Source organism: Sceloporus occidentalis, unplaced genomic scaffold, assembly GCF_023333645.1.
Source record: "Sceloporus occidentalis isolate IW3139 unplaced genomic scaffold, rSceOcc1.0.p SCAF_66, whole genome shotgun sequence".
Taxonomy (NCBI): domain Eukaryota; kingdom Metazoa; phylum Chordata; class Lepidosauria; order Squamata; family Phrynosomatidae; genus Sceloporus; species Sceloporus occidentalis.
Window position 1 is genome coordinate 2,526,547 of NW_028317046.1, and position 52,746 is coordinate 2,579,292.

General features: G+C 43.1%; 5 protein-coding genes across 5 annotated transcripts; 2 read left to right on the top strand and 3 right to left on the bottom strand.

Annotated features, from left to right (window-relative positions):
* Positions 1–3,737: 3,737 nt before the first annotated feature.
* Positions 3,738–16,087, bottom strand: LOC149286861 (solute carrier family 25 member 33-like). The gene is made up of 7 exons (XM_089493738.1): positions 16,044–16,087; positions 6,711–6,893; positions 6,063–6,140; positions 5,661–5,761; positions 4,868–4,934; positions 4,072–4,355; positions 3,738–3,940 (listed from the first exon to the last, which is right to left on the bottom strand). Exons 1-7 carry the CDS (start codon positions 16,085–16,087, stop codon positions 3,738–3,740), a joined length of 960 nt encoding a protein of 319 aa, XP_089349864.1.
* Positions 16,088–24,555: 8,468 nt separating this feature from the next.
* On the top strand, positions 24,556–26,299 carry LOC149286862 (indolethylamine N-methyltransferase-like). Its single transcript, XM_089493676.1, has 3 exons — positions 24,556–24,706; positions 25,234–25,414; positions 25,864–26,299. Exons 1-3 carry the CDS (start codon positions 24,556–24,558, stop codon positions 26,297–26,299), a joined length of 768 nt encoding a protein of 255 aa, XP_089349802.1.
* Positions 26,300–28,977: 2,678 nt separating this feature from the next.
* On the bottom strand, positions 28,978–31,595 carry LOC149286863 (indolethylamine N-methyltransferase-like). The gene is made up of 3 exons (XM_089493677.1): positions 31,463–31,595; positions 30,030–30,237; positions 28,978–29,413 (listed from the first exon to the last, which is right to left on the bottom strand). Exons 1-3 carry the CDS (start codon positions 31,593–31,595, stop codon positions 28,978–28,980), a joined length of 777 nt encoding a protein of 258 aa, XP_089349803.1.
* A 488-nt stretch (positions 31,596–32,083) lies between these two features.
* LOC149286864 (nicotinamide N-methyltransferase-like) lies at positions 32,084–36,376 on the top strand. Its single transcript, XM_089493678.1, has 5 exons — positions 32,084–32,152; positions 32,821–32,872; positions 34,946–35,071; positions 35,563–35,770; positions 35,938–36,376. Exons 1-5 carry the CDS (start codon positions 32,084–32,086, stop codon positions 36,374–36,376), a joined length of 894 nt encoding a protein of 297 aa, XP_089349804.1.
* Positions 36,377–40,038: 3,662 nt separating this feature from the next.
* Positions 40,039–48,800, bottom strand: LOC149286865 (epithelial sodium channel subunit alpha-like). The gene is made up of 12 exons (XM_089493679.1): positions 48,490–48,800; positions 47,505–47,766; positions 46,711–46,901; positions 44,280–44,383; positions 43,506–43,669; positions 43,148–43,246; positions 42,381–42,498; positions 42,030–42,108; positions 41,619–41,676; positions 41,219–41,274; positions 40,671–40,746; positions 40,039–40,332 (listed from the first exon to the last, which is right to left on the bottom strand). The coding sequence occupies exons 1-12, from the start codon at positions 48,798–48,800 to the stop codon at positions 40,039–40,041; spliced, it is 1,812 nt and encodes a 603-aa protein (XP_089349805.1).
* Between the last annotated feature and the right edge of the window lie 3,946 nt (positions 48,801–52,746).

The window sequence follows — 52,746 nt, forward strand, 5'->3', positions numbered from 1 at the left end:
TTGCCCCCAGTCCCCAATGCACCGGGCAGCACTCGTCCTGCTTGCCCCCAGTCCCCAATGCACCGGGCAGCACTCGTCCTGCCTGCCCCCAATGCACCGGGCAGCACTCGTCCCGCCTGCCCCCAATGCACCGGGCAGCACTCGTCCCGCCGGCCCCCAATGCACCGGGCAGCACTCGTCCCGCCGGCCCCCAATGCACCGGGCAGCACTCGTCCCGCCGGCCCCCAATGCACCGGGCAGCACTCGTCCCGCCGGCCCCCAATGCACCGGGCAGCACTCGTCCCGCCGGCCCCCAATACACCGGGCAGCAGCCTCCACCCAAGGGCCGAGTTGTTCACACACAGAGCTAACCCAGCAAAACACAGGGACACACAAGCCCAGTCAGCGAGTGACCGCCACGCCCCTCCCCAACTATCCCACCGACCTCCGGTCTTACCTTCGAACCAGTGCACACACAAGAAATGCTACGAGCACGGCAGCGGCACCGAGGCCGCCAAAAAGTAGCGGGATGTCCACCTCCATGTGTCCACTACCGTCATGGACAGACTGACAGAGAATCCGACCAGCGCGTGGCTTTCACTACCGTTTCAGCTAGCCAATCACATCGCAGCTTCTACGCGCTTCGGTTCCCACAGCCAATTGCAGAAGCTCAGGGTGCACCATGGGGCATGTTCGAAGACTGGCGCACGGGAGGAACGCTGCCCGGACTCATTCTAACAGGGGGCGGGGCCTTGATACGGCCGTGAATTTGCGCGCACACTGCCGTGTAGGGAGGTGTGGTCTTGGCACACGGACACGGAAAGTAGGGGCGGAGCTGCGCTCGTACGGTCTCCGGGGGCGTTAGTCGTGAAAGGCCGCGCAGAGGCGGGGGCGGCTGACTCACTAGTTCGTGCTAGACCAGCGGCTGAATCATAGCTGCATCGTGCCAACCGGGGACTCCGTGCAGCCCTTCAGTGACGGATGCACCGGGCGGGAGGGCGGGGAATCCGATAACAGCAGGATCAATAAAGATCTAGCAGAGAGTTTACTGCAGCAACGTCACTCATCGTCTGTGCCTGAGACAGTCCGGCCATAGTGAGTAACAAACGTTCGGCTGTGAGGAAAATCACTATTAGGAGTGAAGTGTCTGTCTGTATGTATGTATGTATGTATATATATATATATATATATATATATATATATATATATATATATATATATATAAATATGTGTGTGTAAATATAAATATATATGTTAATGTAGCATCAGGGCACGTAAGAAAAAGTAATCTAATTTCATAATTCGGTGTAAATTATATTTGTATATAATACAGAATTACCGATATATATCAGACATATATTTATAATTTATTAATCTTTTAGCTCCATCATATTCTGCAGCGCTGTATGCCAGGACATACGTAGCTGATTTGTTAAAGGATCAGGGTAACCCCCACAGCCCCACTATAGAAGAATGTATATGAACGTTCTCTGCGAGGATTTAATGCATTCCTCAAAAATGGAAAACAAGAAATCAGGCTTTTAAATCCCGTCACTGCGTCGCCCTCCACCGCCTCGCTCCTCCAAGCTGTGCGCATTGAGAAAACGAAAGATTCTGTAACACAGATGTTATTTATTGATTTATATAGCGCCATCATACGCCATAGCACTGGTGTATATACCCCTCAAGGAGAAGGTGGACAGGAGAGGAGGAAGGAACTCCTTTAGTTCCCCTTGGGAAGGAGCTGGTTACACTTCCGTCAGTGTAACGTAGGCTAACCGGCTTCGGCCCACGCGGGAAGGTGCGGGATCGTGGGGGGAAGCACCGGATACCTCCCAGTAATGTCCTCTTCTTTGGGTAATTGGGACTGGTTGTGCCCGGGGCTTTGGGCATCGCATTCTGAATCATGGCTTATCCCGTCTGTGACGCTGCCCGATCCTTCAGAAATTCAGCCTGGTTGAGTTCTGGATGACTTGCCCCGGAGGTCTCGTTAGGGAGAGGCAGGAGATCGGGGCCAGCAATTTAACACACAAAGAGTTGGAGTGTTTGGCACTAAACATTTATACTTTTTCCGTACCCAAAGTGATAAAATTATCCCCTTAAGGACAATGCATTTTGTCATTAAGGGGTTAAAGGCGACGGTCCGCACTTCATTAAAGGCTACTTGTTATCTCAAATCATTGGAACCCGGTTTTCAGCGGAATCCTCCGGAGACAGTAAAGGTGCTGCTCCACATAGACATTTTCCCCAACATTCCACGATATTTTTTTTATTATGGAATGCATCCTAAATAAGTATTCTTTATTTTAAAAAATAAACATTTTTCTGTATTTTCTTGAATCCTGTCTGTCTTCATCACTGAGCCTGCCCATCTCTGACATCACAGAAGGGGCATTATCTTTAATCGCTCCTATTAACTCTCATCACACCTGTCACGCAGAACACCTCACTCAATCACACTCGTGGCCGGTGGACGTGGCTGTAGGCAGTCAGACTCCTGTGATATTATACATAGGGGACGGCTTTGGAGGAATGACAGCTTTCTGTTGCTAGGCAACCAGTACTTCAATAAACCTTTAAATACAGTTTTTAAGAGACAGAGCATTAAAGAGAAAACCAAAGTGGCGGATTTCTTTCACTCCTTCGTACATGATACAGAACTTTAATATTTTAAGAAGCCCCCAAGGTGTAACAAGACCTTTTAAAGAATGTTGCAGGTTTATACTAGAGGTAGCCGGGCTTGTCCTGGAATGTCATGAGAAGGGGCCGAACTGGGCTCTGGGCTTCGCTTGTCCCCTGATTCAAGGAGTCCTACGGTGATGTGTACGTTGGAGTCAGCTGTTGGTCTTGAGCCTATGACAGCTCTTCTACTTATACTAAATACTCATAAACCCAACAAGAAATATATACGGGATGCATTTGGGCCAGAAATACACAGGATCATGCCATGTAAGAGCTGACATTAAAGGAGAAATCCAGACTTTTGATGGTTTCAGTAGGAATCCATCTACATTGTCAGTACATACCGGCAATGGTCGCCAAGTAGATTTTTGTTACTTGAAGCAAAAAAGCAGGAAACTTGCATAAAATTCTGCAGGGTGTCTCCGGGTGAAGCCCCCGCTGCCCTGAGTCTCCGGCTAGGTTTCTTCATTCTCCGGGCAGAGAAAGCAGTGTGTGGCCACGCCCACTCCCTGCCCATGTTCTGTCTACTCCTTAGCCACACCCCCTACATTAGAAAAGTACTATGGGGCTAGCCCCCCCCCCCACAAAGCCAGACCCCCCACCCCTCCCACCCAGAAAGGAGGCTTTGGGAGGACAAAAGCTAAAGGGTTCTAAAAGTACGGTGGGAGTTCTCCTTAAATAATTCCTTTAGAATAAACACCGTATAAAGAGCCCCCCCCCCGTCATGGAAATTATTTAAGACTTGGCACAATAACGTCCCAAGAAATAAAGAAGAAACGCGTTTAGGCGATACCTTCACTCTCTCTTTTATAGATATAAATAAAACCTGTGTGGCAGCCAAGGCCGCGTACATTAAATAGCAAGGATTTCAGTAAACAATCGGGACTCTGCAAGTTTAAAATAACAAAATATACAAATTAACTACTAACGTTAATGATAATCGAAACCTTCCAGAAAGAAAGAATCCAAAAGGGGGTGGCCCGCTAGGCGAGAAAGTCCTCGGCTTGTATTTAGCGGTCATAACAGTCGCACAAGTCCCACGTTTTGGTCAAAGTCCCTCGGGTGCCTCCGGCCGGTTATTTGGGCTTGTCGCGGAGAAGGTAGACCAAGATTTCGTACGTAGAGAGCACGATGGCCGTGTTGGGGATTTGCCGAAAGAGCTGGGCTAAAAGTCCTCTGTAAAAAGCCGCGTAGCCCTCTTCTCGGGCCACCAGTCGGGCGGTCTGACAAAATGTATTGTACTTGGTGCCTTCTTCCCGCAATCGGGTTCGGATCACCTCTAATAAAAAAAAAAAAAAGATATAAAAAAACAGTGGCTACGACAATGCTTTTCTCGATCTGTACAGGTCACATGGTTCTGAGCGCACCGCTTAACCCCCGAGTATCTGGGGCCGAGAGCAGAATACGTACCATGTGGATATGCGATGCAAGAAGCGCACCCCTTGGCAAACGCGGCGGAGAGCATCAGACCCAGGAAGTTAGCTGAACTTTTCTCTCCTGCCGGAGCTTTGGATGTCGACAGATGGATCTCTTGCAGATGCTTCTTCAAACCCTCGTATATAACAAAGCAGATGATGGTCTCCGATATCCCGGCGTAGGAGGCTGTGAGACCCCTGTAGAAGCCGCGCACTCCTTCCGTCTGGTACACGTAGCGAGCGCACTGCAGGGCGTTCATCTGCTTCGAGCCCCGCACTCTAAAAGATGCAGGAGAAAGAGAAAAGGAACGGGTAAAAATACGAAGCTCCTTATATTACTGCATTATTCAGAATAACGCTTGCTGCCAGCATTGAGACCCCACGCTTCCAGCAGCCAATCAGTGACAAGGACAGACAGATCATGAAGCAGGAAGGCAGCTGCAGCAGCAGGGCTTTGTTTTCGAAGAATGCATATTAGTATGTATTCTATAGTAGGGGTGTCGGGTACATTAAGCTGCCCCTTTATCGTTATTTTTGTTCTCCTGAGATTGCGGGTGCGGACCCCTGCTTGCCGAATGTGCCGTCGTTGCTCTTTCTTTCTTGCCTCTCATTGGCTGACATGCAGTAAATCTGTCCCTTTAAAAATGATCATAAAAGGACCGTCCAAAAGGAGTCATGGTTAAAATTGCAGCTTATATTACTAAGGAAGTAGGGGAGAAAAACCTTTTGTTTTTCCCCCTAAAATTCAACACAAACCAATTGTTCCTGAAACATCTCATGAATGATCTTACCTCCTTTCAAGCTGCATTCGAGTTTTCACCATCCAGATTGGGTTCATCATCGTATTCGTCACAAATGCTAAAAAAAATAATAAAAAAAAAAAAGACAGAATAGGTAAGTGATATTTCAGCATTTTTTTTTTTGCCTTGAAAATTGCAGCTTAGATGGTCGGACCCTACTTTCCGCCCCCCATGAAAATGAAAGCTCCGTGGCATCGCACTCCCAGCAACTCAAGAGTCACAACAGACTTTAATTATGACCCAGATTAGAAGGTCAGGACAAATGGAAAACACTTGTACAGCGCTGTGGAGTATGATGGCGCTATATAGAACAATGAAGAATAATAAAAGACGCTCTGCCCAAAAAGGTTAAGGCAGAAGGGGTGAAGGGCTCTCCTGCGCTCTGTAGGGTCTGCCGGGAATAGGAGCTGTAATACTCCCAGTCAACCACAAGGCGGCGCTGCCGAGCCGCGTGAGATTGCTGACCGCAGTGTACTCCACGAACTGCGGAATCAGCTCCTGGCTCCCGGCGCCCTCTCTAACGCAGCGTTTTCTAGAGACGTCCCTCTGTCGCAGAGCAGCGTTCCCGTTTGCGTCAGCGCATCCCTGCAATGCCGTCAAAAAAACAGGCGAGGACTCACGAGGCCGATGGCCGCGACATGCGACGGCTTGGCCTTAACCGTTTCACTACCAGGACCACTAATTGGTAAATCCCCGATCGGATGTTGGTAGAGAATTGCGTAGAAAATTTATTATGATTTAATTCAACACAAAATACATAAATTGTAAGTAAAGTATACGCTACCTGCGCAGCCCGCGGAAAACATGTGCACGATGTTACTGTTGGGGACAAAAATGGTGTTGAACTGCTCCTTGGCTTTGGAATATGATGCAAAGTAGACAGCCCTGGAACATGGAAGAACATATATCTATTAATGCAGAATAGAAGCCACCTGGTGTAATGCAGCCCGTCAAAGGCTTGGCACATTTTCTAGGGCCCCCACCTCCCTCCGCATAAATTCTTGCTCCTTAACAGCTTGCAGCTCATCGATGCCCGCTCTAGAATCCTAAGGTGATCGCAAAATAGTCGGGTTCCTCTTCTAATTTAAAACATGCATTAATATAGAAATATAAATGAACCCCGCTGTGAGTGAGGGGGTCCGCGCGATGCCCGAGACACCCCCAGATCTGGAGTCATTGTAGTTACCTGGAAGGCGCTACTCCCACAAGGTTTGGACCCAACCCTCGGAAGAGAGATTTTGGTCCCTCCTTTTCAAGGATTGATCTGTAAAAAAACAAAAGCCCACACGTTAAGAGTCAATAATAAAGACTAATAAAAGGAAGACGGTTCCAGGAACAACTTGCCACGGAGCGGGCGCACCGCTTCTATATCACACGGATTGCACGCAACCTTCCAGAGAAGATACAAAGTTCTCGAGTGTAGAAAAGTGTTTTTGGCAGATTTGGAATCACTTTTTTTCTCCAAATTATGATTTTCTAACGGCTTCAATGCAGCTATTTTCCGGTGTAAGTGGGCACCAAATGGATTTGGTTTTACCGCGCTTTCTGTATCCAGCCAAACCCGGCAGATCTCATATGATGTTCTTTTTGGGCTCTGAACCACGAAATGCTGTATATAATAAGAGTCTGCGTTCTAGAATCTCCCTTCCCTGAGCTGCACAAACCGATCCCAAAACCACAACACATTTTTGTGTAGATAAAAACCGGTTGCGTGTGAGACCTGCGAGTGTCTGTTGGAACCGGATACAGCAGGGGCCGGGGCCGTGCCGGCGACACTCGGGAATATATATATATTATATACATCGGCTTGGCGCTGCGACACATAGGTACTCACTTTAGAACTTGAAGGACGCTGGGGGATACGGAAGCAGCCGGCCTCACGACGCCTCCCCCGCTCAGGGCGCCCAGCTGTACCTGGGGGTAGTAAACGGGCTGGAGGGCGATTGCCGACGACTGTAGCCGCGTCTTGATAACTTCCAGCGGACAGGTGACGATGGCTCCCACGGTCCCTGCACACCTACAGAGGGAACAAAATGCCAACTTGAGTCGCGTCCGAGGCCGTAGTCACACACGAGATCTCTGAAGGGTCCGTACGGTCGGGGGTCACGCGAGGAAGACGGATAGAGCCGGAGCCGGAGCCGGAGCCGGAGCCGGAGCCGGAGCCGGAGCCGGAGCCGGAGCCGGAGCCGGAGCCAGAGCCAGAGCCAGAGCCAGAGCCAGAGCCAGAGCCAGAGCCAGAGCCAGAGCCAGAGCCAGAGCCAGAGCCAGAGCCAGAGCCAGAGCCAGAGCCAGAGCCTAGAATGCCGGTTCTCCACCTTCTAGAACGTAGACCTTTCCTTGGGATGTACCCCATCGTATAGCGGCTTCCTATCAAATATCATCAGCTTTTGGAATTAAGGAGTTCTTGGTGTATCCGCTGGACCCGATACCGAACCCAGACACACACTTCGGTATTTCAATGGAATGTATAATTAATTAGAATTCATTAATACACAGATATTGTTATTTAACACATTGCAGGCCATTTTTTATTTTTTTTTTAAATAAAAGCGGATTTTTTTTGTTTATGTTTATTATGTTTTTCTATAATTTGCCATCGCTAACAGGGATTTAAAAAGTAAAAAAACATGGATATTTGTTCCTACGAGGACGTGAGAATTAAAATAATTTGGCCAAGGTCGGAAACATCGTTTTGAGATTACAAGTAAATAACATTATGTACGGACGGCGTGGGAAAAGAAGAGGAGAAACCCCCAAAGGGACGTACGAATGCGGGGAGGTCTCAGGATAGGAGGTTTAACGTTCTGCGCACGCTCAAAAATCTGCACCTTGTTTTCAGTGATAAAAGCAGGAATTCCCGGACAGTTGGATTTATTATTCCAGCAACATGATGTAATAGATTGCATATATAATATGATGTAATATAACAGATTGCACTATGCCAGCAACCCCACCAAAGGCAGAACAGAATAACCAGGGGGGGGCAACGCATTAGAGCCCCGTGTCCCTAAACTCCTGGTAGAGGTCCTAATGCAGTTTAAGGACATGGGGCCCTAATTTGTATTTTGCTTGTATTTACGAGAATCGCATTAAGCGACAAACAGCTAACATCGAGTTCGCTTTGCCCTCTGGTGTAACGGTTTGATGTCAAACATTAACTACCTCGCGGTAACCATGAAAATATATTTACACGCCGATTCCCAAAAGCGCCTCTTAAAACCGGAGAATATGATCAAACTGGGCTAAAGGGGTCATACGAAACGGCAATTAGAAACATATTTAGAAGTCCCGCTTCCCCCCAAGCTCTACCTCTGTACTGGTTTTTGGGAGAGAGGTAGAGGTAAGGTGGATAGAGCATCAAAAGCTTGACTGTCCTGTGCAAAGCAGGACAGTTGGGAGGCATGTACCTAGCGGTGCCCTGAGCAGACACTGACAAGAGTGATGGGAGTGATAAAGGGCCCTTGGAACACAGGAGCGATAAAGGGCCATTGGAACACAGGAGTGATGGGAGTGATAAAGGGCCATTGGAACACAGGAGTGATGGGAGTGATAAAGGGCCATTGGAACCCAGGAGTGATGGGAGTGATAAAGGGCCTCTGTACGCCTATGACGAGATTCCATTAAAAATCAGCCGTTTCCAGCTACAATAGTCATTTACAACATTAACCCCGTCTGTGCTGGATTTCTGGCAGCAGCCAGCACCAACCTCAGAATAGTGTTTCGGCTTTGCGTGCCGGCAGAATGAACACGCTGTGACTCTGGGATTAGATCCTGCTTGTGTATTTGTTTTGTTCTTTGTCCCGCGTGTTCTTTCATGTCTCCTTCCGAGAAAAAGAAAAAGTCTTTTCACCCTACGGCTTCCCGGTTTCTTAGCCCTGGTGAGCTGCCAGCTATTCCCGCCGGAGGTAAAACATAACCTGCCCTTTCCAAAAAGTTAATAGACCAGGTCCGGGCCGCGGGTCGCCTGTAAGGAAAGTCAGACCAACGCTAAATCCTTAGCACCGGAGGAAACAAATTCTGCGTAGGTAGAACGCCGGCTCGGAGGTATTCAAACACGTATGCAAAGAGTTATGGAAATTGCCCAATTTTCCATGCTTTAGGAAGTCTTCCACCTGGTTGTCGTCTCATCACGCTACCTGGGAACTAAAACCCGGAGTCTCAGGTTAGGGGGCAGATTCTCGGGGTCGCACCATCTGGAGCCGGCTCCTTCCTATCTTACCCTGCTGTAATCATATATAAGACTCCCAAGTTGGGGGTTTTGTCATGGTTGATATCCCTGCTTGAATGCAGGTGACTCAATTAAGAGTATCTTTACATAATGGCGAGTCAAGGTTTCCACGAGGACCAGGATTAAAAGCCATTTGGCGAATCGCTGTGTAGCCTCTTTACAACGGGCTATTAAAGGGTTAATATTAAGAATCTCGGCTCCACTGGTACGCTGATAACTGCCTGTAAATTTAAATTGGATTTTCAGTGTCGGGAGCCAATCAGAACACAGTTCTGAATTCTACGCTTCTCCAGAACAGGCATCAGCCGGCAACCGGCAGATTTGGCTGGGATCGGCTTTCCAGCGGCACCTGTGCCCAAACGATCCGGGGTTTTGAGTTTCTGCACGGCTGGATCTCAGGGCGGCACCGGGAAGGGCCGGGCGTAGATTGCTTTACCGAGTTGTCCTGAGTTTCTCAACCAGCTGCATTCAGGTCAATGCCAGGCTGGGGACAGCAAGCGCAGATCTAAGAACATCCGTAAAAGTGTGATGTCACAACAACATTTCCGATATATATGACACCATATATCCCATTGTACTGCGCTACGGAATACGATGGCGCTATATAATAATAGGAGAGGAGACGTGGCGGATTGAGTCTGGGGCATTTCCGGCATCCTCAAGGTTCCTGAAAGTTTTCCGGACTTTCGGCCATTGCACAAGGCTTTTTGAGAAGTGGAAGTTGGAAAGTTGGCCAAAAAAACTCAGTTTGAGAAAAATAATAAAGAAAGGGAGTTCCTCCAATTAGCCAAAACTTTAAGCACAAACTCAGTTACCCCACTAATTGAAGAACTTTCCCACAGCCCCGCTTTTGAAAGAGGACTATGTTGGCTTCACGCCATGAAGGCCTCGGCCGCGGGACACAAACACTCGTCGCGGAGTAAATTGCACTTTGTCCGAGACCCCCGGAAATTACACAATGGCAAATATAAAAAAAGACAAAATAGCAAGCCATTCGTTGGCAGAACTTTGCCTATTTCAACATTTTTTCTTTTGTGTTGCACGTTCTGGAACCTGGTTTCTCGGTAGCCGTGAATTAGGTCAATGTTTTCAAACCGTGCGAGAGCGAGTGCATTCTCCGCACGGACCGGGGCCGGCCATCTGGATTTTAAGAAACATAGAATATGCCTGGAGATCGGCCCCCGTCTAGTCTGCCCGTTTCTCCTGCTGTAAAGACTCAAACCTTAATCAGTCGTTGGTCTCGTCTTAGATTCAGGAGCCGTATGTCTATCCCATGCATGTTTAATAGCCTCGCTGTATTACCCTCTACCACTTCGGCTGGGAGGCTGTTCCACTTATCTACCACCCTCTCAGTAAAGTGAAACTTTCTGACATTACATCTAAGCCTCTGACGCTCCGGTTCTACATTAAAACCTCTTGTTCCAACATATTTAAATTCCATTTCCTACTAAAGCAAATGAGACGCATCACACGGCGCTCGGTGAATCATCGGTTACATTGTGTCCAGGGCTCAGGTTAATATTTCATTCCGCAGTAATCGCCTCTGACTGTCCTCGGTGTTCCCATCTACGGGGGACTCATCTAATTACAGCGTTAATAATAAATTCAGAGCGACGAAGAGTTTGCAAACACGAGCTCAACATAAGAACAGCCGATTACGGCCATTCCAAGAGACGGCCATTCCTGGGCCGGGCACAGACTAATTGACTAACAACTGAGATGCTCCATTTCTGCTTCCCTCTCCATGCGCAGCGCGGCCTTTCATGCCAACAGCGTTGTCTTTGACCATCTGTATCAACAGACCCCGGCCAGCCGGCCACATCCTCCAGAACAAATAAAATGCAGCCCAGCTCAGCGCTAATTACTCACGCGCATTCAAATCGACATCAGAGTGCGGCGCGTGACAACGCAGAGGCTCCCGGGAGCCCGTTTAACCCTTAGATGCCTCGTGGTAAATTAGGAATACTGTGGATCTGTACACTTTACAGTTTAATGCAATACATGTATATAATGTATAGAAGAAGCAAATGTTATGCGTGTCCCATAGGACATGAAATGGACCAGAAATCCAGAGCAGACGGGGTTAATGCTGTAAATGACTATTGTAGCTGGAAACGGCTGATTTTTAGGGGAATCTCTTCATAGGCGTACAGAGGCCCTTTATCACTCCCATCACTCCTGGGTTCCAATGGCCTTTATCACTCCCATCACTCCTGTGTTCCAATGGCCCTTTATCACTCCCATCACTCCTGTGTTCCAATGGCCCTTTATCACTCCCATCACTCCTGTGTTCCAACGGCCCATTATCACTCCCATCACTCCTGTGTTCCAATGGCCCTTTATCACTCCCATCACTCCTGCGTTCCAATGGCCCTTTATCACTCCCATCACTCCCGTGTCCCAATGGCCCTTTATCACTCCCATCACTCCCGTGTTCCAATGGCACGTTGTGTTTGCTGATCCAAGTTTAAGTTTAAAAGGCTAATTGATGGCTAGAAAACACTTTTGCAATTATGTACTTGTTTTCCATGAAAACAGCTCAGTGTCCCCAAACTTTTGACCCCAAACTTCGGTGGTGTGTATATATATAGTAGATTATCACTAACAGGCTGCTTCCGCGCACGTGACCCTGGAGCTGCCGCCGGCTGCCCTTTCGCCCGTTCTGTTCTCGATATAGCTCAGCATGGGAGGAGGCCGGGTGTTCTTTTAATATCTCGGTCACACACTTGGCCGGGGTGGGGGGGAATGATCTTATTATATCGGCCGCACGAACGAGACGTCGAGTTCCCAAATCTTCTTAGCAGCGAATAATAAGCTGGAAGTTAGTTTTACTTCTAATCGCTTCTAATTTGTCACTCATTGCCTCTTAACAACAGTTGGGGTATTAACTCATCACCCCAATACCCAATCCCAGCCCCCATAATCTGCGATAGAACCTGCCAGCAGATCGGCCCCATCCGGCCCCCGTCTAGTCGCCCGTTTCTCAAACCTCAGTCAGTCGCTAGTCTCGTCTTAGATTCAGGAGCCGTAGGTCTGTCCCGGGTTTGCAGATACTAATTGTAACTGTCTGGGGCTTTATTCACTTAATGGCGAGTTCTAGATGTGATTTGCAAGAAGATGGAAATTTTTTTATCTTACTGCATTTCTCACAAAATTACACAACCCGAGTGTTCCGAGGAACAGGTGCGGGAACACGGGAAGAAACATTATGTTTCCTCTTAATTAATAGCTGTAGTTTTTTTTTGCTTTTAAACCCGGTGACATTGAAGATTACGTTTAAAAAACTGGATATGATGCAACGTTGCAGCAGAAACTCTCAGAGGACATGTCCTTCCACGCTGCGGCACCTTCCTGGAAGCAAAAGTAACTTTGTGTTCGTAAAAAAACAGTTTCACGGCGAAGAACATTTCTGCTACGCACGCGGGACATTAATTAAAAAAAAAATGAAAACTTTTTTTTTTTTTTTTTTTATTCATTCTGCTATAAAAAAATAAAACAAAAAGGTTTAAATATATTCTTTATCTCCTGTAATAAAGTTTTACTTTGGGGGGGGGGTGTTGGATAAACACCCATGCCTTGAAACTTTCTCCCTGCCTTTAGCCCAAGACTTAAAATAAATAAAAAACTGGCTCAGAAACCTTCATAATAAAAACAATGGCTTTAGAGATAAAAAAAACGTCTGTCCTCGAGTTACCTGGAATCTATCAGGATTTAAAGGGACATCCCGACTTTTTTTTTTTTTTTTTTTTTTTATAAGCACAGGTGGGTTATGCACCTGCCTCCTCTCAGCCAATCAGCAGCGAGATGCCTGCGCCAATGGTCTTAATGATTTGGGGTATTTTTAAACGCATAGATCTCGAGGTTCCGAATCAGTTCCAGAAGCTCGGCTGCACTTTAGGAGTTACGGCATCCTTTATCCTTTCTGCCTGACAACACGTAACGTTACATGATCACGACGCGTGTAACATGGTCAGACGATCTAGAGAGAGACGTGCACAGGCCTGTTTCTTTTCTAGAAACGCGGGGATTAGAGGAAACGATCTCATATAAATAGAGAACGCCTGATGTCTGCACGCAACGTGAAACGCAGACGGGCTGTGGAATTCAGGGGCTAAACGTGGTGCAGTCACCATAGAAACCAACGGAAGGTTCCTGCTGGAGGTAGCATTTTACATCAGGACTGTGCTCAATCTATATGACCCAACGTATTAAATGCCAGTATATATACTCTTCTAGCGTCGTCCCGGCTTACTGGGAGTTGGAGTCCAGGCGGATGCACCAGGGCCGCGGCCGCGCAGGGTACGCGGACAGATGCGGAAATTCTCTCTGTGTTAGAAATAGAAGCAGCGGGAGGTTATATAACCGAGTCGCGCAGGACGGAAGAGATTATATAACGTGCAGCTCCCAACACAACGTTATTTATGCCGGCCCGTAGAAAATCCATTAATCATCTTATGCATTTATAACGGGACATCGCATGGGACGCTACAGGCCGCTATTTTTACTTTTGATTGTCTGCATCAGACCGAAAACACGTCAGAACGGGGCACTAGAAAGGCGTTCTTCACCCAGGTGGCTCCAACATAGCAGTGGTGATGCACCGAACATGCGCGACCTGCACACCAGCTACCAGCAACCCCCCCTCCCTGTTACGCAATTGCAGCTTATCGCCAATTCTTACCCCATATATTATGTATTGTTTTATATAGCGCCATCATATTCCGTAGCGAAGTACACAGGACATAACAAGCAGTAAACAATTTAAAAATATAACACAAGTCTTGGAAGTGGATTAGAACTCTCTGCTTAGGCTGGCTGTGGGATTCCAATGGGATCCACATAGAGGGACATCGGCTTATCAGCCCCCTCCCTCCGTGCAGCCCCCCTTCTGACCCACGGATTATGATGTCATATTCCAACGCCGTGGCTTTTTAGAATGCGTGGAGCTGGGCAGAAGCAATAACACTGACTTGCCACGGCCCTCTATAGGGTTAATGGGCCGATTGGTCCCATTGATTAACCCTTTATTATGTGGCAGAGGGGCTGCCAGCCCAAGACTAGTCCCCCCTAGGCCAGAATGCACCACTGCGGAGGAATCATGGGAAAATAGGCATTGTGTAATAATAATAATAATAATAATGTGCTGGATCATCATCATGTTGGAGTTGGGGGCAGGGGGTATATTTGGGGCAGAAGATGTTACAGGAAAAAACTGTTACAATTTGGGACAAAGTAAAAGTACTGAATTATTTCACAATATCGGCTCTTATGGAACATTACGTAACATCCAGCACAATATTTATATTTATCAAAGACAATGAAGATCCAAACAATAAATAAAGCAGATACAGGCTGTTCTTTTGTCGGGGTACAAACCTTCATTGGGGTAAAAGGAAGATTTACTTTACTGAGAGGGTAGTTGATAGGTGGAACAGCCTCCCAGCAGAAGTGGTAGAGGGTAATACAGTGAGGGTATTAAACATGCATGGGATAGACATACGGCTCCTGAATCTAAGACGAGACCAACGACTGATTAAGGTTTGAGTCTTCAGAGGAGGAGAAACGGGCGACTAGACGGGGGCCGAATGGGGCCGATCTGCCGACAGGTTCTTTATTTCTAACACCAAATTCTAGCCGGCTAATACGGTGTCCCCGTACGGGGCGCAGCGCACCAGGGGCCCGAACCAATAACCCGAGTTAAATAAATCCAGAAAAGGAATTTTTAACAATGAAGTTATGAGAAGACGAGCAGAAACCAGGAACATAAAAGTAAGCTGCGTTAACCCTTTACTAAACATTATAAGAGACTGTTTTAATGTATGCAAATACTTAGAGGCACTAGAGCGCCAGCCAATAGGGTTTCACCAAACAGCGGAGAACAACGATCCAATCGCTGCTCTTTCTCTGCGATCAACGCGTCTCAGTGATCGGATCCTCGCGGTTACTGAAGATCAATCATTAATACCCCAGAACTGACAGCGTCAACAAAACGCGATATTAAACCCGATACTAAAGCCAACCGCAGAATAAACGAGCAAAAGCGGGCAAAAAGCAGGAGATATTTGCAACAGAGAGGAATCCTTCTCAGTGTTACTACAATAACTGCCAAAGGTCAGAGTAACAAGTGTCCAGTCCCTATATCTATATCTACACACGCAGTATTATATATATATATATATATATATATATATATATATATATATATATATATATATACACACACACACAGTATATACAGAGGAGAGAGAAGACCCCATTGCAGTCTATGGGGAGATCCCACCCTGATGGGTGCTGCAGTCTATGATGTCATTTGTGTGGATGTGTATGATGGGAGTTTTTCAACTGTCCATACATCTGGTAAAGAAGGGGTTAACTAACATCCTACCTAATATCCCGGTGACAGACACAAAATGCAAGCAGGAAACGGTTACAGATTAGAAAAAAAAAAACGGTTTCTTAAACATCATGAGGATTATTAACCCCTTGAATACCAGAGCTCAACAAGGCACTGAATAAAGGGTTAAGTCTGCCCCAAATCCATAATAACAGAAGTTAAAGCGCTACGAAACACCGCAAACAGAACTATAAGCAGAGCAGCTCGCTCTAACGCGTCATGATGTCATTAATAATAATAAATATAATAATAATAACAATAAATATAATAATAGATTATATTCCAGCTGCACCTCATCCCCATTAATAGAACGTACCAGGATTCTATGATCATTAACCCTGTAATGACAGGGGGGTCTCTGACCTTGTCCTCAAAGTAAGAGTTTCTAAATCAGCGTTAGAAGTCACTGGGACTTATTAAAATTATTTACAAAATACGGAAATAACCCAAATCGCCTTAATTTATTATTAATCCCACAATCAGAGACATTCTACACATATATTACGATATGGGTGTATGTGACGAGGTGGCACATGTCCTCTTACCCTCCAGCCAGGAGATGTAGCAGGGTGTCCTTGCTCTGAGCCATGCTGGACGGATAGGAAATAGGATTTCTGGGTCACAGCGACATCCTCACCCCGGAGGGGTTGGTAATGGATACGTCCAGGGGTCCTGAGTCCCGCTCCTGTCCCCTTCAGGCCTCCCTGTGACTCTTCTGGCCGGCAGAAGCCGGTTTTTCCTCCGGAGCCGGCTGGTGATATCGCGTCATCAACAGCAGGGAGGTGTGAGCGGTGACATCACGCGGGGGGGTGTGCAGAGCTGCAGCCAGTGGGGTGACACTGCGCGTGCGCTCCGAGCCGCTTGGAGACGAGGTGGTTACACTGCGCATGCGCGCCGAGCCGCTCGGAAATGGGGGGTGTTGTCCGTGACGCCAGTTCCCTGACTTGCAGAATGTTGCGTGATTCCTCGGTCAGGTCATTGAACATGTGCCCTGGGGGAGGGGTGTCACATGGGGCATGGAAATACATATATATATCCACCGGAGTAAACGTTTACCGATTAATACATAAGATATAGGGTAAGGAAGTTTACTGAGAGGGTGGTAGATAAGTGGAACAGCCTCCCAGTAGAAGTGGTAGAGGGTAATACAGTGAGGGGATTAAACATGCATGGGATAGACATACAGCTCCTGAATCTAAGACGAGACCAACGACTGATTAAGGTTTGAGTCTTTACAGCAGGAGAAACGGGCGACTAGATGGGGGCCGAATGGGGCCGATCTGCCGGCAGGTTCTGATTCTATGTAAAATAAATAGGAAGCTACATGCTTTTACGCCTGTGAGGGTGACCGCCGTGCCCATCTACCTATAAGATGCCCCTAGGTCATCTGCAGAGCGTGCAATCTAATGCAATAAAGGTTTCGCCTTCATCACATTCACATTTTGTTTCCCAGGACACACATGTCACATGCGTGTAAAGTGCTGGCCTGCAGTGCGTTCCGTGTTTTATGCGAGACGTGTTACCCATGCTGTGGATGAGCTACATGTGAAAGATATGTTTGTCCCGAGAAAAAAGGTCACTATGGTTACGCTGTTAAGTAATCGAGACGTGATGGCGACAACCACGTGTGCTTTTGAAGTGATAAATTAACCCTCTCCTCTGAGGGTAGAAGTGGTTAACATTCATGATGAGTGACCGGCAGCCAAACTCACTGGTCGTCATGGAAACCTTGACTTGGCAACCATAGCGCACTGGGGGCAAAAGCACCAGTTGGGAGTCAGCTATTAGATGTTGCCCCATCACCCTGACATTGGGGCAAAACTTAATGATAACATAATGATATTTTTTTTCCGCAGCGCCCGGTCTGCAGCTGAGACTTCAACGATTTAAATGAAAAGGGAACTCAGACCGAGGAACTCGCCGTCCGGTTCCGCTAAACGTTCAGTGCAAGGGACCTTGACGATGTGATTGGTTACTATGAGGATTCTGCATACGGGAGTTAATCTGGGCATGGATCACTTTTTTCACCCCAGTTCCAGTTGATTAAGTTTGTATTTTTAGAAGACATTCGCTTCCTCGTTCCTGTGAAATCATGCGGCTGGCGGCACTGCGGCGAGAAAGTTCCTGGAAGGTGGGAGAGGTTCTAATGCGGTTCAAGCTATTTACTAATTATCTCTGTAATTCTTCATCCAGAGTATTTTCTCCCCGTATGAGCCTTTACAATGTCATTAGCAGTAAGCATACTGGCCTATGGCGGCAGGCCCGGGGGAGCCGCGGTAGCCCCTCTTCCGCATCATAGGGTGCCGCTCATCATTGGGCCAATTAAAAGGAAAATCACTGATCTCCCCAACCGGCCCCTTAACCGTATGGAGGGCCGTGCCGAGTCAGCACAGTCTTCCAACGCCTCCTTCCGCTCCGCACTTCATTTAAAAGCGGGGTGCCAGGGTTATGACATCATACCCCAACACCCAGCAGTGCCGAAGGGAAATACATCCCTGGTGACAAATTTCTACAATCATAAAGCCCAATTCTTTGAGATCACATGATTTGAGGGCTATGACATCATCGCCCGCCTCCCACCGCTCCATGCTCCAGAATTCAGCTATTGATATAGGGATGTCTGGGCAGGAAAGTTGGGGGGGCAACGGGTGAAGCTTGGTGCCCCTTTTAGCATTTGCAAGGTGAGCCGGTCAATCTGTATTACATCACCGAATAACCCCACTACCCCCCCGAGGGGCCAATCACACGCTGGAGGCGTCAGTCCCTACATGATGGGTAAATCAGGTCAATGATCCATCTGATGTCCTCGTTGTCCAACGGCGCGGCTATCGCTACAAAGTAAACTGAAAGCGGTTCAGTGACGGACTTGCAACACATAATTCCGCCGTTGGCATAAATTTCAGGGCTGGGGTGAAGTAAGATGAGCCGGTGCCAGCGGGCGATGCCAAAAGAACCCCCCCCCCGTAATCATGTATGGGTTCTAACGGGGGTCCGGGTATTACGAGGCACCAGAGAGGTCACGTTGGAAGCTTTTGCCAAAACATGGAACTGGAGCGATCGATGGAACTGATTAATGAGGAACGTTCTGGAATCAGATAACATTCAGAGAACTTGGCCGGCGCGATAACCCGGTGGGTGTTTGATGGAGCGATCTGTAGATCTGTGACGGTTACACATTAGTACATCAGTCAACAGTGACACAATGTATCCACGATCGTGGGACTCTCTGCCAAAGCAGCCCTCGTGCGCCGGTCCTGACCTTGGCTTCATCAGACGGGGAGATTTTACCCAGAGGAGCAACCGGCGACCGTACTTTAGGTCTTCATCTAAAAATTCCAGAATCGTTTTTCTGGCAAGGCTCGTGATTCACTGATAAACGGGTCCGGACCGGCCGTCTGGCACAATGGGCAAATGCCCGGGGGGCTGCTGGCATCGGATATGACATCACGTTCTGGCAGACAGCTGCGTTCATGCTTCCCTTGGGCTGGCTGGTCCGATATTATTCACAAAGGGCCGCGGCACGGGAAGGCAGGAGCGCGGGGGGTGGGGGTTGCATTACGTGACCACGCGGTAAAAGCGATGCTGCCCGCACAGTGTGATGTGAAACGGCCCACCGGGAAATTCCAAAAAAAGTTTTTTTTCTTAGATCACGTTTTTTGTGCTGGGAATCTCCATTAATCGTTGGGTTATGTAAAGCGTACAGGAAAATCTATGGTGAATCAGAAAAAAAGAAAGAAATCCTTTTTTTGAGATTTTTTTTGTTGGTCAATTACCAGCTGCGTGTATTTTACTGGAGCGACACTGAGCTTTAATATGACACCAAATCTTTATTATAAGAACTATTCACTGTATACAGCGCTGGGGGTTATTACTGTATACAGCGCTGGGGGGTTATATTACTGTATACAGCGCTGGGGGTTATATTACTGTATATAGCGCTGGGGGTTATATTACTGTATACAGCGCTGGGGGTTATATTACTGTATACAGCGCTGGGGGTTATTACTGTATACAGCGCTGGGGGGTTATATTACTGTATACAGCGCTGGGGGTTATATTACTGTATACAGCGCTGGGGGGTTATATTACTGTATACAGCGCTGGAGGTTATTACTGTATACAGTGCTGGGGGTTATATTACTGTATACAGCGCTGGGGGGTTATATTACTGTATACAGCGCTGGGGGTTATATTACTGTATACAGTGCTGGGGGTTATATTACTGTATACAGCGCTGGGGGTTATATTACTGTATACAGCGCTGGGGGTTATTACTGTATACAGCGCTGGGGGGTTATATTACTGTATACAGCGCTGGGGGTTATATTACTGTATACAGCGCTGGGGGTTATATTACTGTATACAGCGCTGGGGGGTATATTACTGTATACAGCGCTGGAGGTTATTACTGTATACAGCGCGGGGGGTTATATTACTGTATACAGCGCTGGGGGGTTATATTACCGTATACAGCGCTGGGGGTTATATTACTGTATACAGCGCTGGGGGGTTATATTACTGTATACAGCGCTGGAGGTTATTACTGTATACAGTGCTGGGGGTTATATTACTGTATACAGCGCTGGGGGGTTATATTACTGTATACAGCGCTGGGGGTTATATTACTGTATACAGTGCTGGGGGTTATATTACTGTATACAGCGCTGGGGGTTATATTACTGTATACAGCGCTGGGGGTTATATTACTGTATACAGCGCTGGGGGGTTATATTACTGTATACAGTGCTGGGGGGTTATATTACTGTATACAGTGCTGGGGGGTTATATTACTGTATACAGCGCTGGAGGTTATTACTGTATACAGTGCTGGGGGTTATATTACTGTATACAGCGCTGGGGGGTTATATTACTGTATACAGTGCTGGGGGGTTATATTACTGTATACAGTTCTGGGGGGGTTATTACTTGGTTGGTGTATATTATGTATAAAATCTGCATAATTAACTCTCGCTTTGCTAATTATTGAATGTTTTTATGCCGATGTAAAGTATAAGAATGAGAGGTAGATAAATTGTTTACGATGATATCCGGGGAGATTCCTCTGCGCTTTATCTTTCTGATATCTCTCAGCAGCAGAAACTTCCGATCATTTCTTCCTTCACAGAAACGAAAACAAGGAGGAACTCTGACCCTTCGAGGCTCGTTATTTTTGAGTACGGGATCGGCGCTCGCCATTGGACGGGATGGCCACACACCCTCCAACCAGTCAAAAAACACAACCCCAGCCACCCGAACGGGGACAAAGGCACTTTCTTTACTACCCCTTTAGGTAACCTCCTACCCCGGGCATGAGACCAGGGTCTTAAAAATAGATCTATATAGGGGAACGTCAGCCTCCTGCACCCCAGCTGCTAGAGGTTAAGGCACCTGTGACAAAACAAGAGGCTTGCTATCCAATGGGCTGGCTGGGGGTCATGAGAGTTGTATTCCACATGAGCTGTGATGTCATGCTTGCGTGTCCCAGAGCTCTGCCGTTAGATGTGTATTTTGATTCCATTTTCTCTTGCATGTTTTTACACGTATGATTTAGCCATGATTTAGTCTGTCCGTTGTTGATATGTTTTGTGGGATCTGCGTGACTCTCTTGCTAATAATACCGGCTCTCGGAGGGCCCGTGACACTTGCCCTATCTGGCAGATCTAAATATGCCGGCATGCGGTGGAGCAGAACGGCTTTCTAGTCCTGCAGCTTCTGCGACTCACTCTCTGAATTCCAAGCAGTCACAGCTCACGCTGCATGGGGCTTTCTCCAAATCACAGTGATCCTTATTACCCCTGTGCGTTCCCTGTCGGGCAGAGCAGGGTTGATGGCCAGGGTAGGTAACCCCACAGCATTTACCCCACTATGCAAGCAGATAAATAACCGACGGTGTCAGAGGCGACCTATGTTTTTTTACATCCATATCTATGGCTGATTGACTGGATCTTCAAAGCTGAGCATAATTAATGAGTTCTTCATCTGAAAAAAAAGAGTGAATATTATGTAATAACTTCATACGCATCAGAGGATCAGAGTGCATGTTAGTGGATGGCGTTAGCATGAGCGTATGTGTATGAATGTTGGTGTCAGCGGGTGTGTGTGTTCGCGTATCGTGCTTGGTGTATGGAGTGTTAGGGGTTGAGCCTAGGGTTAGCGGTGCGAGGGAGAGGAGGGAGTGAGATATTGTGTATATGTATGTGTATGGCGTTAGCGTGAGTGAGTGTTAAAGCATGTTTATGGGTTAACCCTATGCTCACCCCTGATGTGCGTTTAGTGTTTGGGTGCAAGAATTAAACTATAAACTTGCTTGAGGTAGCCGAGAAGAGGCCTGGATCTTACATACACAGTGGTGGCACCTACGCCATCAGGTAGCAGTTGGCCTTAAAGTGCCAGTGCACCTCGCGGTTGCCAGTCCGGCCCTGCCTAGCCCACTTACTGGAGAAATTTATCAGATAACACACCGTGAATTCAGCGAGTTCAAACCTGAACTCAGGATCTCACATACAAACTCCTGCTTTGGTGAATAAGCCCCCGATACGGACAATCCCTCCGTGCCTAAGAATGTGCGTTAATATCCTTTCACACACGCCTGCCGTAGAGAATAAAAGTGACCTTTACTCGGAGTCTCACATTATGACTGGGAGCGGATTTACCGTCTCGGCTAAAAAACACACAAAGGTTAAAAGTGTTTATTTGTGATGGGAACGCCTGCTGCTGGAGGGGCTTAAAAACACATTTACAGCCCTAGCACGGCACACATTGTACTCTGTAACACGCAAACTGGGGCAAGGTGTAGAGGTAGCGCTCCTTAGGTGTACCTGCACGTGCCACCAATACTTAACACTTTCAGTGCCAAAATTTCCGCTTAGTCATGCCTTAACCCCTTAAACAGGCTTGACCATGGGTACCTCGTCCGCACTACATTCATGTGGCCCCTCTGTCCAATTCTTTCCCTCCGGGGCTGTTCTAACTTGCTCTAACACCTGGCATGACAACAGCATGCACTCACATTCAAAACACCATAAGATCACGCACACACATGCTAACACCATACATTCATACACATATGCTAACACCATGCACTCATACACACACACACCACACATTTACACATACATAAATGCCTATAAACTTACACTCCCTCTCTCAACATTGCTGTAGCTAGTTAGCTAGCCCTCCACCTTACCCCATGCAAGCTACCCCACTACAACATGCGTTATGTGACCCCACTGGGTGCCTTGGTTACCGGGTGACAAGGATGCTGTGCTGGCAGGAAAGATGAGCCAAAGCCATGGTTGGTCTAGGAGGTCTGAAACCCAAGGTCAGGCCCCAAATTTCCCAAGGTCATTGTAGATTTTTTATATGTTTGCTCCAATAGTCACACCTGGAAACATACCTTGGAACCCAGAACGCCTGGTGCTTGCCCTCCCCTGATATTTATGGAAGATTGTATATTGCAGGGGTGTCCAACCCGCGGCCCTCCAGCTGCTGCAGGACTACATCTCCCATACTCAGCCAGCCCATTAGCTGAAAGAGCATTATGGGAGATATAGTCCTGCAGCAGCTGGAGGGCTGCAGGTTGGACACCCCTGATATATATTGGAAAGGAAACCCGTCTAACAAGGAGAGTGCCTCGCCCCTATGGTGATTGGACGGTGTGTGTTTCCATTAATAGCTTTGTGATACATTGTAACGTCTTTTGTAACCATTGAGCGATGTTTTATCCTTAACCCATACCCTTAAGCTTTATAGATATAAATCAAAAGCTGCATAACTATGTCTTTGAAGCAGTTAAATTCACAGCTGGATTGTAGCAATATTTATATAATATATGAATTAAATGTGAACATGTTTATACGCCAGAGGCATCTTAGAAAATCAGGCTTTTTCAGTAACAAGAACCAAAAAAAATGCTCCAGCTATTAAGTTGGTCACAGCATGACGTGTCGGGAGCCACTGGGGCCCGAGTAATTATGAAATAATAATTTATTTCATATTTCAATAATATAGCATTATTTATTCAGTACCATGGATAGGGACACCGGCGTCTGGCTGGCGGTGTCGGGCACACAGGATTTGTGAGCTATGTACCTATCACAGCAGTGCTCGCCTCTTAGTACAGCAGCAAAGTCGCTAGAGGCACAGATACTATTATTTATTAATTGATTTATATAGCACCACCATATTCCGCAGCGCTGTACAATGGGATAAATAAAAGCACAGTGCTAACATCTAAAAGAGTGTTTCCTCATGCCTATTGTGCCCTGCATTGTAGTAATAAGAGCCAGTCTGGTGCTTTCCGCCTGCTTTATTTCTTTACATTCTTTAGAAGATAAAAGGAAAAAAGAAATTCATGTTTTCTGCACTAAAGGCTCCCGGATCGTTCTCTTTAGCGACCTCTCGTGGTAGATTCTGGGTACTGCATATCTTCTCATGCATTACTCTCACACCTAAAAAATTATACTGGATATATGGATACTTTCATGAATTTACAGATATAAGTAATATATAAATATTTATTTTCATGCATATTTATGACTGCTTAAGAAGGATGGAAAATCTAAAAATGTCTTAGTAGGGCTCTGGGCAGGATTCCATCGGAAGAAGAGACCTCTGATGTCTTGAAAGCTTATGTAACTCTATATATTTTTCTATGTTGGTCCAATAAAATAAGGGATTAACAAAAAAAAATATATATATATATATAATTTAACTAATCAATTAAAAACTAAAGTAGAAAAAAGCCAGCTAAAAAAAAATACACCTGTCTTAGGGTAAAGCCCTTCTCGCTTGCACCAAAAATACAAAAAACCCATAAAATTGTGTTTATAAAATCCAACTAATATTTGCTATATAACCGAATTGTTTGCGTTTCTTGGTGACTGATACCTCCTGAGCATCTCATGACCATCTTATGTCAACGATCAGGCAGTAGCGCATTTAGATGTTAAATTAGTGGCAAGTGTCACCGATAATTAACATATCTGCCCTATAACTAGGGTCGATTTCCAGGGGAAACGGCAAAAAGCCAGACGGCTCCCTGCGAGACGTTACGACATGGATCCCAGCGAGCGCAGGTTCTACCACTCGCACCCCGTGGATTCCAGAAAACTTTTAGACCATTACTGTTCCCCCACCGCGGGCGAGTCGATGCTGGAAGCCACGATAAAATTTCCCATTCAACAGGTTCACAAGGCACTGTCGGCAGGTAGGATTTCAGAAAACCGTCATTTTTACGTGAAATGTGGCTATTTAATGAATTTTATTTCTTCTTGTAGGCGAAACACTCCCCATAGATAATCGAATAGATTGTAAGCTCACGAGATCAGGGTCCTCTTCTCCTTTTGTACCAGTTTGTTACTGTGTGGGATTTTAAATGATTTTACTGAATCTGTTCTAACAGCGCTACGGAGTCTGATGGCGCCATATAACTAAATATAATATATAATTAATGAATCTATTACACAGATTTAATACAGCATTTTGTTGTATATGGAAAAAGGTATGACTTTTCCCTGAAAGTTAATACTTGGTATTGGTGGTATATAAGTGGGATAGCCTCCCAGCAGAAATAGTAGAGACTACTACTGCTTCAGCTAAAGCGAGCAGCAGCCCACTGGGGAGGAATAATTATACAGTACTTTATATTGCTCATTCTAATCTGTAAACACCATGACATAGATTTATTTCTGTAGAATTTGGGAATTTAACACATTTCTCCTATTTTTTTTGAAGGTAATATTAAAGGGGACACCTTTATTGACATCAGCATTGGCGGTATTATTTATCCTCTCTTGGCTGTCTGTGAGTTTTTCAAAGACATCATTCTTTTAAAATTCAACGACGAATGCATTGAGGAGACGGAGAAATGGCTGAACGCGCACACGGAGGCCTTCGACTGGTCTCACGCGTCCAAGTATTTCACGGAGCTGGAAGGCAAGGGGTTAAGTATTGCGAGGACCAGTCACTATTTAAAAGGGGAAAAGGCCCACGTGGAAACTATCGGGCTGACAATGCATTGTCATTAATGGGTTAAAAAATAATGTATAGATAAGGGAAGAGACTATCTAGTAAAATGAACGTCCAATCAGGAAACAGGGATTTCTATGTCGTAATAAACAAAAAGTAAAAAACAAAACAAAAAAAAAAAACTAGATTCTTTATATACTTTGTTATATATATTTTTTTTATTTTTAATTAATAATAATAATTAAACATTTTGTGAATTACAACTCCCATCGCCCTTAGCCAGAATGATGAGAAGGGTAATTGAAATCGCAGCCCTACAGGTGCAGAAGCGATGGATTTTTAATTTCCTTAATTTCATTTTTTTTTAAAACTTGATTCTGCGTTCGCGTTTTCTAGACACGGGTGGCAGGAGAAAGAAGAAAGGTTAAAAAGTAAAATCCGACGCGTGGTGAAATGCGACCTGGCAAAGGAAAACCTCACGGAGCCCGAGGTTCTGCCGAGAGCCGACTGCTTGCTGATCGTCGGGATTCTGGAAACGACCAGCGAGGATCGCGAGAGCTTCCGCCGGAACCTGAAGAAGTTCGCGTCGTTATTAAAGCCGGGGGGGCGCCTGCTATTATTTGTAACGCTGAATGCTACAAAGTATCGAGCCGGCGAGCGCGACCTCCATTACTTCCGGTGCGATGAGGCTCTGCTTACGGCGAGTCTCGGGGAAGAGGGCTTTGCGGTTGAAAGTTGCGAAGTCTTCCAAAAGAAGGAGCACAGCGACCTCGTCGATTATTCGGGGATCGCGTTTATCTCAGCGCAGAAAGATTCCAAGGTAACGAAGTAACTTCTCTTAAGGCTTAGGGTCTCACCCCCCCCCCCAAAGAGATATTTAACATCTTTCCTTCTATCGCCTCAATTCTAGAAATGGCGCAGATCGGCCCCATTCAGCCCAGCCAGTCCCGCCGTAAAGACTCAAACCTTAATCAGTCGTCGGTCTCGTCTTAGATTCAGGAGCCGTATGTCTATCCCATGCATGTTTAATACCCTCGCTGTATTACCCTCTACCACTTCTGCTGGGAGGCTGTTCCACTTATCAACCACCCTCCCATGCATGTTTAAAGTCTCTCTGATGTATAGGAGGAACCCTCCAGAGCCTCCCAGAGAAGCGGTAGATAATTTAACACAAAATCAGTTAACGCTTTAAGATCATTTCCATAAAACAGAGGAAATTAAACTTTGATTTTTTGTGCTTGCGGGGAGAAGGCGTGTTGGGACCCCCGCAGTGTCCGACCGCCCCCCGTCTGTATTATTTATGCTTTGCTATCCCCTCGATGTTGAGATATTCTACACGATGTAACAGTTGGATCAAAGTGTGTATTGGCAAAAATTAACTGATAATAAACGTTTAATTGCGTGCAGCGATCGCTGAGTCCTTTCAAAGCCCTGTTCGATGTCAGTTTCCCAGCAGCCTCCTTGGTATCAGAATTTATATATTGTGTGGACCAGGATGATGACTCCTTCCTCATTACTGTTAAAATAGGAGAAAAAAAACAACAACTGAGTTTGCTGTAGGGGCAGATACCTCCACCACCTGTGGATAAGAAGGCCCCGTCCTCACAAGAACCCCGGAGAGTTAAAGGGCCATTGGAACCCAGGAGTGATGGGAGTGATAAAGGGCCATTGGAACCCAGGAGTGATGGGAGTGATAAAGGGCCATTGGAACACAGGAGTGATGGGAGTGATAAAGGGCCATTGGAACCCAGGAGTGATGGGAGTGATAAAGGGCCATTGGAACACAGGAGTGATGGGAGTGATAAAGGGCCATTGGAACACAGGAGTGATAGGAGTGATAAAGGGCCATTGGAACACAGGAGTGATGGGAGTGATAAAGGGCCATTGGAACCCAGGAGTGATGGGAGTGATAAAGGGCCATTGGAACACAGGAGTGATGGGAGTGATAAAGGGCCATTGGAGCACAGGAGTGATGGGAGTGATAAAGGGCCATTGGAACACAGGAGTGATGGGAGTGATAAAGGGCCATTGGAGCACAGGAGTGATGGGAGTGATAAAGGGCCTCTGTACGCCTATGAAGAGATTCCATTAAAAAATCTACCGTTTCCAGCTACAATAGTCATTTACAACATTAACCCCGTCTGTGCTGGATTTTGGATCAATTTCATGTTATTTTAATGCACAAAATCTGCTTTTCTTTCGAAAACAAAACTCAAAGTGACTCCAACCCTTTGAGCGGCGGTGTGTATATATATAAATATATAAATATATAGCATGTTCCTTCCCCCCCCTTATATTAATTCTCTCATGGTCAATCTCCCGTTTGGTCTCATCTCTTACATGCCATATAATGGGAACCCTGTGCTGGGTGGGATGGCGTAAGGGATGGGGGGGGTCTCTGGAGAAGCCACAAGGCATGTAGTAGTGGGGCAATAAGGAAGAGCAACAGCCAGCTTGGTAATAGGGGGTTCTGAACACCCCCATTAGTTTTTTTTTATTGATTATTTAATAATAATTTATTGAAGCAGGTAAAGTATGCTGGACACCAAATGGGTAATTTACACATAATTAATAAATATCATTTTTATAGATGATTAATATTTATATTTATTAACTGCGAATATTGTGCATCTTTATTGTTATTTCTAACTCCTTCCTCATTGGCCGCTCATGGCAGCCAATACCAGGCCGGAAAGTTCAATTTGTTAACCAGCACACACAGTTCTATCGAGATACCTTCTTGAAATTTGGTGTAAAAGTGTCTCCCCAATGTAGATTGTAATAAAATGAATAAAAACTAATATTAACAGATACGAGAAATGAAACTCAGACACATTCAGCGATTCATTTGTATGTTTATTAAATTCCAAATGATTATCGATGATTTAATATTCAGTAGGATAGAAGAGGTTGGCATGAAGAGAGGAAGCTCAAAAAAGTAGCAAAACTTTTTGGATAATAGGAGCGAAAAATGAAAAAGGCGGAATCACAAGACAGAAATGGTGGGGGAGGGGGGTGAGACGCCCCCCCCCCCAGTGAGATTTGAGATTTAAACCCTTGTTTTCGGCAGAGACGTAAAGATCTCCATAACGCCGCAGAGGCTGGATTTCCCATAAACCACACCGCGTATGTGAATAGATTGTTCGCGGGAGGCGAGGGGGGTCGGATTAAAAGGGGAACCGGCGCTTTCCAGATTAACCCCATCCAAATTCTCACAGCGGCACTCAAGATATTAACCCTGCGTTCATCTTTACATTAAGTATTAATGCAAACATTGCCTCTGTTCTATTTGTTTGTTTGTTTATGGTCTCGGAAGTGACAGTTCGCCTTTACTAGAAGCTCCTCCCACATTGGAACTAACCCCACCCACTTTCTGCCTAAGGGGCCAATTAGAAGTAGAGCCGTGAACACTATAATAATTAATAGTCAGAATTAAGCGCGTGGAATGATAGAATTAACATGAAATTTGTATCCCTCTGATTTATCGTTACCGCAGAACATTCCGTGCGTCTAGGGATATTTGATAAGCCTGACTTTCATGGCCGCGACGAACGCGTAGCTTTGTACATCTGTCTGCGGTTTGGGGACACTCGGCTTAGTCTCAAACATCGTAACAGAAAAACCGGCGTCGGCTAAAGCGGTTTTCAGAACCGGTTCAGTCAGCGGGAAAATGTTAAACCTCTGCCCCCCGATGTTGAGGAACGTTCCGTTGAGACCGGTGAAGAGTATCAGCTGACCGCCGAGTTTGATGAGCGAGGACATTTTTTTGAGATGCCGGATGAACCCCTCTCTGTCGGCGCTGGCCACTTCGTTCAGCCACATGCTGATCATACAGTCCGCCTTCGGCACCACGGACGGGTCCACGATGGTTTGCTTTCCGCGCTCGTATTTCAGGACCTTTTTTATGGCAGCCTTCACTTTCTTTTCTTTTTCCTCCCATTTATCCCTGAAAAAATACGGAAACGTGTTTTTTATCGGTACAATTAAAAAAAACAAACAAAAAAAAAACTTTTCTATCGCTGCCAAAAATTCCAGGAAATAAATTCATTTATCACAAATATTTGTAACTTTTCGTTTTTTTCATCAGTGTAACCCATTGTACAGCTCTACGGAATATGATGGCGCTATATAAAATAATAATAATATATTCTAATAATAATAACAATAATAATAACACCAACAACAATATAATAATAATAAAAATAATAATAATATATTCTAATAATAATAATAAAAATAATAATTGTAATAGAGATCTGTGGCAAAAGTTGGATGTTTTGTTGTCCTGAAGTTTTCCCAATCCTTGCACCTTTACAAAGGCTGACGGAACCAATCAGCAACAATCAGCAAATTAACTCTAGGGGAGAGATAACCTAATGGGGAGGAATAATCATATAGTCCTGAGAACAGAAATAAAACAAATCACATAAAACACAGTGAGAGGGATTGATATTGGTTTCATTTGAAGTTAAAAAAAACTCGTTTTGATCGTTCTTTCTGTGCCTCTAGAGATTTTACCGGCTAGTTTTGCGGCTTAGAAATGTATGATCTATACAGGTTACCTGTTTCCTTCCACATGTGCAATGTATTTTGACACCGAAGACCAATCAAAAGCCCCACTTTCTCCTTTGAGCCACGCATTCACCTCCGCGACACATATGTCGTTGGCTCTTAAAACAGAGATATCTGAGAACGGCTCGCCTATCGCCAAAATTTGGTAAACAACGGGTCCAAACGAGATGTCAACCAGACTGGTTCCAGTTATTTTACCTGCGGGGGGAGGGGGGGGAACACCTTAATTACACAAAATGTAAGATTACAGCAAGAATTTACCAATATGAATTGGAAGCTTTTTTGCGGGGCCTTCATTTAATGATACTTTGTTAATAAACACATCGTATTTCATCGCTTCAAATGTGCTTCATTCAAGCTACAGAAGCAAACGCTGATTGGTGGTTGCCGTATAAAACAAGAAAACTTCATAAAAGTTTCTGTGTTGTTTTATGAGATGAAACTTCCGGAGGAAACAATAAAATGGAAGATCTGCTCAGGGTTATTTGCTCAACATACTAAAGAGCGCAATTAATGTTTTTAGTCCAATTGGAACAGCATCTTTAATCCACTCTAAAAATCATATTACAGAAAATGGATACACATTCTATATTTTATTTATATCCTGAGGCATTTTGGGATATATATATATACACACAGTAATATATATATATACACAGTATATATATATATATATATATATATATATATACATATATATATACACAGTAATATATATATATATACACAGTAATATATATATATATATATATATATATATAGGGACCTGAATTGTTTTACAGTTGCCAATTTTTACTTCCCATATCCAAGAGTCACATTTTATTAATTATTGATAATTATTGATTATTGCTCAATATAATATAGGATTTGCCCAAGCCCCCCCCCCATGTCTCTGGATTTTGCCCCAATTCCAGGGTCACAGGGCGAAAGGGCAGATTTTCTAAGTCATACACTCAGGAGCTGACTCTTACATTGAATGATATCTGAGCATTCCCAATTGGTGCTTTTATCTCCGCTATAACCACAGCTGAATTCCATGCTTGAATACAGGTGACTAAAGGGTACTAGTGTTAACCTAGATTTAGGAGTCCCCATCTGTAATGCTAGTGATAAAAATAACTATGCATAGAACATATAAATGATAGGGATATATATATATATATATATATATATATATATATATATATATATATATATATAGTATCCCTATCACTGCTCCCATATTCTATGAGCAGACCCCTTGGGCCAAAGGCGGCTCCTTAATCTTTTTATATGATAAGTGCCACTTCTTTACCTCTAGGCATTCATATATTCTATATAATAGGGGGATATAAAGAACCCTGCATGTTATTACCTCTTAAGACCCCCGCAGCCACGATGATCAACGTAAAATGTTATTTAGATAAGAAATAAGGTTCAGTACCTGAGGCCACGGCTTCGTGAAGTTTGTTGATTGGAAAATACAAGAGGTCTTCTTTTATCGCTTCATCCGCGGAGGGAGAATAGAGGGTCTGCAGCAGCTGTTTAGCATTGAAGCCCTGATCGTAAATCGACATTGTGCCGGTTGTTCTGCTCTACCTTTCACACAAACTCCCGGTGAATGGGATGCGATTTATACGTCCGCGCATGTTTGACGACCTGGAGAATTTGAATTTCTTAACGTCAACATTCCCAGCATCACATGCCGATTTCTCACGTTAAAGAGTTAGACCTAAGGGCCCGGGTGGAATCTACCGGGATATACAAATGAAAAGTCAATTATCAAGGTATTTACCAAAAAGTCCATACTTAATGAATAAAAAAATCTATAAAAAGATTATTATTCGAATAGTTTGCTTCTTGGCCTTTATGTGGGGGGGGGCACTTGATCCTCTGATGCTCAAGGAAACCTTGCCATATTTATTGACGTTGTCAGTAGGTTACCTACAATGTACGCTAAGTAGGTTTTTTGATGAGAGGAACGGCTGTCGGGACCCCGCTGGTGTCTCTGATCGCCCCCCCCCCACACACACACACTGGCTGATCGCTTGCATTGCAAGCAGCCATGCAATTCTATGGAGCCCTGCTTGCTGATCGCAGTGTGATCAGTGCAGGGGAGATCGAAGAGGAGACGGTGAGATCCGATGTATCTTCCTCTCCCCAAAAAGAGAAAAAGAACTATCTCTATCCATATTGCACTGATCGCAGTGCAACAAAAAAGCCCTGACATCCGATAGCACATGTCAACATTATAAGTAACCCCCCCCAAAAAAATTCTACCCCAAACCTCATTAAGCCAGAAGTATTAAAAATACATAAAAAATGAGGTATGTCTATAATCATAATAATTACCATTGATTTTAGTATAGTTTTTTTTTTACGTACTATTTTTGTGAGTCTCTATGGTTTCAAATGAAAGCCCTATTTTAATTTCTCATTAAACCCACATACAGGGGCGGACTGAGACCATGCCGGACCCCCGGCCCATGGAGGTAGAAATCTATGTCTGGGGTTCTTGAGCAGGGTGAATTTGCCTCACATTTTATTTGTGGACTGCCCCTGGGGCAGGATCTGACTGAAATGCTAATGGGGATATTTCCTCTATAATGGCACGTTTTAATATTTTTTTTATGCATTCTGTGCTTTTTTTGTTTTCTGCATTTGTCAGTTTTTGGTGCAGGGTTTTTGCCACTTATCCTTCGGGGATCCGGTGATCCACTGCGGCCTTACTTGGACCGGATCGTCAGTGGAAAAGCATGATATCCGATGATTTAGGCCTAATTTTTCAATTCATTTCTGCAGGGCGGCGCTTGTGATTTTTGTGGCTTGGGGCAAGAAGACTTCTGTGGAAAGGGCAAGTGGGGCTCCAGCTCTCACTCCTGATCATGGACTCTGAGACGTAATATCCCAGCGCTCTATTTCACTCACAGAGAGATCATATATGTGAGGAAGAGCGGTAAGCAGCGGCACTGCGGGGCCCTCCTATTTGCAGGGCCCGGGGTGGAAGCCCCACTTACCCCTGTCTAAGGGCAGCCCTGCTGTTTCTATACACATAATTGGGGCGTTTAGGGCTGTAGAACCCTGCGATCCCCACACACCCAGCAAAAAGAGAGGAGGGAAGAGGGGCAGATTTGAGGTAACTGCCCAAACTTTGGGACTGCCCAAACTAAGCAGTGATACTTGGCATGTACGCTACACCTTTTTCAGTGGTTCTGTTGCAGGGACAACCAGTTAAAGCTTGGCGCTGATGCCAAATAATTGCCCCCAGGCCCATGTTTATTATTAATAACACCGCGGGCTGTCGTGCCTCAGAATGGTTTCGCCTCCGAGGTTTGGGGTAATTACCTTTTCTAAGTTAGCTCAGCGATGTTTGTCTAAACCTAGTTTGTTCTTCCATTGCTAATAAACTAAAGCAGAATAAATACAAATGGTACACGAGCTGCGAAAAGGGCCCACCAGACTTATCAGAGACGCATATAGATATATATATATATATTTAACTATATCATCAATTAATTGTATATAACCCCGAAATGCATATTAAAAGATGGCTTTTAGGAGCTAATAAAATGCCATAAACTACACTACATTAACGCTTTTAGTGCTTCAGGGGTGATCAAGCATCAAAATAAGAATAGTTCCATGGGGTCATTGGGACCCCATGGAATGCTAGACCCCCCCCCCGCTGGGTTAAGTCTACGCCATCATCTTTGCAACTTAACTCAAATATTGGCGGAGAGGATGTGTGGGGGCCGTTATCATAGGACGGTGATCTATCCCTCTCAATGGACAGCACAGATATTCCCTTTTGTTACTTTTGCATCAATATTTTGCTACATATATATAATAATAATCACATTTTACATTTTTTGTCAAGGTGACCTTATACCCTACAGTCTCGCAGTCAGTACTAATGTTTGACCAGCAGGTGGAGCCAAGAATCCAGAAAACGTACATGTTTTCGAAATTAAATATATATACATCATGATATCATTATAAAAAAATACAACTACTAAATGGTAAAGCGAAGAAGAAATGGGCATGAAAACTGAAAAAAAACCCCATAAAAAAATTGAATAAATGATTCCCTTCTGTTCTTCAGAGTTAATGTAGGTTTACCCCCCACGCCCCCCCAAAAAGTAGCTGATATGGCAACCCTAGTGTCAGTTCATAGCGAAATTGACAGGCGTTGTATATTACTGTGAAAGTAAGAGGGAAATCTCAAGACTCAAAAAAATCAGGTGAAAAATTTGGTTTGAGATTATTTGCCTTAACAGTTTCACAATGTTAAGGCACATATTATTCAACCTTGTTGAATACAGGGCAACTAGCTGGGCGTGGGGGGGGGGGAAGAAAGGGGCAAATGCATATATAAGGAATGCATAATCTCACCAATTTACAAGGAGAGGGGGGACACCACATACAATAAAAGGGACCACTCAGATATGATATACATGAAAGAACATATAATGGCTGCAGTGTCCCTTTAAACGGTCCAGGGGTACTTTGGGTCATTCTTGCCTTTGTGGACACAGCTACATCCCTGTTAATTTTTTTAACCAAATTGAACAAATAATCAAAGTAAAATAAGGGAAAAACCCTATATATATATATATATATATATATATATATATATATATATATATATATATATATATATATTATTGCTGTATAAACATATTTTATCCTATTTTATTGGTGAAATGTATTATAACATTTCACCTTCCGTGGAAGTCTCTTCTGGGCATATAGAATACGCGGTGAAAAGAAATGTGACCTCTAACAAGCAGCATCTCACTTATCGTATTAATTATTACATCTGCGGGGGTCTGCCCCAAAAGATCAGGAGCCAATGTCCAAACTCCGACGATACTTATATTGTGTTGCTAAATCCTGCACGGTATATCATACAAAGTGTCTTTCACAGACGGGGAGATTTATCAGTCCAATTTTGACCCGGCTGCGTACATTGCTGCTTTTTGCAGTTTTGGGACAGGGAGAGACAGCATATTAAAGTTCCGGCTTCAGAAATGCTTTGAGACGTTTGGACCTGGTAGGTAAACGGGGCAGAGCGGGGCTTAAAAGACAAAAAATACATTTTAATGTATCGAAGCTTTAATTTATTGAGATGGCGGTGGATAAGGGGAACAGCGTCTCAGCAGAGGTGGTAGAGGTTAATACAGTGAGGGTATTAAACATGCATGGGATAGACATACGGCTCCTGAAGACAAGACCAACGACTAAGGAATGAGTTTTTAGAGGAGGAAAAGTGGGCAGACTAGACGGGGGCCGAATGGGGCCGATCTGCCGGCCATCTTTTTGTCTTCACAAAATTAGGGCTCTACCTATGGAAGAAGGTGCGGGAATTGGTTGCGGTCACTTATTGTGACTGATGGGCATTGTAGTCCATGAACAAGAGGGATTCGGGTTCCAAACAACTTTTTAGGGTAAGTGTTAAAAGTGAAGCAAATCTGCAATAACAGATCTGGATTCATTATTTCCTATTCACAATAATCTATTTATATCTATTATTATTTAACCCAGGGGGGATAGGCGGTGACGTCCTGATTGACATTGGAACAGGACCCTCCATCTACCAGCTTCTGTCTGCCTGCGAAGCCTTTAGATCTATCATTGCAACAGATTTCACCGACAAGAACCGTCAGGAACTGGAGAAATGGTTGAGAAAAGATCCCGGAGCATATGATTGGTCAGAGTTTTCTAAGACTGTTTGCGAGCTAGAAGGCAACAGGTGAATGGAATAAATCTCTTATGGATAAGAGTCGGCCCAACCTTTAGACATTCTAAATTAAATAACACTTTGCTCCTTTTTTTATGTTTTTTTTATTATTTTATTTTATTTTTATGTTTTTTTTTATTTATTTTTATTTTATTTTTTTATTTTATGTTGACAAACAGAGAAGCGTGGAATGAAAAAGAGGAGAAGCTAAGAGCGGCCATTAAGAAAGTCCTCAAATGCGATGTGACCAAGAGTAATCCACTGGATCCAGCATCGATCCCTCCTGCCGACGGGGTGATTTCCGCGTTATGTCTGGAAACAGCTTGCCAAGATCTCAGCTCTTATCAAACCGCGCTGAGGAACATCGGCTCCTTATTGAGGCCAGGAGGACATCTGGTGCTGATCGGGGTCCTGGGGGATTCGTTCTACAAGGTTGGTCAACAGAGGTTCTCCTGCCTGCCCCTCGATGAGCAGAACGTCCAGAACGCCGTTGTGGATGCCGGTTTCACCGTCGAAAAAATGGAAGTCTTCATTATACCCGATGCGGCTTCACAAGACGACATTACGGATAGCTACGGGAATTTTTTTTTGTTGGCGAAAAAAGAAGCAGATAAATAAGCGTGTTTTTTCAGGTATATTCGGGTTTTCTATCTTAAATCAGAGCCGGCCTCATCGTATAAAGAAAATAGGCGATCGCCAAGAGCCAAAACACCAGGTGTTTCTGAAATTGCATGATAATTAAAAATGTTATTTGATTATCTGATCTAGACCCGGTCAACAATGATCACAGAATAAAGTTAAGCTTTTTCAATGGAGAATTTATTGAAAATCTTAATTTTTCTAACTACCGCCTTATCGGGTAGGGTTTTTTGTGTACTTTTTATAAATATTGTGCTTGGCAATGAAATTCACTGTAATTTGTGCTAGAAAATAAATAACTGTTATGTGTATAAAACTTTTACAAGCACTCCTTTACCACCTTTACTGGATGTAGATACTGTGTGTAGTCTTCCCTCTGCTGCCTCTACTGAACTGTGAAGCATTAGTATGGAAACTTCTTGCACACGCTCAGTAGCACTCTGATTGAAGCCAGCGTTCAGATAGCATACATGTGATTGGCTCCTGCTACTCCAATCGTAGCTCAGCTCCACTAGCATGGGAGTTCTACTGAGCATGTGCAGGAAGCATACCGCAGTATGCTCCCCACTTTCATCAGAGGCAGCAGGGGGAGGAGCTAAATGTGATAGAAGAACCCTAATAACTAGAGAACCCCTGCACCTATTTGCATGCAGTAAAATGCATGCAAACTGGACTCCAAACACGCACTAAAAAATAAAAAAATAGTGCAATTGGTGCAAAGTGGAAGATGGCTGAGTTAGTGAGTGTGCACTTTGGTGTGGGATTATTTCGTTTCAACCAATAGCAAAACAGGATATCAAGTGATGTCAGACCCCCCCCCCCACACACACACACTGAATCCGGGGAAACAGATCAGCGCGGGGTGTTTCAGAAATGCCGTACGTGGAGGAGCACAGAGAATTTTGATTTTGGGCTGAAAAGTATTGAGATCAGTATTATTAATCTCTAATGAAACGAACACGATCTGCTGACATGAGGTGATATCCCTGAGCTAATATTTACTCACGCTGACACCTGATAATCTTGTGACTCTTTTTTTATTAAATAGAACCTGTTTCTTCATCATCCTGACAAAAACCTGTTTTTTTCTAATTTTCTTCCAATAAACTCCCTTTATCTGCAGACCTGGAGTCGCTGTTGCTGTCAGTCATGTGATATTTTGGGTGACTTTCCCGGCTCAAACACCGCACTGAGCTGATGCTTTATGGCGATGCTAATGAAGTCTGTCCATCCATAGCCTTTCATTAACCACAGAGTCCGGCTGGGTGATTAAGACTGAGTCGTTCTAATGTTTCCCACAGGCAGTATGATAAGGAGTGTTCGTCTAGTAGATTGGGGCTCAGATAACAGAGTGAGAACTCCTGCCTGAAAGCATTATATTTTGGGGCAAAACCTACAACTGGTTTAAAATGAAAACAGCGCAATATTTGAATATATTACTATAATATAATAATATTTGATCAGATCGTTAAAAGATAAAATCGTTAAAGTCATTTGTTGAAGTTTTCACTGAGCTTTGATGATGCTCTGTGGTCTGAGATCGGCTTCCATTGTGTGAGACGGTTGGGCTGAGAGCTCCAAAAGAGGCCATAATCTAAAACTAGAGGATCAGAGGCTTAGATGGAATGCAAGAAAGTTTTACTTTGCTGAGAGGGTGGTAGATAAATGGAGCAGCCTCCCAGTAGAAGTGGTAGAGGGTAATACAGTGAGGGTATTTAACATGCGTGGGATAGGCATACGGCTCCTGTATCTAAGACGAGACCAACGACTGATTAAGGTTTGAGTCTTTACAGCAGGAGAAACGTGCGACTAGACGGGGGCCGGATGGGGCCGATCTGCCGGGCAGGTTCTACGTTTCTTAAAAGTCACCTAGACGGCGCCATCTTATGGTCATTCTTTTATGAATTTGGATTCCTTTACTTAATGTTTAATAACTTTGTCGTTTCCCTTGTGCACATAGATCTGTTATAGGTTTGTTTTTATGTTGCACTCCAGACATTTTTTGAGTTAATGTTTGCTTCTCGTTAATTCGAATATCGGTGGTGCGTGAAGATTAAAGGCTAAGAAAAAGTTATCGTTTCTCCATGCAGTTCACATTGTAAAGCAGCCATGGCTTCCGCTATCACATTTTACAAGAGGTTAAGAGAAACTATAAATATAGAATAGCAGCCGAAGCTCGCTGGGAGCGTAACAGCGGTCATGTACAGAGATCAGGCCAAGAGCAGCGTAAACATTTATAAGAGTCGTGTTACGCATCTGTCTTTATAGGAGTGATAAAGATACAGAGGTAGAGTGAAGGCGATACTTTGTGGCGTTTTGCGATAGTTTCGGAAATGCTTCGTTTTAACCCCTTAATGTCCCTATGCACGTACTAATAAGTACAAAGTGGTGTCAACGATGACGTGTCGGAAACACAGAGGAGAAGAGTAGAGACCCAGGAGGATCTGTCCAAACCCTGAGGCTTATTTATATCTGTCAGGTTTTTCTGCACAGAGATCCCTACGTTAGGGGACAATGTACGGTGAAAACTGTCTTTTTTGTTCACTATGATGGAAGATTGCCTGAAAGACCCCAGACTAGTACTTCATGTGGTGGCTATGCATGTAGGGAGCGCTCGTGGCCGACCACGGCTCTCCTGCCCACAGAAAGAAGAAACGGACCCGGAGACTCAGGGAAGCAGGGCTTCACCTTGAGACTGGGATCAAACCCAAAGAGCTTCCAGGTATGATAAATATATACCGTACGTGTCATGCGCGGTGGTCCACGTAAAACTGGGGGTGACGTCACGCCTTTTGCCTCCGGTAGATCTTTGGCACGCGGAGCGCTAAACAGCTACCAAAGCATCTCAATGAGAAATCTGGCTCCGGGGACGAAAATGGACCTCGGGGTCATGAAGGGTACATGAAGTATGGCTAACAAATTCACAACACCCTTTGATCAATCATCAAGTGTAGAAAGGGTTAATAATGAAGACTGAGATGGTATCTTAAAGTTTCAAAAACAAAACTCACTGAAAGATTGTGAAAACTTTCTTAGGCGTTCTGGAAGCTCAAAACAAAGCACTAGTTAACTTTTAACTCGGTACCAAAATAGGACTTGGAATGTCGCTGTTTTTGTGGCGATGTCCGCTATCCGGTTAGTTCTGGTTGGTGGTGGGAAGGAGTTCACTGGACGAGTCTCCGGGATTCGGACGACTTTATAAGCGACAGTAAAATGCTAAGGACAGGAGAAGTTCCTTCAACGTGAGATCTTTAGATTAGGTGGGGTTGGTCACCAACCGGATTTCTTAACAAGACGGGGAACATTGTATCAGTCCGATCTTATACACAATAACTTTACGCCGGAGAAGTCCTTCAGCAATCATTTTTATATAGAAAAATAACTTTACATCTGAATACAAATATATAACATTAACCCAAAACAGCTGGAACTTCTCAACGTCAAAATACATTTTTTTGCATGATTGTTCTTCACATTCTAAATAGAAAAACCCAAGAGAAGCAAAGAAGGAGGAACTCTTTCAGTAGGACAACCACTCGGGTTTCAGTTGAAACAAAAAGTGTTAAAAAGAAAAAAAAACAATACGAGGAACAAAGAAAAAAAAATTTTTGAGACTTCGATCGCAGATTAGAATTTTGTGATCAGTTTTTTGGGGGGTCGCTCTTTTCCGCCGCCGGGGCTTTGTCTCTGATGCATTCTAAGGGTTTTCTGGGGAATTCTGTTTTTTCGAGGTCGATGGCGGTGTTTTCGTCGCGGGAATTTGTCGGCGGGATGGCAGCTTTCTTTAGTTTCTTCGCGCTCTGCCAACGGTAGGCGACGATGGTCAACATGACAGCGGCATCGAAAACCAACTCGGCCATCTCGGCTACGGAAAGTACGGAAGAACCAAACCACAGACTCCATTGGCTTCCCATGTTGGCCAGCAACAAAGTCACCTAAGACGAAAACAAAGAAAGTTTACACAAATCCCCAAATTCCTTTTATGGTCTCATGATTCAATGCATCCAGGGGTTTACGTATGATGTCATACCCTGGCGCTTTTTTGTCTACGGAGTCTAATGCAGTCTATGGAGGCTGTGCTGATCCATAGTATAAATTATAATCATCTTTAAATCTGTTCATGAGCCGATCACCGTGGCGACGCGAAGCTCGTAATTTTATGCTTATATTTTAATATTCTATATTTGCAGAAATTTTTTGGGTGGAAGTAAGACGTTAAAACCCCGTTTTTGTTTCTTTTCTGTTTATGTCACTCCGGTCCGATGAAACTTACAGGCATAGCTGGGACTTCGTCAAAAGATCGATGAATTGGACCTTGGAAATACAGGTTAATTTTTGAGACATCACTTCTGCAAATAAATGCAATAAAAAGTAGGTTTCATAAAAAATATACTTTATTTCTTAAAAATTACTCCCTGCCCACTTCCCTTCTGAACACGGACCACCCAACCGGCCCTGCCACTCACTAATAACCTCTACCACATCTGCTGGGAGGCTGTGCCGTTTTTCTACCACCGTCTCAGTAAAGTAAAAAAAAAGGCATATTTCACAAATAGACAAAACCAGCTTAATTTAGGCTGGATTTGAACAAAGAGGTTCACTGAACCTCTCTTTTATTATTATTTTCTCACTTTTTGTAGACTTTTCGTGTAAAATATTTACGTGATAATTTAGTATTTTTATTAAAGTGAATGCCATTCACACCAAACTATGTTCCAGAAACATTGTGTTAGGAGTTAATTTCACAAACCAGCTACAAAAGATGTTTGCGCTGAAGGAAACTGTGTGAAAAAAAGGATAATTGGCACTATTCAGGCTCACCGGCTGCTGGTGCTGTTATATCCATTTTGCCACGATAATAACGGCATGACCCATTTCTGTAATAAAAAAGAATATATGTAAAGTTACAATAAAATGGTTTTATAACCCGGTTGTTGACGATAAGGTCACCATTCAAACTTTGCATTAAAATCACTTTTTATACAGAATCTCCAATTAAGGGAAAAAACCCCAAAAATAACGACAAGTTTGGAACGTCTAGATATTCTATATTCTTAGGATATACTTTTCATTTCTCATTGAATAAAATTCCATGGTATTGGTTCCCCTAATGCTAGAAAAGAGAAAAATATTATAAAATCGTTAAAAAAAAATTTAACAATTAATTGAATATTTTTTATCATGTGTATTTGTAATATTTTAAATAAAATTTGGTACCTACTCTGGAATTGGATGCCGGCCACTTCGCAGTCCCTGCTGTCAGCTGGTATATCGTCTCTCTGTCGGGGTAGAAAGTTATTACAGATTATTGAGATTCTCTAAATGTAACTGATGACATAATAACTCAGGTTACTATTAGTATCACCTATTCTGTATGGCACCCAATACTCATATTAGTTAACCCATTAACACCTGGAATGATTGTATTACAAAGTATTTGGCGTAAAAGATTCTGCAGATCAGGGCTGCAGAATCAGACCAAATCAGAAATTTATCCCTATGCCGGGTAAACACGTGTAGGAAAAGCACCAGCTTCCTTTTTAGAGCTGTGCATGGAAATGTTACATTATTATATGAGAATATTGTGATTATTAGTAAATGATCCAATTATGATCAGATACTCTGCACTTACCTGCATGGCTTTGGGCACTTGGAGAAACAGCTGAGCCTGTGATCTACGAACTTATCATACAGTCTGTAGAAGCAGTGCCCTGGAACATAAAAAGCACAGATAGTTATAAAAGGTTTTGGGCGATTATTACGTTCTTTTCCAGAATAAGTCATTTTTAATACATTCTTCTCACGCATTATTTTGGGGACCCGCTCTATTGATTAGTTATGAAAGTATTTGATTGTTTGCTGACATAATCGATCTAAAATCAATAATTTGATTTTTTTGTTAGATCCATGCAAAGAATTAGAATGTTCATGTTTTGAAGAGATTATAGATTTTGGCTACTATGTTTTTTTTTATGTTTCTTACCCCAGCCTGGGTACTTGTTATAGTTGCAGTATTCTGCGCCGGGAGGAAGGGGATACAAATAATAGCCGCATCCGCATAAGTCAATCATTTTGTATTGAAAGCAGGAATGTAAGCAGGACTGGAACAGAAGACACATATGGGGTATTTATAAAAGATGGGAATTCAATAAAATCTTACATCTGCTGGAAAGGCAGTTGCCTGCCCGAATATATAGGTCGCAATTGTCACTAAACCTCTTTGATGTGGCTTAGTCGCTCTCTCCCAGCCCAAGAACCATTGAAGTTCTGCCCAGCTGATCTCAGTTCCATCCGAATACTGAATCGATAAAGCTAAGCCTTCCATCCCCTGCGACTTTTTGCCGGAACTTGGCAAACAAATTAATTACGGGATTAACGTTCTTTGTGCACAGAGAACACAGATCTTCAGGTTTTAATCCATCAAGACCTCATCAATTATTATTATCTAAATGGCTTTGGATTATATCTAAAACCTATATCCTCTTAGATGTCCCTGGTCTTTCCTCCCTTCCTCCCTTCCTCCCCTGATGTCCCTCTTTCCTCCCCTGATGCCCCTCTTTTCCAGGAGGTCGGAATGTTTGCTGGGTATGAGGGGATCGCAGGGTTCTACAGTCCTAAAAGCCCCCATAATGTGTATAGAAACAGCAGGAAATGGCTTTATGCAATAAATTGTGTAAATAAATAATATTATTCTGACATTTGGTATCCAAGTCCCTAGATTGCCTCGTGTTTTGTCCTAGGTGGCCTCACCTGCAGCGTGTAAGAAGTGTTGTAGAGGAGTTTGAAGCCCACGCTACTTCCATCTGTTGTACAATCGCTATACACACCATCCAACCGATTCACCTGATCCTGTGAAAAAATAAAGGCTTTGATAAAATGTATAAAGTGGCCAGAAAATGTAAATGGGTTACATGGACCACGAAATGCAAAAAAAAAAATGGGGCTTCCACATAGCACTATCCAGACTGAGTCAAAAATGACATCATAGGGTCGAGTCCATAGATGAATGGTGACCCTGTCCCAAATACCAAGGAGGCTCCGCAATGGAGGAACAAGCGTGTCCGAGATAAGAGATATTTGCCCCCTTAAGAATGATATTCAGACATACCTGTTTAATATTAATGGAGGTCTCTTTTCCCGGCCAGATATCGAACCCTTCGTGTTCCACCAGAGGAGGCTGATGAGGGTTATGTATCATAATTCTGGCTCCCGCCGAGGTCGACAGGAGAGGCATGTTATCATTCTGATCGGTTTTCACGGTCAAGGTTAGCCCTGGAAGTAAAGAATTTTATATATATATATTGATTACCCCCCAAAACTTGATGTATCCAACAGAATTAAATCACGTTCGTTATTTTTCTGCCCTTGTATGTTTGATGGGAATGCAAAGTATTAAAGGTTGAATAAATAAAGTGAGATGTTACTTCTTATAAGGTTCTCATGGATATTGGTTTTCAAATCAGCCAAATAACTTTAAAAATATTGTTTAATTATTTTTGTTAAATATATTTTTACTTTTTTTCAGCCATGTCATGTCTAAATACTAGTGATTAAAGTGGATCTTAATAAAACCCCTTCTATTGATTATTGCTTTTAGAGGGACCTACATGGTTGGGTCAATAGTCAACGAGAGGCTATCTGCTGTACGCTGTATCTTCCCCGTTACCGACCTGTTGAGCCCACCAAGAATGAGGCAAAGAGTCCAAATTTCCATAAGAACATAACTTTTAACCATAATTCTTGTCGCGCCTAAAAACCTCATAAGCTTCCTCAAAACAAGTCCCATTTTTGACCTCTGGTGGTTCTTTAAGCCCGGACTCACTTCCTCGTCTCCTGATTACAGAAGCCGATGAAACTCTGAATTTGTGAAATCTCATCTTACCGGACTGCTTGCTGGCCTGGGATTCTCTCGAAACGTTACCCGTTCCCAGGTTACTGATGGTGAAACAGTTTCCGTAGATCGGGTGATGGAAGTGAGTGTGGTTTCTGCAGGGAAGAATGTAACGGTAATTAGGGTTTGTAACAAATGAATCACGTGTGTGCGTCTCAGCGCTGTCCCCATCTCTACATACAAAGCGGACGCCTATATATGTTATAACTTTCATCTGCAAACACCTTTATGTTGGTTTATTCAATGCAAAGAACCACAAAATATAGAAATTGGGATATGCGGTTTACTTAATCGAGGTTAGAGCTAGTTTTACTTATTCACATCAATAACATGGACCCGAGACACGGTTTAGATTAGTTTAGCAGGTCCTGGTTTAGTTTGGGATACAGCAGATCACTAGATTTACTAAACTTCGATCCCCCAACACCACTCAACTCAGACCCTAGTGTTGCCTTGAGTTGCGCTTGGCCTGCGCAAGTGAGTGATTGAGCTGGAGCTCAGTGAAGTGGAAGCTAACAACTCGAGTCAAGTCAAATTCATGTGAACATGGGATAGACGTACGGCTCCTGAATCTAAGATGAGACCGACGACTGATTAAGGTTTAAGTCGTTACAGCAGGAGAAACGGGCATACTAGACGGGGGCCGAATGGGGCCGATCTGCTGGCAGACAAGCAGCTATGCTTTTTTTTGGCAACTCTCTATAACGATCACCAGCAATTGAGTTGACTTTAGTGAATAGACGAGTTTCCCTTTTCCAGGCAGTTCAGATAACTTGGTCGATGTAATGCAACTCAACAGGCAAGACCCCAACGTGGCAGAAGAACAAAAGTGCTTAGCGAGATATTGGACTTAATTGGACGGAATATCTTATATCTATGTATATATTACACCGATATAGATGTAAGATAGTAGATATTGGATAAAATCATAGAAGAGATCAATAGATGGCTTTGCTTTTACGAGATACTGTATTACTTGCTGCCAGCGGATTGCTCCATATCAACCTCATCAACGAGACAGACGTACCTGGCGTTATTTTTAGCCGTGGGTTAGTAATTGGCTATTACACATGATGAGTATTTGGCTCGGTAATACGGCCGGTATCTTCTGCCGCGGATACAGTTTCCTGATCTATATTTTATCGCACCGGCCAAGGCTGACATAATGCGAGTCATTGAGATTGAGATTTATGAGCCCTTGCTATTTCTGCTCTGGATTTGCATATGTTTTACATGGACTTCTCCTTGTGTCATTGTAACATGTCATAAAAGCATGCCGAAGCCCAAATCATGCCTCATAAACCCATTACACGCTGCAAACCTGTTCATGTGGGTTAGGACCAGAATATGAAGAACGCCGGCTATATTTTGAACAATGATCTTTTTAGAACGTTGGGGACATATTTGTTCCTGTCTATAACTCACAGCAAAAAGGAAGCATCTGATCTGAGTTTCCCAGCTGTGACGTTGCTTGTAAACCACAAGGGTTTTAAACGACGCTCAAAATAAAAATATACGCTGATAACGTAATGCACTTTACTGAGAGGGTGGTGGATAAGTAGAACAGTCTCCCAGCAGAGGTGGTAGAGGCTAATACAGTGAGGGGATTTAAACATGCATGGGATAGACATACGGCTCCTGAATCCAAGACGAGCCCGGCTCACAGGAGCTTACAATCTATGATTTCTCTTTTTTAGAAGTACAATAGCGAAAGCAGAAGCCGTCCGAGAGACGAATGGATTTTGCAATCGCTCCGAAGGACTCTTTGTTGGTGTTTAATTGGGTCATATGCCGACTCATGAATATTTGATTCCTCGCAATTGTCTTCAAACTTTAACCCCTTCAGGACTGATGGTTTTTAGTACCCTTAAGGACCAGAGCTTTTTCTCTTTTTTGGCTTTTTTTATTAATCGTTGGTATGATGGGTGCTAGTATGTAAAAAAAAGTCTACTAAAAAAAAATAAAAAAAAATTGGAATTTTGCTAAGAATTTTTTTTTACATAGTAGGTGCCACTGATGAACAATGATCCCGTTTATCTTGGGTGGCATTCCCTGATTATAGACATATCCTATATATATATATATATATATATATGTTCTAGAGGGCTATATCCATCCCTTACTTAGTACCTTATAGAATACCTGCCAACATTGCCGAATTTCCCGGGAGCAATCATGTATTCTTTATGTAACACTGAGCGCCGTTACACACAGTTGGTTGGCAAGAAGCCAGCGATGCTGACGGGGTGATTCCATAGACGCCGGTACATCCTACAGGGCTTCTCCTCTGGGAGCAATCGAGAAACGCCTAATTGTGTCTTCAATTTTTATTATTATTATTTTTTTTTTTATTAAAAATGCTCAAAATTTGTCAGCAGTTTGCTGCGTCTTACGAATTTGGTGGTATCTTGGTGAATCATACCTTTCATCGCAGGGCATCCCACCGTGATCGCACGTTAAGATAAAATTCTTCATAATTTCTTCTTTCTTGATCGGTAACAGAAGTGGAATTCTGGACATAATGTTCATAAAATGGAACTTATACCACTCGTGCAAAGCATCAATTCCCGACCAAAACGATCTGTAGTAACAATCTCCACCAGAGGAATTACACTGAAACACAGAATTACACGCTCACTAGTCTAGAAAACAACGCTTTCTTAACTATAGAATGGCTCAGTCCTAATCACCCACTCAGACTCTCTGGCTAATGAAAGTCTCTGGGGGGAGGGACTTCAATAGCATTGCCATAAAGCATCAGCTCAGTGTGGTGTTTTAGCAGGAAAGTCACCCAACTATCACATGACTGATAAGTAATTCGGTATCATTATTAAGAGCAGCGGATAAATAGGTTTAAATCAGCTGAGCGGCGTGGAGAACAGATTAGGAAGTATCGTTCCTCCTCTGACACAGATTTCTCAACACCGCTCCCTCCTGTCGGATATCACACAAAGCCATGGTCTCACCCATCTAATCCCTACTTAGTAGAAGGGAGCAGTCCCATAGAAATCCATCTAGAACATTCTGCAACCTCTGATAGAGACAGAATGTTACTTTTACGGAACGGAACCCTTGGGGGTTCTTAGGAATCTTCATGTGCTTCGGAACTGCCGATGATCAGAAAGTCTTCCGTCTGCTATCGCTATGGCATCGAGAGCTCCATATTGTCTGTATTATTAAAAAATGTACAAAAACATTAACCCCGTGTCTACTTACCAGCTGAAATCCCACTCTGGATTTACTCTGTCCTGAGACCACTGGGTCCTGACCATTTTCCGGGAGCTTCACCAGTCTGATCCCGGAGTTTAACTGGAAACTTCCATCGCTTTGGTTTTCCATATTTTCCAAAAGCTCTTCAAGGTCCACGGTCTCCGCGTCGCGCTCTTTTGCCGCGGATGCGTTATACCCGTACAGAGAATAAAGCGTCCTTTCTGCCATGCGATCCAACTGCTTGATGTATTTATTAACCTGATCAAACCTGAAAAAAAAACAGATAGATGCTTTTATCTGCCTCTTCCACATCTACAAATACTTATGTTCTAGAACGTTTAATGTTTTTGCCGGCAGATCGGCCCCCATTCGGCCCCCGTCTAGTCGCCCGTTTCTCCTGCTGTAAAGACTCAAACCTTAATCAGTCGTTGGTCTCGTCTTAGATTCAGGAGCCGTATGTCTATCCCATGCATGTTTAATACCCTCACTGTATTACCCTCTACCACCTCTGCTGGAAGGCTGTTCTACTTATCTACCACCCTCTCAGTAAAGTAAAACTTCCTTACAGTCCATCTATGAAATAACATTTTATTAATATGAATCACTTGCGCTTAAACAAAGAACCATATTTAAAAATATTATAATAATATTAAGATAGACTGCGTGGATCTACCTTTAAATACTATATTTCTGTGTTTACGCAGACGCGCATTCAAGAGATTAATGGAGCGTAAACGTAGTCGCTAAACTTATAATTAGATTTCATAATCAAGATTAAGGTGACTGATCATGTGAAACGCGGACAGCTTCTCGGTTAATACATTTTTTTCTGAATCAATTAAGTCTATTCCAGAATTCTCCGTTCCTTACTTATTGTTCCGGAACCCTAAGATTCTATTTTTAGGCTACTTTTAGGTATTATTCTTTTTTTTTTTTGGGTGGTGGGAATGTTCTTCATCTCCCGGGATAACGGGACTGGCTCGGTGCCTACCTGTAAGGGTTAAGATTGCAGATTGTCACAGCTGGGTATGTATTAATGGTCGAGTCCAAGTTAATGGTCATACTGGTGGGATAGGACCAGTACTGACCGGTCATCAATCCAAACTGCCAGTACATCATTCCAAAGGAGAAGAAGAAGAGGACAACCCAAAACGAGGTCTTCATCTTGTTCCGCTTGGAGCAGGTCAGTCGGATCGTGCCGTGGATGGTCGTGTTGTTACAAAAGAATTCGAACATCTCGTTAAACGAGTCGTAGAACTCGATCCAACCTTCTTCAGCCTTCTCTTTTCCTGAGGACTCCATAATAACCAGGCTCTTACGACAAAAACACACAGAAGAGCGTTAATATTTTTGTGACTTCACAATCCCAAACTTTTTATCTCATTCGTGATGTTGCTGACGATTTTGTTGTCGATTTTGTTGTTCTGTTTGCCTATATACCATTCATATCATACCCGTTGTAGTACAGCGCTACTGAATTTGATGGCGCTATATAAAACAATAAATAATAATAATAATGGTTACTTCATTATGCATTTTGTCCCCTATGCTTAATTATGTCGATTAAAAAAGGTTAATTACAAAATTTAAAGTTCATTGTAAGAAAAAAAAGCAATTTAAATATTTATCGCCGCTGAAAAAGTTTAGAGCTTTTCTAGATGATGTCATACAGTGGGTTTGCAGAAAAAGTATCCACGCGTGAGAACCATTAAGAGCATTTTTTTACTTTATTGCCCTGGCAACCAATGGAATTTTCCTGACTAAAGAACAATTGGATTGGTTGCTGGGGCGATAGAGGAGCGCAGACACCACACTGAGCTGATGCTTTATGGCAATGCTAATGAAGTCAGTTCCTCTATAGACATTTATTAGTTAGAGTGCCCAGTGATTAAGACTGAGCCATTCCATTGTTTACCACAGGCAGTATGATTAGGAGTCAGGGTGTTTATCTGCATAAGCCTGGAAACCACATTTTCAGTATCTTTCTTTCGGATTGTTCAAAATTGGTGTTTATTCACATAAAACAAATGATTGGAATTCATTTATTTGGAGGACATTGATGTTAGGTGTCAGAGCACATTTTATGCGTTTCTAGCTGTTTTAATTTATCATAATATGCATTTCCATCGATTAACATGTAAATGCATCTCTACGTCACATTAGCTACAGAATATTACATTTTATATTTAATTGTACTTTGTTAATTAGGGTCAACTATTACAAATGGCACAATAAGTCAGCACTAATATTATTCACATACACATTAAAACTCACACACACACTTACACACACTAACATACCTCCGCACACTCACATTCACTAACATACTCACACGCACACAATAACATACCTCTGCAGACACACACTAACATATTTCTGCACACACACACACACACACACATACTGACACACACACTTACATAATTATGGCTGTTCATTTCCAGTTTTCGCCTAATGAATTAGTCACACATATCATTGTCAGGTTAGTACAACAACTATATAAAGCAATAACTATGTATAGATTAATTGCGAGATGCCTTATAAAACTAATTAGAGTAACATTTAGAGAGATGGCGTAATTCTGTAACTTTAAAAAAAAAAAAGGGAACTCCAACCGCTTTTGTTATTACATTTATCTGATTAAAAATACATTTTCAAAAATATTGCGCTCTTTTCTTTCCGACTCCTTATCATCCTGCCTGTGGGGAACAATAGAATGCCTCAGTCTTAATCACCCAACAGGACACTCTGACTAATGCAAGTCTATGGAGGAATGGACTTCATAAGCATTGCCATTAAAATCAGTTTGCTCTGTAAAATTAATTTTAGATATACAGTATTACTGAATAGTGTAGTTTTTCATATATACCAATGTATTATAATATATAATATATAATGTATCGATAAAATACTGATGGAGTGGAATCGATGTACTATTTCTCAATTCTTCACATATACATACGAATAACTAATGGGGTGTAGAGAAAAAATAGAGCTAAAAATATATGGGGAGTATGCCCTGTATTATTATTATTATTATTATTATTATTATACTTTATTAATAAAGCGCCTACAGATTCCTGTATGCCCAATGGTGTGTGTCTAGTCCTGAATGTGTGCATTAATACTCTTAGTCATTATTTCTGCTATGTGTCAGAATTCCAAATGGCAGTTTACTTAGATTCTATTATCTGCAGGAAAGTGGCCTCCTCCCCTACTGAATTCTGATCAATACACAGTTATATATTATACTTAATACTTATAAGACTGCGCTTATTGTACCTACCCCCTTATTATACCCTAAACAGCTAGGTATATTAACTGATCTGTGTGTCAGAATTTTAAATGACAGTCTCTGGCACCAAAAAAGTAATGACAAAGTAATTATTTTCCCTCCGCTATAAAAACTTTTAAGTTGCAATTAACCATATTAATCAAAATTATATATTTAAGGGTTCTTAACCTGTGGCACAAGTGTAGTCCTTCTTTTAACATTCTTTTTAAATAAATAAATTAATGAATTAATTCATTAATTATAATAATAATAATAATACTATAACCAATAGAAAAGAGAACATTTCTTTTATATGAATAAAATGTATTTTAAGCTTTGTCTTGAATAAAACACATGGTAGTCTGATTTAAGGAACTTAATAAAGGGCATTTAATAAAACTGTAATAAAAATGCTATAATTTTTAAATATGAAGTTAATTTCACATCTTTTTTATTATGACAATAACGATCAATATAAGCATTTTTTTTAATAATAAATGAAAATAGGTGTCTTGTGGTGTTGGGTCTAAATTGGCATATTATATTAGAATTAAAGACATGACAATAAAAACGAAGAATTTTAAATATAAAGAATTTTTTTTGCTTTGAGAGAAATCAAACAAATATAAAATATTAATATCTTGGAAATAAAAAAATACAATCATTTTATAAATATGTAAAAAAAATCAAAGAATCCTCGTAGCAGAATCTCTGTAATAAAATAGATAAGAGATAAGGCAGAGTAATGTTCTCCTACCTCCGGCAGAGGCTGCAGAATGTCAGGCTGCTGCGATTATTCACCTTTATAAAGTCGGCCGGGTTGGAAAGCGTTCAGAGAGCGGAGGAAGTGACTCCGGCGTGCGACTGAAGGCACAGATATATATATACAGGCGTGACTGGCCGCTGACAGGTGTAACCAAGATGTGACTTTTGCACCGATTACATCCCAGCGATAAAGATTTTTAACAATGTTAAGCAGAATGCAGATTTAGAATCTCCTACTGGGATCAATGATTTCTAATTAAAAAAACAATAATACTTTGCATGCGGCGTTTCCTATGCTAATGTTTTAAAATTAAAGCTATTTGCGCAACATAATTACATCATTGCAGATATCTCATGTAGAGACAGTTTCTAGTTATGTGACCTAAATAGATAGATAGATAGATAGATAGATAGATAGATAGATAGATCGATAGATAGATAAATAGATAGATAGATCGATAGATAGATAGATCGATAGATAGATAGATAGATAGATAGATATTAGATCGATAGATAGATAGATAGATCGATAGATAGATAGATAGATAGATTGATAGGTAGATAGATAGATCGATAGATAGATAAATAGATAGATAGATAGATAGATAGATAGATAGATCGATAGATAGATAGATCGATAGATAGATAGATAGATAGATAGATAGATAGATCGATAGATAGATAGATAGATAGATAGATCGATAGATAGATAGATAGATAGATCGATAGATAGATAGATAGATAGATCGATAGATAGATAGATAGATAGATAGATAGATCGATAGATAGATAGATAGATAGATAGATAGATAGATAGATAGATACACTATATGGACAAAAGTATTTGGACACCTGGCCATTATACCATTATACAGGGACTTTTTGACATCACACTGTAAATACATAGACATTAGACAGAGTGCTGACCTCAACCCCATCGAACACCTTTGGGATGAACCGGAACAGAGTTTGTGAGCCAGATCTTCTTGTCCAACATAGGCGTCATCATAATGTCTTTGTATCTAGAATGTGATGTCATCAAAGTCTGTGTTGGTGTAACATTCAGGTGTCCCAATACTTTTGTTCATATAGTGCATGTAGATGGATGAATAGATAGATAGATAGATAGATAGATGGATGAGAGAAGAGAACCCTATGTTTTTTATTCACTAAGAGTTTGCAGGTAATGCATGCCGTGTCTCAACTTAC

Excerpts from the sequence above, each read along its gene's own strand:
- LOC149286865 (XM_089493679.1), bottom strand. The coding sequence starts at position 48,800 with ATGGAGTCCTCAGGAAAAGAGAAGGCTGAAGAAGGTTGGATCGAGTTC. Across the intron at positions 41,275-41,618 it reads GGCCGGCATCCAATTCCAGA|AAATGGGTCATGCCGTTATT; the intron begins GTAGGTACCAAA and ends TTTTTATTACAG. Across the intron at positions 40,747-41,218 it reads TATAACAGCACCAGCAGCCG|AAGTGATGTCTCAAAAATTA; the intron begins GTGAGCCTGAAT and ends ATTTATTTGCAG.
- LOC149286862 (XM_089493676.1), top strand. The coding sequence starts at position 24,556 with ATGGATCCCAGCGAGCGCAGGTTCTACCACTCGCACCCCGTGGATTCC. Across the intron at positions 24,707-25,233 it reads TCACAAGGCACTGTCGGCAG|GTAATATTAAAGGGGACACC; the intron begins GTAGGATTTCAG and ends TTTTTTTTGAAG. Across the intron at positions 25,415-25,863 it reads GACTGGTCTCACGCGTCCAA|ACACGGGTGGCAGGAGAAAG; the intron begins GTATTTCACGGA and ends CGCGTTTTCTAG.
- LOC149286863 (XM_089493677.1), bottom strand. The coding sequence starts at position 31,595 with ATGTCGATTTACGATCAGGGCTTCAATGCTAAACAGCTGCTGCAGACC. Across the intron at positions 30,238-31,462 it reads TCACGAAGCCGTGGCCTCAG|GTAAAATAACTGGAACCAGT; the intron begins GTACTGAACCTT and ends CTCCCCCCGCAG. Across the intron at positions 29,414-30,029 it reads GCACATGTGGAAGGAAACAG|GGATAAATGGGAGGAAAAAG; the intron begins GTAACCTGTATA and ends GTATTTTTTCAG.
- LOC149286861 (XM_089493738.1), bottom strand. The coding sequence starts at position 16,087 with ATGGCTCAGAGCAAGGACACCCTGCTACATCTCCTGGCTGGAGG. Across the intron at positions 6,894-16,043 it reads CTACATCTCCTGGCTGGAGG|GTGTGCAGGGACCGTGGGAG; the intron begins GTAAGAGGACAT and ends TTCCCTCTGTAG. Across the intron at positions 3,941-4,071 it reads TTGCATCGCATATCCACATG|AGGTGATCCGAACCCGATTG; the intron begins GTACGTATTCTG and ends TTTTTTTATTAG.
- LOC149286864 (XM_089493678.1), top strand. The coding sequence starts at position 32,084 with ATGCAATTCTATGGAGCCCTGCTTGCTGATCGCAGTGTGATCAGTGCA. Across the intron at positions 32,153-32,820 it reads GGGAGATCGAAGAGGAGACG|GGCGGCGCTTGTGATTTTTG; the intron begins GTGAGATCCGAT and ends TCATTTCTGCAG. Across the intron at positions 35,771-35,937 it reads TGCGAGCTAGAAGGCAACAG|AGAAGCGTGGAATGAAAAAG; the intron begins GTGAATGGAATA and ends GTTGACAAACAG.